A 72,089-nucleotide genomic window follows, 5' to 3' on the forward strand; every position below is an offset into this window, starting at 1 on the left:
ACTAAAAAAAAAATCTTATTCATAATTTTAATATGTTTATAATTAATCACATGCCAAAATTTTAGCAGAATATTAGAAACGTATAAAATTAATAATGAAGCCTATTTTAATTTCTAAAGTTCTGAAACCCTCTAGTTTTAATTAGAGAAAAGTATGTTGATTATTTTAATATTCTTTTAGTACATCACATGTATAAGGAGAAAAATGAAAAAAAAAAAAAGAAGGTTTTTTGAGATAACATCTATTTTTTCTCTTTTTGTTAGATAAGAAAGTCGTAATTTTCATTAAGAAGAAGATAAAAACAATACATCTTGAGTCAAAAAAGACTCAATCATATTAGAATTTTCCTCTATCCAAGTTACATAATTGAAAACATCCTTGACATGTTGTGCCAAGTTGTGTTGGACAATTGCCTTCCCGCTTGACATAGTTCACTTGCACTCTTCTAAAGTCTTGTAACTTTTGCCGAATCCCCTCAATAATATTGCAAATTGTACCACATGCTCCATGCTATCATGAGTACTAACTCCAGAGTATCATCCCCCACACGTTATGAAAATTTCGGATGCCACAATATGTCCACAAACTTAGGGAAGACCAAGCGATGGGTATCAAAAGTGAGTCCAGAGAGCTGCCAGACCTCAGGAGCCTCATCACTTTTCCAAAAGATATGTGCACTACTTTCAATTCCAGCTTCACAGGCTTCACAAAATGGATCAATTAGAAGTTCAGAACTTTTCTTCGACATAAATTTGCCTTTGTCGGCAATAATTCTTGCTTGCTTTTCATGCGAAGGACTTGACTTTGTTTGGGATATTTAGCCTCCATATTGTCTTCCAAAATATTTTAGCATTCTCTACGTTGGATGCTCCCCCAGAGGTGTTGCCTATTCCAAATCCACTGCCAATTTATATGCACTATGAACTGTAAAATTACCCTTTGGTGTATAGGCCCATACCAATCGATCACCAGGCAGTTTTGTACTCAAAGGGATGCTCAATATAGCTTTCGCGTCATTCGGGGAAAAGAATCGCTGGCCGGATCATATCAAACCGCCAAGCCTGAGTACATGGGTCAATGAGAAGAGAGACCTTTGCAGGATAACATCCACTTGATGAAACCACACCTGCAAGATGCAATGTTTTATTTTATTTTATATAGTGTATATTATAGTCTGATTTAGACATTAGCTTATATAATATGTGGTTTTATTGTAAATGTTTGAGTAATTTGTTTGGACATAAGTTTATTTAATACGACTTCCGTGACCCCATTTTATTACGCTTTGCAAATTGCAAGGAAAATGTAGTTGTTACATAACTCATGAGGAAATTTCTATTAACATCAATGTGGCATTATTGAGTCCATGATCTCTTGGTCTTGATCACTTGCTCTTAAAAAAATAATAATATTACAGTATAATATATATATATATATATATATATATATATATATATATATATATATATATATATATATATTCCCTTCGTTTCATTTATCTTAAACAAAGGATAGTAAAAAGGTAAAAAGACGAAGTATTTTCCCTCATCCCCCCCACCCATTTAGGCCATGAAATACAGAATAAATTAAATCCTTTATTTTTTATTTCTAATCTAAAGATTCAATAAAAAAATATTCTAATCTATATAATGCAGTAAGGGCCGAGGTTATGAATTACTTATATAAATATTGAACCATACATTTAAGCTTAGACAAAGTTCAGTTACAAATTTAGTTGTAGTCTTAGATTACAATTCTAACTAAAAAAATTAACATTACTACATATTTTGAAAATTTAACCGTTAAATAATATGTTTTTTGTGTTATTAACACACATATCAAAATTTTTGTGAATCGGATATTATTTACTATTCGATCTATAAACTTATTTTTATGCATAATTTTAAACTACGAAAACTTAAAACTTAAACATTTGATTGATGATATAATTATTATTATTTATTTTTTAGAAATTTTACAAGCATGAGGGATATAAGAAGAAAATACAATCTAACAGTAGATTTATCAAAATTCATATTAAATAAAAAAAATTAAATAAAATTGTAGTTTTAAACTATAACTAAATTTGTAACCAAACTTTGTCCTTTAAGCTACATGTAACAGATTTTGGAGGACATGTAGAGACGTGTTCTAAAAGATCATGAAGAGAGTAGTGTTTTTGTCAAACTATTCTGCTCTAAGGTCCAATTTCACACAGACATCTGTATCCCTCAGGACCATAACCTACCCCAACGGCCAATATCTGAAACTTTGGATGGGATTGACAGTAATTCTTTTGTCTTGATATGCCATTTTATAATAAAAGATTCCTATCGATATGATTTGCACCATGCATATACATTTTGGACTCCTATTGCACCATTTTTATAAAAAAAATTATTGAATTAATATTTTAACGATCTCATTTCAATTTCACATTCTCAACACACTGTATACACACACTAGTGTGTATGTATAGTGCATGTAAGAGTTACTTTCCATACAAATAATACACAAAAAACAAAATCGATTTTCTAGGACATGCTGAGAAGCCAGACCAGTGATTTCAATGAACGCAAACTCAATTAGTGCCATTATATGTGACATAAGACATTACATCACAGCAATGTAGTGCATTGTTGGTCCCACCTATCTTATAATTTCATTCTACACTCAATTGGTCCGAAATCAATTGCCGACCATAATATATAGCCCTCTTGGAACATGCCTTTGCATGTGAAGGTGTGAAAACCACAGATATGGAGTACTTGGAGAAAGAGAACATGGCCAATGTTGACCAGCAGCAAGAAAAGATAGAGGATGAAAAGAAGATCATCATGAGGAAGAAGAAGATGAAGAAGCTTGGAGGAATCAAAACATTGCCATTCATCTTTGGTATGTTCACAAATTCTTGTTCTAGTCGTTCAACTGTCTTTTCCTATTGTTGTTTTTTGTCTGGGATTGACAATATTTTCAAGGAACTCTCACAGCTAGGGAGATATCCAAATAGAGCTTCTTGGTTCTTATTTTCAAATCAAAACACCATTTTATTCATATGTTTGAGTATCTATGAGCTACTATCTCAATAAATATATATGAGCTAAGTTAAAATAATGATTAAGTGGTTAAATTTATTTAAATTTATAATTTTTTTATCAGTTTTTAGAACAAATGGTAATTTCATAATGTTATCAACGTATGTATCAGATGATCCTAGTATAGTTACTATATAACATTGGATTATCACTATGTATGGTAAAAATATTTAGAGTGTGTTTGGATACCACTTATTTTCTAAAAACTGAAAACTTGTTGTTGAAAACACTGTAGAAAAATAATTTTTAAATATGTAAATAGTGCCGTGAGATCCAAAAATGCTTTGCTATGCGCATTTTTGCGTTTTTGGCTAGGTCATGAACAGTGCTGTGGGACCCAACTAAAAACGCAAACGCTGGAAACGCACACTAGCCGCTATCCAAATGCACGCTTGGAAAGCACCCCACTGACTTTTTATATATATGCTAATTTGATATTTACCACTTTCCCTTTTGGAGTTAAATAAATCTCAAGATATGCACTAACTTTGATCCAATTAAATGCGATTAAGCTGCCTTGGTACTATAGATTAGTAGTGGTCCTAATATTTCACTGAACTAAACTCCCAATCAAGAGTTGTGTTTTGTTTTGGCTGTCCCCTTTTGTTGAACAAACCCAATCAAAAGAAAGTAGGACCACTAGAAATGGAAAAGATGAACAAGAATAAGAAGGAATTTCTATTCTTCTATTTGGAAAATAAAAGACTAGCAATAGAATTTATTTTTTTTCTTGGCTGAATGCAATTGAAAACCTTTTTATTTATTTTTTATTTTTTATGTTTTGTGTTTTCTTTTTGTTTTTTTTGTCTCTCTCTAAGGTCCCTTTCGTTTGGCCTACATTGTTTGAAAATGGAATGCTGTCAGAATGTTCACGGGTCTGTCTGTCTTTACCTTCCCAACTTGTTCAAAAGTTAATTTAAGCATATGAAAATCATAAAATACCATATGAGTAAGGAATTTGTCGGCGTCTATTTATTTTACTAAAATTGAAAATTTTATATTGAAAATATTGTAAATAAAAGTAAAAATTAATTAAAATAATATAGTGAGATCGGTGGGTCTAAGTAATATATATATATATATATATATATATATATATATATTATATTTTTCATTATATTCTGACCTATGGTGGGGTTGATACCTTTTTTTTTGTTGAAAAAATGGTGGGTTGATACCTACTTTATTGTAAAAATATTGTGAGATATTTTTGGGACTGTAGATGAACTTGTACCAGACAGCAAGTCAGCAACTTTTGCATGAGCTATTCAGAAAAAAAAAAATAAATAAAATAAAATTCTGCATGAGCTAGATTAATGGGATTTCCTCCCCTTCAATAAGAGAAGGTTTAGAGTTTAAAAATCCTGACAAGGAGAATATTTTTGGTAAAGGTTAAGGGAAGTGAGTACTGAGATGATAATAAATGTGATTGATGTCACTATTATTAAATAAATATTCAAATTACAGCTTTTTTTTTCTTTTTTAATGATTGGTAGTGATGATGTTGGTAAAATTTATATAGAAAAATTGGTTGTAATCCTAACATCACATGGAAAATTATTAGTTACTTTTAGAGTACCATAAATGCGTAGTTTCTCCTCTCACGTGAATGATAGGTTCTATCATGAATTTAATTAGTGGGTCCTATCATAAATTTAATTAGTGGGACCTACTATTTATGTGAAATGATGGAGTACGCATTTATGGTACTCTAGGAGTACACAATAATTTTCCCTCTTAGAATAAATTATTATCACTTATCTTGAAGGCTTGATAACTTTGTGCCACAATACATATTGACACGTAAGTATGCTTAAATTTCTCATGCTATTGAAATGATAATTATAAATTCATGAGCCAACTACACTAACTATTTCCCCCTTTGTTTCCCAGCAAATGAAATATGCGACAAATTTGCGGCAACTGGTTTCCATTCCAACATGATAATGTACCTAACACAAGAGCTTAACATGCCGCTGGTACAAGCCTCCAACACACTCACCAACTTCGGTGGAACTGCCAATTTCACGCCATTGTTTGGTGCTTTGATTGCCGACTCCTTTGCCGGGCGGTTTTGGACCATCGTGGCTGGTTCTATAATCTATGAATTGGTAAAAACAACAATACCATGCTTTACAGATTTAAAGTTCATTATTTATAGAATCCCTTTTACTGATGAATTAAGAAGGAAAGCTATAATTTAACTATTCATTAATGTTGTAAAAACACTAGTATAACTAAAGGCACGTAATTTTTTCTATTTATTATGCTGAGTTCATTCTGCTTTCATTCCTTAGCTAATCAGAATAATGAAAACTGTGAGAAAATATTTTGGCTCATAATGAGATAAATTATATTAGTGTACAAGATCTGCATCATTATCCTCTGATTTCTTCATTTTACTATTTTTATGCAAACTCTTGTTCATATGAGAAAATCTATGGTATAACAAAATTTTACAATATTTTTACTATAACATTCCTTTGAGTTGTGATGAGTCTGAGTGTAATCTTATTTTATTTTATTTTATTATGACTAGTGATGAGATTGACACTTTAGCTTATTGTGAAAATGTATGAAATTTTGTAGTGGCCATATAGGAATCCATTCATATATAGTTAAATTTTTTCCACATAATCTACATCATTTAAACCACCACCTAATCAATCTATAATATATATATATATATATATATATATTCTAGGATTTGAGCCGGCAAAGGTAGGATTTGAATTTAGGAAGAAAAATTAATATACACATATCTACACAAACTTGAATGTAGTATATCAAATGCTTTTTCAATGTAATAAATATACAATAATATATATATTTATATTTATTTATTTATCTTTAAAGAATAATTTGCATGAACTCATTTTTTTTTCTAATTATTTTTCAAATTCAAAATGTCACCTATTGTGATAAAAATACATGTAGCTTATCCAGACTAATCTATTAAACCTAATTTCACTAATTTATTGTTGTAGATAGAATAAGTACAACTTACATAAATTTATATTATTATGCAATTATCCCAATATTTTATTGATTACTACACAATTTCTTATGATGGAGAATACATTATTACATAAAACATTATTGCATTGTATAAACAGGGAATATTTTCCTTCTGTTATTTGCATTAGTTTTAACATATAAAGAGATAATAGTGTGTTGATTATAAGTCTAAAAATATAAATATATCAACAAAAAATAAATAAAAAACAATCAAGTTATAACTGGGAGGGGACAAACATTATAAATTGACAATTATGTTTGAAATTTTTTGGGGGGCAGGGGGCAATATAACTAGTTGTTATAGTCAATTTAGCACTCAAATGCCAAGGTCCTTAATAATAATACCATATGTTGATAAGTACTGCAGAAAAATTCCCAATTATCATCACCAGGGGAGCTCATGCCTATAAGCAATGTCACTTGTGTTTGTACATCTTTGAAAAAACAACAGCAATTATTAGTGTTTCTTATGAGCATATATTTAGCCTGTGAAAATTAATGTTTATCAGTTTTTCATTCTTCACCTTCCAGGGATTGATTAGCATCACCATTTCAGCAGTTCTACCAACGCTCCGCCCTCCACTGTGCCCAACTCAAGTGAATTGCAAGGAAGCTTCAAGCTTGCAACTTTGGGTCCTCTACATCTCTCTACTGCTTTCATCTCTTGGCTCAGGTGGCATTAGGCCTTGTGTTGTTACCTTTGCTGCAGACCAATTTGACATGACCAAATCAAGTGCAACAACTAGAAGTTGGAATTTGTTCAATTGGTACTATTTTAGCATGGGAGTGGCAACACTTACTGGCCTGACTTTTGTGGTTTACATCCAAGATAATGTAGGTTGGGGCTGGGGTCTTGGAGTTCCAACCATAGCCATGGCCTTGTCAATTATAGCTTTTTTGGTGGGTTCACCTCTTTACAATAGAATCAAACCTGCGGGTAGTCCCTTGGTTAGATTGGCCCAAGTAATTGTTGCAGCTGTGAAGAAAAGGAAAGAAGTAGTACCAGAAAACCCTGCTTTCTTATATGAAAATAGAGAGCTTGATGTTGCTATTTCTTTGCATGGAAGGCTTGTACACACAAATCAATTCAAGTAAGCAATATAAAACATCCTTTATGCATAATGTAGAATGTCATTGCAGTTGCAAAGCATGTTTTGAGAGCTACTTCGTCTAATAGTGACTAACCTATTTCATTTCTTTGAGATACCTTAAAAATAATTTGTGCATTAGCCGTATATCCTTCATAAATTATCAGTACCAATATCCTGTTCAATAAGTACGCAAATGTTACTGAAGATATTTCTCTTCTCTTCCTCTAGCTAAATGAGGCCCAATATGTGGGATTTTTAATCGTTTAAATGGGAGGTAGAGCAGACACAAGTTTGAACTTAAGATCACCTGCTTTGATAGCTTAATAAATTTGTCTCAAAAGCTTAAGTTGTTAAGAAATGTTAAATTCAATTACTTAACCATTATTCTAACACGTATATTTTGAATGCTTAAATTGCTTCTTGCTTATATGATTGCAGGTGGTTTGATAAAGCTGCTGTCATAACAAATAGTCATGCAACAGATTCAAAGCCACCAAATTTATGGAAGCTTGCCACTGTACATCGAGTCGAGGAATTAAAATGCATTGTCCGAATGCTTCCTATATGGGCAGCCGGAATTGCTCTTATTGCCTCATCTTCACATGTGCATAGCTTCACCATTCTACAAGCTCGCACTATGAAACGTCACCTGTCTCACTCCTTCCAAATTCCACCAGCCTCGATGTCTATCTTTGGCAACATAACCATGCTCATTGGCCTTGTTATGTATGAACGTCTCTTTGTACCCTTTGCTCGTCGATTCACTGGAAATCCATCAGGAATCACATGCCTACAAAGAATGGGTGTAGGCTTTGTGGTTAACATTCTTGCCACAGTTGTTGCATCATTTGTTGAAATCAAGAGAAAAGCAGTGGCCGCTGATCACAACTTACTGGATGATCCAAAAGCAATTATTCCTATTAGTATATTTTGGTTGGTACCTCAGTTTTGCCTACATGGGGTAGCTGAAGTTTTCATGTCCGTGGGGCACTTGGAATTTCTTTATGATCAATCACCTGAAAGCATGAGAACCACTGCTGCAGCACTCTATTGGATAGCAATATCAATCGGAAACTATATAGGCACACTGATGGTATCACTAGTTCATAAGTACTCTGGCAAGAAAAGCAACTGGCTTCCTGATAGGAACCTCAATAGGGGAAGATTGGAATACTACTACTGGCTTGTTAGTGGCATCCAAGTAATAAATCTCTTATATTATGTGATATGTAGTTGCCTTTATACTTATAAGCCATTGGAAGAGGTTAGTGAAATTTGCGAGGAAGATAAAGAAGTACTAGCTGGAGATAAAATACCATCTATGATTTTAGGTAGTAGGAATGCCCATGGAGAGGTGGAGCTTGGAAGAAATGAGACAGCTTAGGATTGTTGATAATGACTATAAACTAGTGTACTGTAAATAGGGTTTTTTTTTTCCTGTATTTTGATCCTGCAGTTTAAGTGAAATAAGCAAACAAATTTCCACTTTCAACCCAGTAATTATACTATGCAAGCCAACTTCATTAGAACTCCAAAATCCAATTCAGTAATTTACGTTGGAAGTTTTGATACTACTTTGTTGGCTTTGCAAAGCCTTAATAGGAAGAATAACAAACTAAACACTCACAATATAGAGGGGAACAAATGTTTTATTAGACACAACTTCAAACTCACAAACAAAGGGAAATCAAGTTGTTACCTTGTACAAAAGTGTCAACAACAAAGGCTATGGCCTTGTACAACTCTCACAAATAAGGCTAAGACCTTTTACAAAGCTCTCACAAATAATGCTATAATACTAAAGTGTTGGGTTATAAATTGACCACAGTTAATTTATTCAATTATTCAAGTTAAATAATTAAGTCAAATTACATGCGAATCGTGGAGGCACTAACAAATCACCAAATAAACTAATAAGCAACAGAAATTAAATAGACATGGTGATTTGTTGACAAATGAGAAAAACCTCTCGTAAGGTAAAAACTCTACTAAGTGATTTTCAGGTTATCACTTCCAAAAATCCACTAATTAACAATCAAGTTGTTACAAGTAAGAAAAATCTTACCACTCACTTGACCTATCCCAAAATATCAACCTACAGTTGAATCTTTGCTCTAATACCTAATTGGACTTGATCTTGTAGTAAACTTTTTCGCATGCACGAATCCTAGTACGTGACTAACTCTAGAAACTAATTAATTGTTGTTAACTGCAAAATTCTTCACTTCAAATCATGTTGAAAATCAGGAAGCACTTGGTTACAAATTCCTAAGGCGCACAAACGCAATAACTTCTCACAAAGTGTATGAGTTCTCTAATTGAGTCTTTGTAACTTTGATGACTTTAAAATAAGCCTTTTATATGGTCTAGGGTTGTAGAGAAAGAAACCCTAATCATCCAAGTTATCATAGGCCGAATTTCAAATTTGAGATTTCTGAAATAATAATTCTCAATAAATCGAGCTTGTGTCAAGCTTCTCATCAATTCTTAATAGATGCTAGTGTCAAGACTAGTGTTGAGCTTTAATGAACTAGCTTTTCTTCACTTGTTTTTTGAATAAATCTTCATATCTTTAATGATACCACTTGATGTAGTTGAGCAAAATACTTCTTGATACATTAAACCCAACTTAGGTCTACCTAAATAAAAGTATAGTGCGTTTTGCCAAAGGATAAGCTAGTACATAGAAAATATGACCCTAAAAAAAAGTCTCAGAAATGAGGCTACTGCCTTAAGTACTCTCCAATACTTTTTCTCTTACTCTAGAAATATTAGGTTGCTACCTTGAATACTCTCTACAACTTTTTTCCTTTCGCTCTTTATATTTTTCTCTCACCCACATTCACACCACATCTCTACATCCATTTATAGAGTTTCAAACCAAGTGGAATTATAAGAGTTATCTTTATTCTAATGACTCTTCAATTCAAAATAAAAAATTCTAGAATATGAAAGACACAAAGACACAAATATTATAAAATGACAATAGATACAAGCAATTACGGAAAAATAGAAGACACAAACTATTATGGAAAAATCAAGAGGCACATTTTGGTTTATTTCCAACTATTTATTCACTAAAATAATTAGCATCTAGTTATAGAAAAAACTTAATAAACATTTTCTTGGGCGTTTTTGTTGTGAACACGTGTTATACTTTAATACGTATATACTAATTAGAATTGGAATTGTTGGGCAATCAAACTTGAAAGTTATGCAGATGAGTTACCTGTTGGTCACTATTCTTGTTTTTCTCCTTTTTTTTTTTGAGAGAGAGTTTCAATTTATGGTGTCTGCTCCTGATGATAGCTCTTTATTATCAGACTAAGACACCAATCAGTTTTTGGTGTAGGCGAGAATTGAACCCCGGATCTTTTATACAACCACTAGAGACTTTACCAATTGAGCTGACTAGAGCCCACATTTTTCTCCTTTTATAATCAAGGCTAATATGATATAATTTTAGGTCTGAGACAATAATTTCAATCAAAATCATTTTTTATTTTTTTTTCCACTCACAATTTTTGATATATTTTGTTTATAATTTACAAAACTTTAATAGAATCACCCAATACCCTTAACATTCAAAGTTAAAGACAATGTCAATTAAATTTAAATTAATGATAAGATCCTTTCACATCAATTGTATATAAAGAATTATATACAAAAAAAAAACTTGTTTATCTAATAAGAGTAAAAAAAAAAGGGTAGTGTAATGATGACTAGTTGCAAGAGCTACTTCTTTAGAGAGGCGGAGAGAAAAATACATGTTTAATTAAAAGATGAAAATGACTTTTTTGTCTTTTTGGTGAGTAAACAATGGAAAGACTTGTTTTTAGTTGTATTTTTTTGAGAGAGAGAGAGAATCTTTCATGTATGGTTATGTTCGGTACCATTTTTTTTGAAACACTTGTTTTTGGGAATATAAAATAAATAAAAAAACAAATTTTCTTGTATTTTTTAAATCAAAAACATGTTTGGTTAGTTGAAATTAAAAAAATAGTTTTTTGAAGAAAAAAAAAAATGTTGTTATTAGGATTTGAACTCTAATGTTAACTCATTAAATGAGACAGATTTATTAAATCAACTGCGTGTTTTCTTTGAATTTTGTAAACGAGAAACTGAAAACAGCCTTTTGCATATTTTTAGTTTCCTTCATAAATTGAGTTTTGAAAACAGTTTTTGTTTTCTGTCCATTTTATGTTGCCAAACAAGTTTTTAGTTTCAAAAATAGAAAATTGTTTTTGAAAACAAAAAATAAGAGGAAAAAGCAATTACCATAACATTTTCTAGAAAAAACTTAACATATATAAAATGTATTTTCTTTAAAATTGTTATGTAACTATAGTATTATAGGAGTACTATAAAACGAAAAGTATAGGTTTTTTAAAAAATAAAATAAAATTTTGAGAGCTTTAGGCAATTGCCAAAAAAAGAAAGATGACCCACGGTAAAGGTGTAAGGAGAAGAAAATTTTCAAATTCCTCCTATATCTTTTTATTAGATGTGAATTTGGAAAATCTAATTGTTGGATTACACGTTCTTTATGTTCTTAACATGCATGTCAAATTTTGTTGAAGTCGGATATTATTTACTATTCAATTAATAAACTTATTTTTTTATCCATAATTTTAGATCACAAAAACTTGAAATTTAAAAATTTTTGTTGATGGCATAACTATTGATTTTGATCTTTTTGAAATTTTGCAACTATGAAGGATATAATAAGAACATACAATCCAAAAGTTGGATTTTCAAAATTCATATTCAATAAAAAGATATATGAGGAGTTTGAAGGGTTTCACTTCAAACTAATTTGAAGAGAAACCTTTCCCAAGGTGTAATGCCATTTTACTATTGATATTCTCAATTCACTTTAGATTGTCGTGATTTATCCCATGACCGTGAGTAGGGGTGTCCATAGGCAGGTTTATGCTCAACTCAAACTTGAGCTAATCACTTCTGTTAGGGGAGAATGAAACCGCTATCGACCCATAAGGAACAAAAGTTTAATCAAATCAAGTCTTAATGAGTGGTAGATAAATTTAGGTCGAAGTCATTAAAATGGTGGAGAAAGGAGATTCCTGCTAGATATGGGCAGAAGACTCACCGAAAATGGGAGGAAGAGAAGGATATCAAAGGGGTTAGGTTTCATCGATTCCCAAGGAGGAAATCTATTATTCAACTTGTTTCAGTCAAACTTGACCATGGAGAACTGTAGTCGACCACTGCTTGCTGTCGAAATCATTCAAATCCATGCGAGTCGGTCCAGGTTAAGTGGGTTCATCGAGTCTCTGTGCCAAATGGATAGCCTTAATCATGAGACTAGTTTCAATTAATGTCGATGGTAAAAGCAAGTGTCCATTTAGCAGCAAAAGTGAGCCCAAATTCAACTTATCATGTGGCCTTTGTGTGGCTCTTGATATTATTTGTCAAAGGAGTTGTATAAAATTTAGGACAACGTTTATCTACAAACTTAGTTATAGTATAAGACTACGACTTTACTCAATATATTTTTATTGGAGGTGAATTTTTACAAATCTACAATTGAATTATATTATCTTCTTATATATTCCATGCATGCAAAATTTTCAAAAAATAAAAAATCAATAGTGATGTCTTCATTTTTCTTTTCCAAAACAGAAGCATATCATTCAATTAATCAGAAAAATTAGCATCTTGGTATAGAGCTTCTCTAGCTATTGGAGGAACATTTTCCATCCAATACATATCCTCAATAATATTCCTAGCAAATTGAACTAATACATGAGCTACCCGATTCCCCCCTCTCCTAATACAATCAATCCTTACCTAATGTAAATTTCTAATCAAGTGTTGAATAACCCCAACCACATTCCCAAGCGTTGACTGATGAATCTTCAGAGTTGAAATAGCTTTCATGGCTATTATCTCCTTTAATGACTATTTCAGAGAAGCCCACATCCACTGCAAACTCAATAGCTTTTCTACATGCAAGTAGTTCAGCTTCCTTGCTACAAAGCACTTTCTGACCCTTAGCTGCCACGGCTGCCATAACCTCACCTTTCTCATTTCGTATAATTGCACCATATTCGAATTTGTTGAGGCCTGAGAACACCATTGCATCAAAATTAAGCTTGAAAACCGACTGTGGTGGAGGCTACAAGATATCCTGAGCAGGCTGCATGACTTGTTCAGTTCCCATCTGTTCTTGTGCAGTCCAAAACTCCTCTAACAGCTCTCTTGCTCGATTGATCAACCATCCCATATCATGGAACTTCCCTCCATGTACAATTCGGTTTCTTTGATTCTAAATCAGCCAATCTTGGACCAACAGATACTCCATGTCTTGTAACTTAACCTGGTCCAGCAAGTATTCCATTAAGTGAATTAAATCAACCAAACCCAAGACCCCCTTCTGTAGAATTTTCAAGCTACCAGATCACACATCCTTGGCCACCTCACATTCCCATAGATCATGAATAGTTGACTCCGGAAATCTCATACATATAGGACATATTGCATCATCAACTATTTTTTGCTTTGACAGATTTAGTTTTGTTGGCAAGATATCATTGCAAGCTCTCCACCCAAACACTTTAATCTTGTTTGGAATCCAAAGCTTCCATAGGGCAGCCCAAACTCGTCTCCCCATGCAGCCCCTTGAGCTCTCAGCTATATTTCCTCCTTGCAATACTTCCCTCGCCACCTTATATGTGGACTTGACAATAAACAACCCCTTTTTATGATGTAACCAAATTATAGTGTCTTCCACATCTCTTTGACTTAGCTAGATTCTACAAATGGCTTCAGCCACCACTTGCTCAAACATGTCCATGATAAATTCAGACCTCCAAGCATGCAATTCTTGATCAATTAAGTCAACCACAGTCACCTCTCAAACCTCATCCTTGACTGGAAACCAAGGTGCATTTGTTGGATAATTCGGTATCCATTTATCTCCTAAAACCTGAATAGAAAGGCCATTCCCAACTCTCCAACAACATCCCAAATTCAAAATAGGTAAAGCAGCTACAAGACTCATCCACACAAAGGAACAATTTGGGGGACTCCTTGGCATCAAATAAATGAGTTCTAGGAAAATATCTAGCTTTAAGGCATTGATATGCTAAAGAATTATCATCATGGAGCAACCTCCACCTTTGTTTAGCTAACATAGCTAAATTAAATGCCCTTAAATCCCTAAAACCCATTCCTCCATCCTTCTTTGATCTTGCTAGCTTTTCCCACCTTTTCCAATGAATTTTCGTTCATCCCCCACTTGCCCCCACCAAAATTTAGCACACATCGCATCTAATTTATCACATAGCTTTAAAGGGAGTTGAAATACACTCATGGTATATGTGGGAATAGATTGAGCAATTGCTTTAGTAAGTATCTCCTTACCAGCCCTAGACAACATCTTCCCTTTCCAACACTGCAGTTTTTTCCAAATCATATCCTTCAAATATGAGAACGTATGATGAATCAAATTATTTTACCTCTTGAACTCCCAAGACCCTCAGAGTATCTTGCTTCTAACTAGCTAAAGTGTTACTGCTAAAAAAGACTGAAAACTTCTCCAAGTTTATGCATTGTCCCAAAGCATTAGCATAGGTCTGAAGCACCTCAAAAATTACCTCCACTTCATTTTGTGTTGCCCTGCAGAATAAAAGGGAGTCATCTACAAACAATAAGTTAGAAACTTTTGGTGCCCCTATGTAAATAGAAGCTCCATGAATTTTACCATCATTCTCTACTTTTGCCAATAAAGATGTGAAACCCTCTGCACACAACAAAAACAAGTATGGGGAAAAAGGGTCTCCTTGATGGATTCCCCTAGATGGAAGCACATTCCCATAAGGTTTTCCATTGAGTAGAATAGAGAATGATGTGGTGGTGACACAAGTCATCACTCTCTTAATCCACTTTTTTGGAAAACCCAACTTCTGCATTACTCCCTGTAAAAATAGTCATTCTACTCGATCATAAGCTTTGCTAACATCTAGCTTCAAAGCCAAAGAACCTGTCTTGCCTTTCTTCCTAACATGCATAGAATGCAAAGCCTCATATGCCGCAATAACATTATCTGTAATAAGTCTACCTGGCATAAATGCACTCTGGGTGGGGGAAATAATATCAGGAAGCACTAGTTTCAGCCTATTTGCAAGAACTTTAGAAATAATCTTATAAACAACATTGCAAACGCTGATTGGTCTGTATTCAAACATTTTCTCTGAATTCTTCACTTTAGGGGTGAGCATAATATTGGTATGATTTAAAATAGACAACATGACTCCATTATTCAAAAAATCTAACACAGCAATCACAATATCATTACCTAATATATGCTAGAATTTTTTATAGAACAAGGCATTCAAACCATCAAGCCCAAGCGCCTTTATTGGTCCCATCTAAAATACAGCATCCTTGATTTCATCAGTAGTAAAATCCCTAGATAGCATATCCTGCAAGGCTGGACTGACTTTAGCCAAAGCAGTGCTTAGGCCTTCCTCCATTTGGTTGCATGAACCTGCACAAAAAAGCCTGTCAAAATAATCAACTGCTACCTTGGCTACACCTTCCATCTCTTCCACCCAATACTCTTGTGAATTCATGATACCCTTAATATGATTCATTCTACGCCTTTGTGATGTTTTTGAATGGAAAAATTTAGTGTTTCTATCCCCATGTTTCAACCATGCAACCCTAGATCGTTGTGCCCAGTAAATCTACTGCTTTAGTAAAAGATCATCCAATTTTTTACTAACTACCAAATATTCCTCCTTACTTTCCTCAGTAGTGTCAGCTCTATTACTTTTATCAAGCTAGTTTTGAAGGATTTTAATCTCTTTCTCCTCGGGTTTAGCCCTTGTATCTCCCCACGCCTTCAAATCATCCCCACAAGCCTTTATTTCTGCATGTACAGCTGCTAAACCCGCCTCCCCACTACTTGACAAGCTCTAAGCAAGTTAAATCCATGCCTTACAATCATCCCACAAAAGCCAGTTCCCCTCAAACTTAAACCCCAATAAGCTCTTCTATGTTTCTTCCTAAACTTTTGAACTTGGACAGTAATAGGGATATGCTCTAAAGCATGAGGAAGAAGATGCACCACATTGCTAATTGGAAAATTATCTATCCACCCCTTTGTTGCCACAGCCCAATCAAGTCTCAACTTGGTATTTGCATCACCGGGTCTCTTATTAGTCCAAGTAATCGGGTTGCCTTTATAACCTAGATCCTCCAATTGACAACTTTCCAAAGCTTCGTTAAATGCATTAATCTGAGCAGTATGGGGTTGCCTTGTGCTTTGCTTTTCTGAGGATTGGAGAATAGCAATAAAATCTCCAAAACATAACCGAGGACCCTCCACATAAGTCTTCAAATGTTCCAATAGCTTCCAAGACTTGAATTTTTGTTGTGTTTCCGGCTAACCATAAAACCTGTCATGAACCACACAAACCCATCTTCTTTTGTTACCCTAGCTAAAACATGATTTAAAGTATAGTTAACTACCTCTGGCTTTATATCATCCTTCCATAAAAAAGCCAACCCTCCACCAGCATCCGGATGCTTAACAATGATTTTATTCTGAAAGGGTAAATTACCATACAGAGTAGTGAAACCCTCCATATCTAAACGTGTCTCCATAAGAAAACACATAGTGGGAGCTTGTTCCCTCAATCATTTGTGAAGGCTACGGCCTGTCCAAGGGTTTCCAAGCCCTTGGTAGTTCCAACTTAAAATCCTCATTGCTCCCGGCAATAGTGGCTTTCCACCCCCACTGATATAATATTGTCAAGATCATCCCTATTCCCTACCCTTACACGTTTAGTTTCCCTACTGTCAAGAACCTCACGCTGCCCTTCCTCTAATTCTGAATCATTGCTTCTTTTCCCATGGGTTGTTAACATGAAAGCCTTAGACAACCCTCCAAGCCCAAAATCCATTCGGTTAATCCTGGTCCAAGTGGATTTAGGCTTTAGATTGTTAGCCTCAGCCTAACCCTCTTCTTAATTCAATCTATTACAAGCAGACCCACTCACCTCATCAACAAGCTCACCCGTTGCCATCTCATTTAATTCCAATCCAGTTGGCTGCTCCACATCATTATCTTGTAAGGCCGAACCTGGTGCTTTCCTGCTAGAATTTTCATGTTGTACGTAGTCTTGTCTTTCCTTTTCCACGTTATCATCTTCTTGAAAAATAGGCATATCCCCTAAAATCTCGAAACAAATCTCAATCGGCCTGCTAGGGTTTGTGTTCTCTAATCTCGCAGTCGGTGATGCCACCACCATCAAACTGTTGCTTGTAGACTCCCCTAACACTTGCTCCCTTGCAGCACTATCACTATCACTTGTGTTTCTTGGTGAGAAAGATCGCGTTTGCCCTCCCATAGCACATAAAGAGTCCATATATTGATAATCAACCTCGCCTCCATTCTAAATGATAGTGCTTCACTATCAGTGTGATGCACAGTGCTTCACATCGTGCCCTAACGTACCACAGTAATGGCAAAACAAAGGTAGACATTCATACTTAAATGACACCCAAGTACGAATACCATTTGACCCAGCGATATAACTTCCTCTTCACAAAGGCTTCCCAATCGGTAGTGCAAATTTGACTTGCATAAAAAAATTAGGATCATCTTGCCTTCGCTTCCATTCTACTTCCTCAACAATACCAAGGCGACTACCAACTTCCTTTCCGACTTGAGGGGAAACCATATCAAACAATGCACCCCAAATTTGAATCTAGAGAGAAGCATGCTCTAGTTTTATGTTCCCCACAGTCATCCCTTTCAGCCACCTTTGCAGCAACAACAACTGATTATCAAAAGACCACGGGCCATCTTGTAGAATCCAAGCCATATCAAACTCTGAGTGAAACTTGAATTGAAAGAGATTCCGACCTACCTCAATGATTTGCAAACTATTTTCCAATCCTAATGCCTTCCCAACGTATTCTTTGCTGCTCTTTTATTAAATGGTTTGCATGTTAAGAACTTCCCAATAAGACTCAAACTACAACTCTCCAAAGCCTCCAATCTGCCTTCATTAGAGATGGGAATCACCTCCTCTTCATTAGATGTCAACTTCATATTACCCAAGCCAGCAGCAATGTCATCAGCCATAGCGTCAAAAACTAGAAATAAAGAGAAGAAAAACGATACCCTTAGACCTAGGTCAAGGGAGGGAGACACTCATTTCACACGAGAGAGAGAGCTCCACGGCAGGGAGAGCGGTCCTATTGGTGTTTTGATATAATAATAGCGATGTATTCATTCAACTACTTAAATTACATTTTTTTTATAGTTTAAAATTATGCATGAAAATTAAATATATGAATCATATAGTAAATGACATTTGATTGACACAAAATTTAACATATATGTTAAGCGCATAAAAAAACGTGGAATCCAATGGTAATAATGTTAATTTAAAAAAAATTGTAATCTTAGATTATAACAAAGTTTTTAATCTAACTTTGTGCATTGTTCAGTCCTACATAACTTTTGGTGAATGATAAAATCCAAATTGCATTCCGCGATGGCTCCAAGTGGACTATGTTGACTATAAGTTTAAAAGTTATATGTGTCATAGCTCACAGCTCATATCATTCCCGTGTACATACCAACTTTAATTATACTATAGTTTTTTTTTTTTTTTGAGAAACACACACACACACACACACACACACACACACATATAGGGGAAGGGGGATGAGATAAGGGAATACACTCACACGCCAACACCAAAACTGCATGTAGCAGTTAGTGTCGCGAAGAAAGTGACAAACCCCTTCTCAATATCACACCTTAATTATACTATAGTTAATGACTAAAGTTTTGGTAATTTCTTAGACTATTTGACTACTTGTCATAATTTATTGTAATCATTGCCTCGGGTTCTTATTCTGATGTACAAACGTTTTTGTATGGCCCCCTTTTTTTTATTGTGCTAAATACTCGTTTTTAAAAAATTATTTTATTATAGTCTTTATTGCATCTTATTTAGTTAATTAGCGTCTTTTTGGAATTCAATTTTCTAAATGTCGAGATCAAACATTGAACTTGATTTCACCAAAGTCGAGTTCTACTTCTATGCAATTAAGTGGAACATGGAACTATAGTTTGAGAAAATTAAGTTCTACTTTTGCCACATATCACAGAATTACATAGAACTTGAAATTGAATTCTAAAAAGATGCTATGTAACTAAATAAGTTGCGATTAAAATTTGTTAACTAAATAATTTTGAAAAACTAAATACTTAGAAGAAAGAAAAAAAAACACATATTTGTACAAAAACACTTTTTTGTACTATTATGAACATGAGAAGAAGTGGCTCATATCTATATCAATGACCAATAATCATGGTTATAAAAACCAAAACTATCAAAGAACCAGAAAGGAGACCAATTCCCGATTTTTTCATTTCTTGACTGGTTTTTCAAACATTTTCTATAATATAATATGTATAAGAACTATCATTAAATGAAAAAAAAAAATGTCATTAAATATGCCCTATAAATTCCACAATTTATTTGGATCGCTAGTGGATACATAGAATGATGACATGTGTTCTTTTGTCAAAGCCTATATGTGAAAGCATCTAATAATTATCAGACTTAATTATAAATCACAAAAATGTCATGTATCAACAATAATAAAACCATAAATTTCACCATCTATTACAAAATCCTTAAAGAAATATCTACTATTACCTCCTTTAAATACTTTACATATAGTATATATTTCCCCTATTCTTATTCCATTTAGTTGGGTTTTACAAAGTGGGTATTATTTTCAACGACATGCAGAAGCCATACCATTAATTTAAGTGAAAATACAACCTCAATTAGTGCAAATATATGTCATAAGAAATTACATCTCACCATTGGACCAATTGGAGTCCTGTGGGTCCCGTCCATCATATAGTTGACCTCTCCACTATTCTTGTTCCTAAATCCAATTGCCGACCATAATATATAGACCTCCTATTGAAACTTGCCTTTGCATGTGAAGGTGAAAACCACAGATGGAGTATTTGGACAAAGTGAACATGGACGATGTGTACCAGAAGCAAGAGAAGATGGAGATGAAAGGAAAATCATGAGGAAGAAGAAGAAGAAGCTTGGAGGAATCAAAGCAATGCCATTCATCTTTGTACGTTTTTAGACCCCTTAAAACAACCAGATTAACCTAGTTAATTAACCAAGTGATTCTTAGTCAAATTAAATAGATCTAGGTTAACACAAATATATCATATCATTGAAACAGTGCTGAAAATAAAAACACAACGATATGATAATTCAGGAAAACCAAACCGGTAAAAAACCTAGGGATGATTTAACCTAGCTATCCTCAAGGTAAACTGAATCCACTATGAAAGAATTGAAGTTTACACAATAGTGACTTAGACCACTAATATCCTATTGCTACCTTGAGTAGGAAACTTACTACCATGACCACGGACTACTTCTTACTTGGATTCCCAGCAAGCACAAACACTCCCGCTTGTATGTCTTTAAGCTTTTGAATCTGCAACTGAATTGATCACCAAGCTCTTGACATTAATCTAGATCTTGATAATCCTAAGTGTATGTGAAGGCAAACACATCTAGATCTCACAAAAGATTTACACACACAGCATAAAGAGTAACCACAACAACCTTAAAAACGTGGCTACGGTTTTCCCTTTTATACTTAGGACAAAACATAAAACCTTACACGTCAAACCGGACTTGGGCTAAGTTGGAAAATTCTACAGAAAAACAATCTGCATGAGCTTTGATTGATTGAGTCTAATTTTCGATCAATCGAGCCAGGCATATTTACACAGTAAATCCTATAGTACACTCGATTCCAACTTTACAACTTAAACATACTTTGAGCAAGTCTAAAACACGACTAAACGTTTTAATCATGGTTTACCAACATTACAAATTGAAGTTCTGTATCAAAAAACAAAAACAAAAAATAAAATAAAACAATTTGAAGTTCTAATACATTTAAACCTAAGTCTTAGAACCCAACAATCTTTGGTATGTTCGCAAATTCTTGTTCTAGTCATACGATTGTCTTTTCCTATTGTTGTTTTTGTTTGGGATTGACAATGTTTTCAAGGAACTCTCAGCGAGGGAGATATCTAGGTAGAGCATCTTGGTTCTTCTTTTCAAATCAAAACACCATTTTATTTTTGTGTTTGAGTATCTATAAGCCACCATCTCAAAATATACATATGAGCTAAGTTAGAATAATGACTAAATAGTTAAATTTGTTTTTTCTTGTTATCAATTTTTAGAACAAATGGTAATTTCATTATGTTATCACTGTATGTATCAGATTAGATGTTCCTTGTTAAAGTTGTGTGATGGTGTGTGATGATTGAATGGTGAGTGGAAGCATAAAAAAAAGAGTACACATAAAGGTTTACGTAGTTCGGCTTGACAGTCTACTTCCACAATGAGAAAGCCCTTGATAGATGCATATTAATATTAGGGTGTGTTTGGATACTGCTTATTTTGCTGAAAACTGAAAACACTGTAGCAAAATAATTTTTAAATGTGTGAATAGTGCCGTGAGATCCATTTTTAATGAAATTTTTGCTGAAAAAAGAGGTTTATGGGTCCCGTGTCACGACACCCACAGGAAAGTTGAAACGCACTTCTCCAAAAAAAAAAAAAAAAAAGAAGCCAAAAACGTGAGACGCTAGACGCAACAATTTTCATCAGTACCCAAACAGGTACTTAATATTAAGCACTTAGGTTACATTGAACCTAATGTAGAGTTTATATACTAGAGAATATTTGACAAACCTTAGGCTAACCATAGACTAACATAAGGTTAATATGTTTGTTCTACAAGTACAAGAGTGTAGAATTGGTTTAGGCCACTTGGGCCATAATGTCTAACAATCCTAATATAATTACTAACGCATTGCAACATTATCACTATATATATGGTAAAGATTTTTGAAGACAGTCCAACAACCTATTTTAGGGTAGTGATTATTATACACACCCTATTACACATATTCTCACACATTTGAAATGTATGTGTATAATGGAGTCTATGTATACTTGTATTCTCCTATATGCTAATTTGAGGTTTACCAATTTTCCTTTTGGAGTTAAATAAATCTCAAGATATGCACAACTTTGATCCAAATGCAATTAGGCCGCCTTAATAGTAGTGGTCCCAATATTTCACTAAACAAAACTCCCAATCTAGAATTAAGTTTAGTTTTGGCTGTATCCTATTTCAAAAGTCCCAATTAAGTTTAGTTTTGGCTGTCCCAATATCGTTGAACAAACACAATCAAAAGAAAGTTGGGCCACTAGAAGTGAAAAGCTGTGTGGAAAAGATTTGACCCACCTATCCAGCGAAAAGAATAAGGAATTTCTATTCTTCTGTTTGGAAAATAAAAGACCTTCTTTATCCACTAGAAGTGGAAAGCTATGTGGAAAAGATTTGACTCGCCTATCCAGCGAAAAGAAGAAGAAGGAATTTCCATTCTTCTATTTGGAAAATAAAAGACCTTCTTTATATATATATATATATATATATGCTACGTTCCTGGCTAATCAGAATAACGAAAACTGTGAGAAAATATTTTGGCCCATATTGAGATGGATTATATAAGTGTACAAGATCTGCATCATTGATCTTTTAATTTAATTTGACTACTCTTTTTTTTTTTTTTTTGCTAGAAAAATTTGACAATTTTTATGCACACTTATTCATATGACAGCATAAGTAGAACAAAATCTCACATTTTCCCAACTTCTTTTTGAGTTGTGGTGGATTGAATGCAATCTTATTTTATTCTATTTTAACAACGACAGCAACAAAAATTTTTAGCGTTTCCTATGATCTTATATTTTGGCGTGTGAAAATTTAGAATGTTTATCAATTTCTCATTCTTCATCTTGCAAGGATTGATTAGTGAAGATGGTAAAAATTAGGCAGACGAATCCGTTCAAACAAGCCTGCCATAGGCGACAGTACTAGAATAATGGGATTTCAAAACATATAAATAGGATGATGGATTAAGGCACCAGACGGAGAGTTCACGATGGATGGTACCACATAGCAGATGATTACATGTTTGACGGAGGATTCCATAGTGGACTGATGATTCTACGGTGGACGGACTCTAGGAACACGGACACCAGATTGACGGACATTAAAGCCACATGGCACCCCCATGGCTTGAGTAAACTCCAAGAAATCCCAAATGGAAATATCGTGCACCCTACAATTAATGGGATCCATATATGGGAAGAATCCCGCAAAATACATACATTTATGAGGATCTTCCCCACAAGGAAAAATCCTCTTGCACAAGAAATAGGAGTCGATTCTACACTGCTATAAAAACCCCACACCCACAAGAAACAAGGTACGCATAATTCATCCAAGCTCTGACACTCTAGAGTTGTGAAAATTCTCTGACTTGACTTTCGGAGGGTATTTGGCCGATACCACACCGATACGCTTCGTAGGGTCTTCTTCTTCTCTTTGTGTGTGTAGGTCTTGTCTAGGGCATGTGAGGACCGTGTAGCTTACTGATGATTTTCAACATCATCAGTTGGCGCCATCTGTGGGAACTAGGTAAGCCATATTACTGCTTCTCGGAAAAAAAAAAAGTTGCATGGTGCTTACTCGCTCGATGGCAACCGCCACTAACAACCAAGGATACAAGCCACATACCACGGCCCTTGAGAGACAGGTTCAGACTCTTGCCACAGCTGTTGAACACCTTACCAAGTAAAACCATGACTTAGAAGAGCAACTGTGCCAAAGGGACGCTGAGCCCTGAAATCAAGAGGAGAAGCAAGAGGGCGACAGCCTTCAGCATGCTAACGGTAGGCAGAATAAGGAAGGGCCTGAAGGCAGCAATGCCATGAGTAGACCGACAGCAATAGATATCGCACCACCAAACCTGGTCACAGATATGTAGATGATGAGGGAACAAATGGACCTGATGATGAACGCCCTCAGACGACAGGTATCAAGCGATCTTAATGAACTGGTGCACTGGACGAATTCACCCTTCACTGCACCCGTTACTTCATTCCCTCTCCCGTTGAAGTTTCGTATGTCGCAAGTAGAAGCCTACAACGAGTCAAGGGATCCTTTGGACCACCTAGAGATGTTCAAGACCCTAATGCACCTGTAAGGCATAGCAGACGAGATCATGCTCCAGGCCTTTCCCACTACATTAAGAGGTTCTGCAAGAGTATGGTTTAGCAGGTTAATGCCAAACTCTATCAGTACCTTTAAGAAGTTGACCGTCCAGTTTGCCTCGCACTTTATCAGGGGACATAGGTACAAGAAGTCAACTGCATGCCTGATGAATATCAAGCAATAGGAGGATGAGACACAAAGATATTACATCACTCGCTTCAACAAGGAGGTCCTCTCGATCAATGAAGCTGACAACAAATACTAGTGACTGTGTTCACCAATGGGCTACAGAAGGGAAAGTTTTTGTTTTCCTTATACAGGAATGACCTGAAAACCATGTCAGATGTACTTTACAGGGCTACCAAATACATGAACGTAGAAGATGCATTGCTTGCCCGAGAAGAAAAGCCCAGGAAAAGAGAAAGACAAGAAGAAACAAGACAAGATAGGGGACAAAAGGTGACAAGGACAGGAGATAGACGTGAGGATAGACGCTCCAAACCCCCTATTGGAAGATTCGCGAATTTCACCCCACTAAATGTCTCAATCGATCAAGTACTGATGTAGATCAAGGATGAAGGATCCCTAATGTTTCCTAGCAAGCTAAAAGGTGACCCCAACAAAAGGTCCAGAGACAAGTACTGCCGCTTCCATCGAGATCATGGCCACGATACGTCCGTCTGCTACGATTTGAAGCAGTAGATAGAAGCCCTAAACAAACAAGGAAAATTGCAGAGGTTCGTCAGCAAAGAGTGGACAGGCCAACCACAAGAGCAAGGCCCCCGAAGGGAAAATGAACGTCCCAAACAACCCATAGGAGACATAAGGATGATTGTAGAGGGCACCACAACTTCCTATTCGACTAGGAAGGCACACAAGACCTACCTCTAGATGGTTCAGAACGTCCAGCTAACGGGTTTGGTCCTAAAGATGGCGTGCATCAATAACCCTGTAATAGGGTTCACAGAGAAGGACGTTCAACGTCTCCATCATCCACACAATGATGCGCTTGTAGCAAGCATACGGATTGGGGACTACAACACTTAAAGGGTCTTGGTGGACAACGGGAACTCCGCCGATATACTCTACTACCCAGCCTTCTAGTAAATAAGGATTGGGAGAGAACGGTTGATCCCAACTAACGAACTGCTCGTTGGATTCGGAGGAACAAAAGTGTACCCACTCAGCGCGATCATTTTATCTGTAATTGTCGGTGACTATCCTCAACAGGTCACCAAGGATGTCACATTCCTGGTTGTGGACTATTCATCCACTTACAACGCCATCTTAGGCTGCCCTACCCTTAATTCGTGGAAGGTCGTAACCTCTATTTACCACTTGATGGTCAAGTTCCCCATCGAATACAGAGTAGTAGAAGTACGAGGAGATCAAATAGTTGCGCACGAGTGCTACATCATCATGCTCGAGATGGATGACTATTTACGAACAATGTGCATAGAAGAACAGCAAACGGTGGCAGAACCAGTAAAAGGGTTGGAAGAGATACACCTTGATGACTCTAAGCTCGAGCGAATGACAAGAATAGGCACTCTTGCTAGCCTGCCAGTCTGTCAAGCCCTAATATCATTTCTAAAAGAAAACCAGGACGTCTTCTCCTAGAGCCACGAAGACATGCCCGGAATCAATCCTTCAATCATAGTCCACAAGCTGAATGTATCGCCCTCTTTCTCTCCCATCTACTAGAAGAAGCGGGTATTCGCTCAAGAATAAGACCAAGCCATAGCAGAAGAGGTTCGCCAGTTGCAAGAAGCAAAATTTATATAAAAAGTATACTACCCCGACTGGCTAGCCAACATGGTGATGGTTAAAAAGGCCAACGGGAAGTGGAGAATGTGCATAGATTTCACGGACTTGAACAGGGCATGCCCCAAGGATAGCTACCCACTTCCCCGAATTGATATCTTGGTGGATTCAACGACAAGACACTAGTTGCTGAGTTTCATGGATGCATTTTCTTGTTATAACCAAATTAAGTTAGATGAAGCTGACCAAGAGAAGACTTCTTTTGTCACAAGCTAAGGTCTTTTCTGCTATAGAGTAATGCCATTTGGACTTAAGAACATGGGTGCCACATACTAGAGGTTGATGAATGGGATGTTTGCACATCAAATTGGGAGGAAGGTCCAAGTCTACGTCGATGACATGTTAGTAAAGAGCCTACAAGAAAGCGACCATCTGGACAACCTCAAGGAAATCTTTGATACACGTCGTTCGTACAACATGAAATTAAATCCGAACAAATGTGCATTTAGGGTGACGGCTGGAAAATTCCTAAGGTTTATGTTATTCCAAAGGGGTATTGAGGTTAACCCAGACAAGATACAGGCCATAATGAAGATAACGCCGCTAAAGAATGTTAAGGAAGTACAAAGCCTCAACGGCAAAGTGGCTACACTAAATAGATTCGTCTCAAGGGCAATGGACAAGTGCCTGTCTTTCTTTTGCACGTTGAAGAAGTTGTTTGAGTGAATGGCTAAATGTCAGCAAGCGCTTGAGGACTTGAAAGCATACCTCTTCTTCCCATCGCTGTTAAGTCCCTTCAAGCCAAGGGAGGAATTATTCCTCTATCTGGCCGTCTCCCTAGCAACTGTCAACGTAGCCATAGTCAGGGAGGGAGACAGGGTGCAGAAGCCCATATACTACACTAGCCGAGTGCTCCGAGGCGCAGAAGAGAGGTACCCCCTATGGAAAAACTCGCCTTTGCATTGGTAACTGCAACACGTAAGCTCAAACCGTACTTCCAGGCTCACACCACTGTCATCTTAACAAACAAACCCTTGTAGAGAGCAATAAGCAGCCCTAAGGCAGCTGGACGGATGGCATTATGGGTGATTGAGTTGAGTGAGTTTAACATACAATATCACCCTCGAATGGCCATAAAGGGGTAATTCATTGCTAACTTCATCGCGGAATTCACCACCTTGGAGGACCAGGGGGTAGGAGCACATCCGTAATGGAGCATCCACACAAATGGATCGCCCAATAAACAGGTAGGCGAGGCTGGAATAGTGCTTCATTCTCCAGAAGGCGACAAGATCTAGTGCATGATCTAACTTGACTTTCCTATGACCAATAAAGAGGTGGAGTACGAAGCCTTAATAGCAGGGATAGACCTAGCCAAAGCAACAGAAGCTACGAATATGGTCATGTATTGCGACTCTCAGGTGGTAATAAGCCAAGTAACTGGCAAGTACGAATGCAAAGGTAAACGAATGAAGAAGTACATAGAGCAAGTGAAGTATCAGACGAACGACCTCCAAGCAAAGTTTTTTCAAATCCCATGGGAAGAGAATGAGCAAGTTGACTGCCTCGCCAAGGCTGCATCAGCAGAACACACGCTTATCCCTCACCAGGTATTATCCTTTGTTCAAAGCTCACAATTAATAGACGGCGTTAGTGTGCAGGAAATAGGTTCCAAAACTAACTGGACCACACCCATAACCTCCTACTTAAAAGACGATGTGCTATTGGATGGTAAGGAGGCTGTTAGGAAGCTAAAGGTACAGGCAACGCGGTTCGTACTAATAAAAGGCATCTTATATAAACGAGGCGTCTCCCATCCGTACTTGAGGTGTCTCAACTCCGAAGAGGTGGATTATGTCATGAGAGAAGTCCACGAAGGAGTGTGCGGGAACCATTCAGGATCACAATCCTTAGTGCACAAGCTGATTAGGGTAGGATACTATTGGCCCACCTTACCGAAGGATGCCCAAGTGTACATCAAAACTTGTGACAAGTGTTAAAGATTTGTCAACCTCAACAGGTAACCAATGGAGGAGCTCACCCCAATGACAGCCCCCTGACCTTTTGTTCAATGGAAGTTGGATATCATGGGATAGTTCCCAACAGCAGTCAGGCAACTGAAATTCCTAGTAGTCAGTATAGACTACTTCACTAAATGGGTGGAGGCTAAAGCCCTAGCCACCATCACGGAGAAGAATGTACAAAGCTTTGTATGGAAGAATATTAATTGCATGTACGGTATATGTCATGCCCCAACCCCGTGTGCATGATATTGTCCTCTTTGGGCTGCCCGAAGGCTCTCTTAGTCCCTCAAGGTTTTGTTCTTCCCCAGGTTGCGCTGGGGAAAAGGCCTCATACACAACAAGGGTGGGCATTCCTTATAAGCACATCCCTTTGTGCTTCCCTAGGCAATGTGGGATTCCGTGAAATGCAAGACCCCCTTTTGGGTCACTACAATGAATCCCTTTGCCTTGAGTAAACTCCAAGGAATCCCAAATGAAAATATCATGCACCCTACAATTAATGGGATCCCTATATAGGAAGAATCCCGCAAAATACGTACAGATCTTCCCCATAAGGAAAAATCCTCTTGCACAAGAAATAGGAGTCGGTTCTACACTACTATAAAACCCCAAACCCTTTGAAAACAAGGTATGTATAATTCATCCTAGCTCTGGCACTCTAGAGTTGTGAAAATTCTCTGACTTGACCTTCGGAAGGTATTTGGTTGATACCACACAAGTATTCTTCATAGGGTCTTCTTCTTCTCTTTGTGTTGTGCAAGCCTTATCTAGGGGATGTGAGTACCATGTAGCTTACTGATGATTTTCAACATTATCAATTAGCATCACCATGTCAACAATCCAGCTAATGCTCCAGCCTCCACCATGCCCAACTCAAATGAACAATAAGGAAGCCTCAACCCTGCAGCTTTGGGTCTTCTACATCTCTCTGCTAATTACATCTCTTGGCTCAGGTGGCATTAGGCCATGTGTTGTTACCTTTGCTGCAGACCAATTTGACATGACCAAATCTAGTGTAGTAGCTAGAAGTTGGAATTTGTTCAATTGGTACTACTTTAGCATGGGAATGGCAACAATAACTACCCTAACTTCTATGGTTTACATCCAAGATAATGTGGGTTAGGGCTGGGGTCTTGGAGTTCCAACTATAGTCATGGCCTTGTCAATTATAGCATTTTTGGTAGGTTCACATCTTTATAATAGAATCAAGCCTGCGGGTAGTCCCGTTTTTAGATTGGCTCAAGTAATTGTTGCAACAGTGAAGAAAAGGAAAGAAGTAGTACCAGAAGACCTTGCTCACTTGTATGAAAATAGAGAGCTCGATGCTGCTATTTCTTTGCATGGAAGGCTTCTCCACACAAATCAATTCAAGTAAGTAATTTAAAACATTCTTTAAGTATAATGTAGAATGTCATTGCAAATGCAAAAGATTAAGTGAAGCACATATAATTTGGGATACACACTTCACATATGCTCATTGCTAATATCGTGTGTTCAATAAGTACAACTGTTAGTGAATATGATTCACTTTGCTTGTTCTAAATAAATGCCACCCAACATGTGGAATTTTTAACTGTTTAAATGGGAGGTAGAGTAGAGATAAGTTTCAACTTAGGATCACTTGCTTTGATACCAAGATAAAATTACCTGTCGTCCAAAAATTCTAAGATGTTAGAAAATGTGGGATTTAATTAATTAACCATTATTCTAGCAAGTATTTATTGAATGGTTTAGCTGAGTCTTGTGTATATGATTGCAGGTGGTTTGATAAAGCTGCAATATTAACAAATGGCAATGCAACAGATTCAAAGCCACCAATTTTATGGAGGCTTGCCACTGTACATCGAGTTGAGGAATTAAAATGCATTATCCGAATGTTTCCTATATGGGCAACTGGAATTTTACTTTTTGCCTCATCTTCTCATCTATTTAGCTTCACCATTCAACAAGCTTGCACTATGAATCGTCACCTGTCACACTCCTTTCAAATTCCTCCAGCCTCTTTTTCTATCTTTAGCAACATAACCATGCTCATTGGCCTTGTTCTGTATGAATGTCTCTTTGTACCCTTTGCTTGTCGATTCACAGGAAATCCATCAGGCATCACATGCCTACAAAGAATGTGTTAGGTTCTAAGATATTAGGAACTAAATATATTATAACTTCAATTTGTAATGTGTTGGCAAACAATGATCAAAACTTAGAGTCTACATTTAGGCAGCTCAAAGTGTGTTTAATTGTAAAGTTGGAATCAAGTGATTGCAGGATTTATTGGTCTAAATCTGCAAGGCTCGATCGATCGAAAATTAGGCTCGATCGATTGAACCTCGTGAAGATTAGTTTTTGGCAGAATTTTCCAACTTAGCCTAAGCTCGGTTTGACGTGTAGGGTTTTATGTTTTATGTCTCATATAAATAGAAAAACTCTAGCTACGTTTTAGATGTCTTTGATGTGTTGTGTGTTGAATCTCTTGTGAGATCTAGAGGTGTTTACCTTTGTACACACTTAGGGTTATCAAGATCAAGATTTATGTAAAGAGCTTGGTGATCGTTTCAGTTGCTGCTTAAATAACGTAAAGAAAGTCACAAGTAGGAGAACTTGTGGTTGTTGTGGATATGTTCGACATGGTTTTTGGGTCATTTTTGTATAAGGAAAACAAAAGCTTCCCATTTCGTAACCCATTGGTAAATGCAGCCACGAGTATCTTGTTATCCACTTCATCAATCAAGAGGGCCTCCATGTTAAAGCGGGTAATGTAAGATCTCAGCGTCTCATCCTCTCATTGCTTGATGTTCATTAGACATGCAGTGGACTTCTTATACCTGTGCCCCCCGATAAAGTGCGAGGCAAACTGTGTGCTCAACTCCTTAAAGGTACAGATGGAGTTTGGCGTCAACCTACTGAACCCATATCCTTGCAGGTCCCTTCAGCGTAGTTGGAAAGGCCCGGCACATGATCTCATCCACCACGCCTTGCAAGTGCATCAAGGTTTTGAAAGACTCTAGGTGATCTAAGGGATCCTTAGATCTATCATAGGCCTCTACCTGCAGCATGCGAAACTTCGGCGAAAGGGGGAACGAAGTGACGGATGCAATGAAGGGTGAATCCATTCGATGGACCAATTCTTTAAGGTCGCTTGACACCCGTCCTTTGAAAGCGTTCATCATGAGTCCATCCATTTCTTCATCATCTGCATCTATGCAACCATGTATGGTGGAGCCATCTCTGCGGCAAATGGACGGCTTGTATCTTGTTGCTTCGGTCTGCTTGGGGTGTTGCTACCTTCCGACCCTTCTTGGTCCCTTCTCTCAATGCTAGCACCTTCTTGGTCATCCTCCTAAGTGTTAAGCCCTGTGTTTTTATGGCACAGTTGTTTCTCTAGGTCATGGTTTTGCTTGGTGAGGCGTTCCACGACCGCAGCGAGAGTCTGAACTTGTCTCTCAATGGCGGTGGTACATCATTCGTCTTCTTGGTTATTGTTGGTGGTAGTCATCGAGCAAGTGAGTACCATACAACTCTTTGTCTAGGAAGTGGTAGTATGGCTTCTATTATGGCTGTTTCTATCCCCACATACGGCGCTAGCTAATGATGCCAAAAATCGTTAGTAAGTCGCATAGCCCTCACGTGCTCTAGAAGAAACCTACATAACAAAGAAGAAGAAGACCTTACAAAAAGTACCGGTATGGTACTTGCCAAATACCTTTCGAAGGTTAAGTTAGAGAACTTTCACGACCCTAGAGTGCTAGAGCTAGGGTAAATTATGTGTACCTTGGTTTGTGAGGGCTTTGGGGTTTTTATAGTAGCGTAGAGCTGACATTCGTTTCTTGGTGGAGAGGGTCTTTCCTTGTAGGGAAGATCCTCATAACTACGTGTATCTAGCAGGATCCTTTCCTTATAAAGATTTCCTTGACTATGGTTAATTGTGGGATGCAAGACATTTCCTTGTACAGATATTCATGGAGGTCAAGCAAGGACACGCTGGACCTATCATGCTCTTTATTCCCATTGGCCTCTCTTTTCCCGTCGATCTCTTGTTCCATTTGAGGATTCTCGTCGTCTCATGTAGATGCTGTCAGGTATTGAGGTGAGGTTGTCGGCCTATGGCACTGTCACTTTCGTACTTCTTCTCATGTATATGAAGCTGATGGGCTCAATGGAGTCATCAGCTTCTTTGTATATAACGAGTTTACTTCTTCCTTTAAACACCCTTGTCACCCTTGCTTGAAAAGGACTTGCCCCAAGTCCACATGGTCTTCTTGATCTTCATAGTAAGGAGAAAGATCAGAAACGTTGAAGGTTGCTGAAACACTATAATCTCCAAGCAGATCAATCTTGTAAGCATTCTCACCAATCCGTTGCAATACTTTAAAAGGTTCATCAGCTCTAGGTTTCAACTTAGAAGATCTTTTGGAGAGAAATATTTCCTTCCTAAGATGAATCCAAACCAAGTCACCTTTCTTGAAAACGGCTGGTTTTCGATGCTTATTTTCTTGCTTGCAGTACTTCTCATTCTGCTTCCTAATCTTATTTTGGACATGTTCACGCAATTTCTTTATTGCCTCCACCCTTTCTTTAACATCAACACTGAAATTCTTGGTAACAGAAAGTGGTGTCAATTCAAGTAGTCTAGTAGGATTAAGACCATAAACTACTTCAAAAGGACTATGACTAGTAGTTTGGCAGTGGATCGATTATAAGTAAACTCGGCTTGGGCCAAAAGAAGATCCCATTGTCTAATGTATTTCCCCACAAAACTTCTTAAAAGATTTCCCAAACTTCAATTCACCACTTCAGTTTGTCCATCTGTTTGTGGATGGTAAGAAGAGCTGAATTGCAATGCAGTCCTAAGCTTCCTTCAACGAGTATGCCAAAAATGACCGACAAACTTTGAATCATGATCAGAAGTGATAGTTTTTGGAACACCATGAAACTTGACTATTTTCCTGAAATACAAATCAACAATAGAAGATGCATCTATAGTTTTGTTAGAAGGAACAAAATGAGTCATTTTTGAAAATTGATCAACCACCACCATGATAGAATCCTTGTTTCTTTGAGTTCGAGGCAAATCCAAAACAAAGTTTAAGCTAACATCTTCCCATGGAGCCTTGGAAATTGGTAATGGTGTGTATACCATGGTGTTCTAGCTGTGACTCTTAGCAATTTGGCAGGTTCTACAGATTCGTACAAAAGACATAACATCATGAGTCAACTTGGGCCAGTAGGAATTTTCTTAAACAAGAGCCAGAGTTTTGTCTCTTCCAAAGTGTCCAGCAAGACCTTCCCCATGAGCTTCTTGGATAATTGCTCTTCATAAAGAATATTGAGGAATGCACAGTCTGTTGTCTTTGAATAAAAAACCTTCTTGCTTCAAGAAATGATTAATAGAACCCTTGGAACAATCTTTCCACACATTAATAAAGTTTGGATCATCATTATACAACTTCTTAAGAACTTCAAAACCTAACACCCGCACCTCCATAGTGTTTAGCAATGAATGTCTTCTACTCAAGGCATCTGCTACTTGATTTAGCTTTCCAGATTTATGTTTGATAGAAAAAGAATAGGATTGAAGAAATTCAACCCATCTGACATGTCGACTGTTAAGTTTTCGCTGACTATTTGAATACTTTGAAGCTTCATGATTAGAATGAATGAGAAACTCATTTGGAAGGAGATAATGACTCCAATGATCCAAGGCACGAATAATGGCATAGAATTTGTTATCATAAGTAGAATACTTTTTCTTGCATTCATGCAATTCTCACTAAAGAAAGCAATAGGCTTACCCTCTTGGCTAAGCACAACACCAATTCCCACACCTAAAGCGTCACAATCTACTTCAAATAATTTGTTGAAATTTGGAAGCACTAGAATTGGAGCTTCTGTCACCTTCTTCTTGAGCAGTTCAAAACTCTTTTGGGCTTCTTCATTCAACAAAAACTTTCCTCCCTTCAAACATTCAGTAACATGGGCAATAAGACTACTGAAATTCTTGATAAAACGCCGATAAAAGGAAGCAAGCCCATGAAAACTTCTAACATCATGGAGAGACTTTGGCACGGGCCAACTAAGTCTAGCCTCAATTTTTTTTGGATCCATCTTGATTCCATCACCTGAAACAACATAGCCTAAGGACACAAGGCTGTCAGTTAGGAAATGACATTTCTTCGGATTTGCATAAAACTTCTACTATCGAAGAGTTTGAAACACCTCATGAAGATGCTCCATATGTTCCTACTGAGACTTGTTGTACACTAAGATGTCATCAAAATATACAACAAAGTGACCAATGAATGGTTTAAAGATATGATTCATTAAGCGCATAAAAGTACTAGGAGAATTAGAGAGTCCAAAGGGCATCACCATCCACTCATACAGCCCTTCTCTAGTTTTGAAAGTTGTTTTCCATTCATCACCTGGCCTTATTCGAATTTGATGATAATCGCTACGTAGATCAATCTTGGAGAAAACCATAGCTCCATAAAGCTGGTCAAGAAGATCATCAAACCTCGGAATAGAAAAGCGGTATCAAATGGTGATCTTGTTTACTGCTCTACTGTCAATACACATACGCCATGTGTGGTTTAGATTCTTGATTGAATTTGATTTTCTGGGGTTGTCTATTTATGGGTTTTAGATAGTTGGTTTTTTTCATCGATGATATATGAAATTCGATATTGGTTTTCCTATTTTTCTTTCTTTCTTTTGAATTATTATCTTCATTAACAAAAGTTACTATGAAATTCCTGAACTGGGTATCTGTGTCTTTGTTCAAATTCATAAACACCAGAAATTGATTTAATTCAAAATTCTGACAATATTTCTCATGATTTTAAGTTCGATTTCCCCGCAGATATGCTGAAATGGTCTTTATTACATTGAAATTTCCTGAGTTTTTTGTATTGTTTGACTGAAACCTTGTATCAACTAATGATTATATAAAGGAAAATGTTAGAGCTACAAAATTTTTACTGTTAATGTGGTAAGTGATTATTAGTATGTGAAAAAAGTGATGTATGCATAATTTTAAACTTATTTTTATGCATAATTTTAAATTATGAAAACTTGAAACTTAAACATTTGATTGATGATATAGTTATTAATTTTTATTTTTTAGAAATTTTACAAGCATGGAGGATATAAGAAGAAAATACAATCCAATGGTGGATTCGTCAAAATTTACATTAAATAAAAAATATTGAATAAAGTTGTAATTTTAAACTAAATCTGCAACTAAACTTTGTCTTTTAAGCGGCATGTAGGGGATTCCAAAGGACATTCAGAGACATGTGTTCTAAAAGATTACGAAGGGAGTAGTGTTTTAGTCAAACTACTCTACTCTAAGGTCCAATTTCACACGGACATCTGTATCCCTCACGAAAATAACCTACCACAAAAGCCAAAATCTGAAACTTTGGATGGGATTGCCAGTAATTCTTGTCTTGATACTCTTACCATTTTATAATAAAAGATTCCTATTGATATGATTTGCACCATGCATATACATTTTGGACTCCTATTACACCATTTTTATAAATTAAAAAAAAAATTAATGAATTAATATTTTAAAGATCTCACTTCAATTTCACATTCTCAATATTTTTGGTATGCATGTTAAATTTTGTGTGAATCAGATGTTGTTTGCTTTTTAATTTATAAACTTATTTTTTATGCATAAATTTAAAATAAAAAAATTAAAATTAAACAATTTTTGTAAATGAGATATTTATTAATTTGAGATTATCTAGAAATTTGGCAGAACATAAAAAGATGTAAGAAAGAAATATAATTTATTAGTGAATTTGTTAAAATTAACATGTAATAAAAACAATTGAATAATCTAACATTACTTAAAAGATGCTTGAACCCAGCTAAAACCTCTCTCTCTCTCTCTCTCTCTATATATATATATATATATATATATACACATATGAGCAATGATTGTTGCACACATGCTAACACACACTGTATACACACAATACTGTGTAAGAGTTGCTTCCAATACAAATAATACACAAAAGACAAAATCGATTTTCTATGACATGCAGAGGCCAGACCAGTAATTTCAATGAACACAAACTCAATTAGTGCCATTACATGTGACATAAGACATTACATCACAGCAATGGAGTGCATTTGCTATTCAGCAAAAAAAAATGGAGTGCATTTGTTGGTCCCACCTATATATCTTATAGTTTCCTTCTGCACTCAATTGGTCCTAAATCAATTGCCGACCATAATAAATAGCCCTCTTGGAACTTGCATTGGCATGTGAAGGTGTGAAAACCACAGATATGGAGTACTTGGACAAAGAGAACATGGCCAATGTTGATCAGAAGCAAGAAAAGATAGAGGATGAAAAGAAGATCATCATGAGGAAGAAGAAGAAGAAGCTTGGAGGATTCAAAACATTGCCATTCATCTTTGGTATGTTTGCAAACTCTTCTTCTAGTCGTACAACTGTCTTTTCCTATTGTTGTTTTTTGTCTGGGATTGACAATACATATTTTCAAGGAATTCTCACAGCTAGGGAGATCCAAATGAGTTCAAATCTTCTGTCTCACTTTTCCTGTTCCACTCTATATTTCACTGATAAAAACTTGCCACGTGTTCACCTGATTAATTAAATACTATTATTATTGACTTATTAATGCTATCTTTATTAATTAATAGTAGTATTTAATTAATTAGGTGAACACGTGGCTAGTTTTTATTGATGACGTATAGAGTAGAGTAAGAAAAGTGGGATAGAAGATTTGGACTCGATCCAAATAGAGCTTCTTGGTTCTTGTCAAATCAAAACACCATTTTATTCATATGTTTGAGTGTGTGTGTGTATATATATATATATATATATATTATTTTTTTGATAAGTCATATGTTTGAATATCTATGAGCTACTATCTCAATAAATATATATGAGTTAAGTATGAATAATGATTAAATGGCTAAATTTGTTTATTTATTTATTTATCAGTTTTTGGAACAATGGTAACTTCATAATGATATCACCGTAAGTATCAGATCAAATGATCCTAGTATAATTACTATACAACATTGGATTATCACCACATAGGGTAAAGATACTTTTGACTTTTTACATGTGCTAATTTGAGATTTACCACTTTCCCTTTTGGAGTTAAATAAATCTCAAGATATGGACTAACTTTGATCCAAATGCAATTAAGCTGCCTCAGTACTATCCATTAGTAGTGGTCCTAATATTTCACTAAACTAAACTCCCAATCAAGAATTGTGTTTTGTTTTGGCTGTCCCCTGTAGTTGAGCAATCACAATCAAAAGAAAGTAGGACCACTAGAAGTGGAAAAGAAGAACAAGAAGAAGGAATTTCTATTCTTCTATTTGGAAAATAAAAGACTGGCAATATTTTTTTATTTTCTTGGCTGAATGCAATTGAAAACTTTTTTTTTTTTTTTCCCTCTAAGGTCCCTTTCGTTTGGCCCACATTGTTTGAAAATGGAATGCTGTCAGAGTGTTCACGGGTCTGTCTGTCTTTACCTTCTCTACCTGTTCCAAAGTTTAATTAAGCATATGAAAATCATAAAATACCACGTGAGTAAGAGATTTGTTGGGAACTACTTATTTTGTCAAAATTAAAAAAAATTTATTGAAAGTATTATAAATAAAAATAAAAATTACCTAAAATAATATAGTGATATCTATGTGTAATAACATAAAGTGTAGTAAGGCCCATAAACAATAGCAAAAATAAATTAAATAGCATAAACGATGTAACATTTTTCAATCTCCTTGTCTTGAGTTGTGGAGAGTCATGGTGGGTCTAAATAAATATATATTTTTATTTTATTTCTTTATATTCTGACCTATGGTGGGGTTGATACCTTTTTTATGTTGGAAAAATGGTGGGTTGATTCTTACCTTATTGTAAAAATATTGTGAGATATTTTTGGGACAATAGATGAACTTGTACCAGACAGCAAGTCAGCAACTTCTGCATGAGCTAGATTAACCACAATAATGGAATTTCCTCTCCCTTCAATAAGAGAAGGTTTAGAGTTTAAAAATCCTGACAAGGAAGATATTTTTGGTAAGGGCTAACGGAAGTGAGTACTGAGATGATAATAAATGTGATTGATATCACTATTATTAAATGAATACTCAAATTACATTTTTTTTTTTTTTTAATGATTGGTAGTGATGATGTAGGTAAGATTTATATAGAAAAATTTGTTGTAATCCTAACATCACTCTTAGAATAGATTATAATCATTTATCCTGAAGGCTTGAAAGCTTTGTGCCACAATACATATTGACACATAAGTATGCCTAAATTTCTCATGCTATTTTAATGATAATTATAAATTCATGAGCCAACTACACTAATCATTGCCCCCTCTATTTCTCACCAAACGAAATATGCGACAAATTTGCAACAACTGGTTTCCATTCCAACGTGATAACGTACCTAACACATGAATATTCAAATTACAGTTTTTTTTTTTTTTTTGAATGATTGGTAGTGATGATGTAGGTAAGATTTATATAGAAAAATTTGTTGTAATCCTAACATCACTCTTCGAATAAATTATTATCACTTATCTTGAAGGCTTGAAAGCTTTGTGCCACAATACATATTGACACATAAGTATGCCTAAATTTCTCATGCTATTTTAATGATAATTATAAATTCATAAGCCAACTACACTAATTATTGCCCCCTCTGTTTCTCACCAAACAAAATATGCGACAAATTTGCAGCAATTGGTTTCCATTCCAACATGATAACGTACCTAACACATGAATATTCAAATTACAGTTTTTTTTTTAATGATTGGTAGTGATGATGTAGGTAAGACTTATATAGAAAAATTTGTTGTAATCCTAACATCACTCTTAGAATAAATTATTATCACTTATCTTGAAGGCTTGAAAACTTTGCGCCACAATACATATTGACACATAAGTATGCCTAATTTCTCATGCTATTTTAATGATAATTATAAATTCATGAGCCAAGTACACTAACTATTGCCCCCTCTGTTTCCCAGCAAATGAAATATGCGACAGATTTGCAGCAACTGGTTTCCATTCCAACATGATAACGTACCTAACACAAGAGCTTAACATGCCGCTGGTACAAGCCTCCAACACACTCACCAACTTCAGTGGAACTGCCAATTTCACACCATTAATTGGTGCTTTAATTGCCGACTCCTTTGCAGGGCGGTTTTGGACCATCATGGCTGGTTCTATAATCTATGAAATGGTAAAAATAACAATACCATGCTTTACAGATCTAAAGTTTACTATTTATAGAATCCCCTTTCACTGATAAATTAAGAAGGAAAGCTATAATTTAACTATTCATTAATGTTGTAAAAACACTAGTTTAACTAAAGGCACGTGATTTTTTCTATTTATTATGATGAGTTCATTCTGCTTTCATTCCTTAGCTAATCAGAATAATGAAAACTGTGAGAAAATATTTTGGCCCAGAATGAGATAAATTATATTAGTGTACAAGATCTGCATCATTATTCTCTTATTTCTACATTTGACTATTTTTATGCAAACTCTTGTTCATATGAGAAAGTCTATGGTATAACAAAATTTCACAATATTTTTACGATAACATTCTTTTGAGTTGTGGTGAGTCTGAGTGTAATCTTATTTTATTTTATTTCATTATGACTAGTGATGAGATTGAGACTTCAGCTTATTGTGAAAATGTATGAAATTTTGTAGCGGCCATATAGGAATCCATTCACATAGTTAAAATTTTCCACATAATCTATATCATTTAAACCACTACTAAATCAATCTATTATATATATTCTAGGATTTGAGCCGGCAAAGGCAGGATTTGAATTTAGGAAGAAAATTTTATATACACATATCTACACACACTCGAATGTAGTATATCAAATGCTTTTTCAATGTAATAAAATATACTAATATATATATATATATATATATATATATATATATATATATATATATATATCTTTAAAGAACAATTTGCATGAACACATTTTTTTTCTAATTATTTTTCAAATTCAAAATGTCACCTATTGTGATAAAAATACATATAGCTTATCCAGACTAATCTATTAAATGAAATTTCACTAATTTATTGTTGTAGATAGAATAAGTACAACTTACGTAAATTTATATTATTATGTAATTATCCCAATATTTTATTGATTACTACACAATTTCTTATGATGGAGAATACATTATTACATAAAAAATTACTGCATTGTATAAACAAGGAATATTTTCCTTCTGTTATTTGCATTAATTGTAACATATAAAAGAGATAATAGTGTGTTGATTATAAGTCTAAAAATATAAATATATCAACAAAAAATAAATAAAAACCAATCAAGTTGTAACTGGGAGGGGACAAACATTGTAAATTGAGAATTATGTTTGAAATTTTTGGGGAGGTAGGGTGCAATATAACTAGTTGTTATAGTCAATTTAGCACTCAAATGCCAAGGTCCTTAATAATAATACCATATGTTGATGAGTACTGCAGAAAAATTCTCAACTATCATCACCTGGGGAGCTCATGCCTATAAGCAATGTCACTTGCGTTTGTACATTTTTGAAAAAACAACAACATTTGTTAGTGTTTCTTATGAGCATATATTTAGCTTGTGAAAATTTAGGATGTTTATCAATTTTTCATTCTTCACCTTGCAGGGATTGATTAGCATCACCATTTCAGCAGTTCTACCAACACTCCGCCCTCCACTATGCCCAACTCAAGTGAACTGCAAGGAAGCCTCAGGCTTGCAGCTTTGGGCGCTTTACATCTCTCTACTGCTTTCATCTCTTGGCTCAGGGCATTAGGCCTTGTGTTGTTACCTTTGCTGCAGACCAATTTGACATGACCAAATCAAGTGTAGCAGCTAGAAGTTGGAATTTGTTCAATTGGTACTATTTTAGCATGGGAATGGCAACACTAATTGCCCTGACTTTTGTGGTTTACATCCAAGATAATGTAGGTTGGGGCTGGGGTCCTGGAGTTCCAACCATAGCCATGACCTTGTCAATTATAGCTTTTTTGGTGGGTTCACTTCTTTACAATAGAATCAAACCTGCGGGTAGTCCCTTGGTTAGATTGACCCAAGTAATTGTTGCAGCTGTGATGAAAAGGAAAGAAGTAGTACCAGAAAACCCTGCTTTCTTATATGAAAATAGAGAGCTCGATGCTGCTATTTCTTTGAATGGAAGGCTTGTACACACAAATCAATTCAAGTAAGAAATATAAAACATCCTTTACAGATAATGTAAAATGTCATTGCAGTTGCAAATCACGTTTTGAGAGCTACTTCGTCTGATAGTGACTAACCTATTTCATTTCTTTAAGATGCCTTAAAAATAATTTGGGCATTAGCCATATATCCTTCATAAATGATCATTACCAATATCTTGTCCAGTAAGTACACAAATGTTACTGAAGACAACTGTCTTCTCTTCCTCTAAATAAATGAGGCCCAATATGCGGGATTCTTAATCATTTAAATGGGAGGTAGAACAGATACAAGTTTGAACTTAAGATCACCTACTTTGATAGCTTGATAAATTTATCCCAAAAGTTTAAGTTGTTAAGAAATGTTGAATTCAATTACTCCACCATTATTCTAACATGTATAATTTGAATGCTTAAATTGCTTCTTGTGTATATGATTGCAGGTGGTTTGATAAAGCTGCTATCGTAACAAATAGTCATGCAGCAGATTCAAAGCAACCAAATTTATGGAAGCTTGCCACTGTACATCGAGTCGAGGAATTAAAATGCATTATTCGAATGCTTCCTATATGGGCAGCCGGAATTGCTCTTATTGCCTCATCTTCACACCTGCATATCTTCACCATTCTACAAGCTCGTACTATGGAACGTCACCTGTCTCACTCCTTCCAAATTCCACCAACCTCGATGTCTATCTTTGGCAACATAACCATGCTCGTTGGCCTTGTTCTATATGAACGTCTATTTGTACCCTTTGCTCGTCGATTCACTGGAAATCCATCAGGAATCACATGCCTACAAAGAATGGGTGTAGGCTTTGTGGTTAACATTCTTGCCACAGTTGTTGCATCATTAGTTGAAATCAAGAGAAAAGCAGTGGCTACTGATCACAACTTATTGGATGATCCAAAAGCAATTATTCCTATTAGTATTTTTTGGTTGGTACCTCAGTTTTGCCTAAATGGGGTAGTTGAAGTTTTCATGTCTGTGGGGCACTTGGAATTTCTTTATGATCAATCACCCGAAAGCATGAGAAGCACTGCTGCAGCACTCTATTGGATAGCAATATCAATGGGAAACTATATGGGCACACTAATGGTATCACTAGTTCATAAGTATTCTGGCAAGAAAAGCAACTGGCTTCCTGATAGGAACCTTAATAGGGGAAGATTAGAATACTACTACTGGCTTGTTAGTGGCATCCAAGTAATAAATCTCTTATATTATGTGATATGTAGTTGGCTTTATACTTATAAGCCATTGGAAGAGGTTAGTGAAATTTGCAAGGAGGAAGATAAAGAAGTACTAGTTGGAGATAAAATACCATCTTTGATTTTAGATAGTAGGAATGCCCATAGAGAGGTGGAGCTTGGAAGAAATGAGACTGCTTAGGATTGTTGATAATGACTATGAACTAGTGTACCGTAAATAGGGGTTTTTTTCCTGTATTATGATCCTGCAGTTTGAGTGAAATAAGCACACAAGTTTCCACTTTCAACCCAGTAATTATACCGTGCAATCCAACTTCATTAGAACTCCAAAATCCAGTTAAGTAATTTATGTTGGAATAGCAGAAGTTTTAATACTACTTTGTTGGCTTTGCAAAGCCTTAATAGGGAGAAAAACAAACTAAACACTCATAATATAGAGGGTGTTAAGGACATATTTTGTGTAGTTGGCTAATCCTTTGACAAAACGTACTTTACTTATATTTGGGTAGATCTAGGATGTGTTTAATACTTCAAAGAACATGTTGTTCAAGTCTAGTATTAAAGCCATGAAGATTGGACCAAGAAAAAAGTGAAGAAAAAGTGTTCACTAAAGTTGGACAGATAGCTGGACACCTGTTGGACACTTGCGGATAGCTGTTCGACAGCTACTCGACACCTTTATTTATTGAGGTTTAATGAAGCTCGACAGTTTCTCGATCGATTGAGGTATCAATCGAGGTTACGAGAATTCAGATTTCCAGATCTGATTTTCGGCTCAAGTTTATGTATTTGTGTAGGGTTTCTTTTCTCAAAACCTTAGACATATATAAGGCTTATTTTAGAGGCCTTCACATAAGAGAATACAAGGAGAACATATGCAAAAGGTAATAAAAGTCTTATTCTCTCAGAAAGAAGCTATTGCGTCTTTGCGCCTTAGGGTTTTGTAACCAAGTGTTTCTTGATCTTCATTGTTGATGAAGTGAAAAACTTTGCAGCCAACATTCTTCTCTCTTAAGTTGGTGAGTAAGTCACGTACTGGGATTCGTGCAAAAGAGTTAGTCACGTATTGGGATCCGTGCATCAAAGGGTGGCGTTTATATATTGAAGAGTTCAGAGATTCTGAAGCGGTAGAAGGTTTTTGCTGTAAGTTTATCTACGGGAATGGTAGAGTCTAGGGACAAAGGTTTTGTTCTAGATCTGAAACTTCTCTTTACTATAGTGAATAGCTTTTCGGGGAGGTTTTCCCCCAGGTTTTTTACTGTGAAACTGGTTGGTTTCATTGGTTTTTCTAGGTCATCATATCTTGTCTTATTTATTTTTCCGCTACACTTAGTTTGGACATGATATTAATGTTTGTTTGTTTGTTTTAACAAGTTTTATGCATAATAAATCTAATTAACAACTTGGATTTAAAACTTGTTAATTTTATCAATTGGGGCCTAAATTTCCCAACAGAGGGGAATGAATATTTTATTAGACACAACTTCAAAATCACAAACAAAGAGAAATCAATTTTTTAGCAATTACAAAAGTCTCAACAACAAAGGCTATGGCCTTGTACAACTCCTACAAATATGGCTAAAACCTTTTACAAAGCTCTCACAAATAAAGCTACAATCTTTTACAAAAGTGTTGGGTTATAGATTGACCCCAGTTAATTAATTCAATTACCCAAATTGATTAATTAGGTCAAATTACTTGCAAATTGTGGAGACACCAACAAATTACCAAATAAACTAATAAGCAGCAGAAATTAAATAGACACGGTCATTTTTTGACAAATGGAGAAAACCTCTCACAAGGTAAAAACCCTACTGGATGATTTTCAAGTTACCACTCTTAAAAATCCACTAATCAACAATCAAACGGTTACAAGTATGAGAAATCTTACCACTACTCTAGCCTATTCCAAAATACCAACCTACAATTGAACCTTTGCTCTAATACCTAATTGGATTTGATCTTGTAGTAGACTTCTTCGCATGCACAGATCACAGCACATGACTAACTCCATCAACTAATTGATTGTTGTTAGCTGCAAAGTTTTTTACTTCAAATCACGTTGAAGATCAGGATGGACTTGGTTACAAAATCCTAAGGCGCACAAACGTAGTAATTTTTCATAGAGTGTATGAGTTCTCTAATTCAATCTTTGTAACTTTGATGACTTTAAAATAAGCCTTTTATATGGTCTAGGGTTGTAGAGAAAGAAACCCTAATAATCCAAGTTATCACAGGCTAAATTTCAAATCTAAGATTTTTGAAATCGTAATAATTGATAAATCGAGCTTGTGTCAAGCTTCTCATCAATTCTCGATAAATGCTAGTGTCGAGACTAGTGTCGAGTTTTAATGAACCAGCTTTTTTTCATTTGTTTCTTGGATCAATCTTCATGTCTTTAATGATACCACTTGATGTAACTGAGAAAAGTACTTCTTGATACATTAAACCAAACTTAGATCTACCTAAATAAAAATAAAGTTCGTTTTGTCAAAGGATAAACCAATACACAGAAAAAATGACCCTAACAAAAAGTCTCACAAATAAGGCTGCTACCTTAAGCACTCTCCAATACTATTATGGAAAAATCAAGAGGCACATTTTGGTTTACCGTTTCCAACTATTTATTCACTGAAATAGTTAGCATTTTTTTTAGAGAAAAAATAATTAGCATCTAGTTATAGAAAAAACTTAACAAACATTTTCTTGGGCCTTTTTGTTGTGAACACATGTTATACTTTAATACGTATATACTAATTAGAATTGGATTTGTGGGGCAATCAAACCTGAAAGTTATGCGGATGAGTTACCTGTTGGTCACTATTCTTGTTTTTCTCCTTTTATAATCAAGGCTAATATGATATAATATTAGGTCTAAGACAATAATTTCAATCAAGATCATTTTTTATTTGTTTTCCACTTACAATTTTTGATATATTTTGTTTATGATTTACAAAACTTTAATAGAATCACCCAATACCCTTAACATTCAAAATTAAAGACAAATTCAATTAAATTTAAATTAATGATAGGATCCTTTCACATCAATTGTATATAAATAATTATATAAAAAAATAATTAAAAAAACTTGTTTACCTTATAAGAGTAAAAAAAAAAAAACAAAGTGGTTTAATGATGACTAGTTGCAAGAGCTATTTCTTTAGAGAGGCAGAGAGAAAAATATAAGTTTAATTAAAAGATGAAAATGACTTTTTTGTTTTTTTTTTTTTTTTGGTGAGTAAACAATGGAAAGAGTTGTTTTTAGTTGGATGAGAGAGAGAGAGAGAGAGAGAGAGAGAGAGAGAGAGAGAGAGAGAGAGAATCTTTCATTATTAACCAAACATGTAACATTTTCTAGAAAAAACTTAACGTATATAAAATGTATTTTCTTTAAAATTGTTATGTAACTATAGTATTGTAGGAGTACTATTAAATAAAAAGTACAGGTTTTTTAAAAAATAAAATAAAAATTTGAAAGCTTTAGGCAATTGCCTAAAAAAGAAAGATGACCCACTGCAAAGGTGTAAGGAGAAGAAAATTTTCAAACTCTTCCTATATCTTTTTATTGGATGTGAACTTGGAAAATCTAATCATTGGATTGTACGTTCTTTATGTTCTTAACATGCATGTCAAATTTCATTGAAACTGGATATTATTTACTATCAATTAATAAACTTATTTTTTATCCATAATTGTAGATCACAAAAACTTGAAATTTAAACATTTTTATTGATGGCATAGCTATTGATCTTTGATCTTCTTGAAATTTTGCAACCATGAAGGATATAATAAGAAAATGCAATCCAAATGCTAGATTTTCAAAAATCATATCCAATAAAAAGATATTTGAGGAGTTTGAAGGGTTTCACTTCATACTAATTTGAAGAGAAACCTTTCCAAAGGTGTAATGCCATTTTACTATCGATATTCTCAATTCACTTTAGCTTGCCGTGATTTCACCCATGACTGTGAGTAGGGGTGTTCATAGGCAGGTTTGTGCTCAACTCAAACTTGAGCTAATCACTTCTGTAAAGGGAGAATGAAACCGCCATCGACCCATGAGGAACAAAAGTTTAGTCAAATCAAGTCTTAATGAGTGGTAGATGGATTTAAGTCGAAATCATTAAAATGGTGGAGAAAGGAGATTCCTGCTAGATATGGACAAAAAACTCGTCGAAAATGGGAGGAAGAGAAGGATATCAAACGGGATGGGTTTCATCGGCTCCCAAGGAGGAAATATATTATTCAACTTGTCTCAGTCAAACTTGACCATGGAAAATTGCAGTCGACCATTGCTTGCTGTCGAAATCATTCGAATCCTTGCGAATCGGTCTAGGTTGAGTGGGTTCATCGGGTATTTGTGCCAAATGGATAGCCCTAATCATGAGACTAGTTCCAATTAATGTCAATGGTAAAAGCTAAGTGTCTGTTTAGCAGCAAAAGTGAGTCCAAATTCAACTTATCATGTAGCCTTTGTGTGACTATTGATATTATTTGTCAAAGGAGTTGTATAAAATTTAGGAAAAAGTTTGTCTACAAACTTAGTTATAGTATAAGACTACAATTTTACTCAATATATTTTTATTAGAGATATATTTTGACAAATTTACGATTGGATTACATTATCTTCTTATATCCTTCATACTTGTAAAATTTTCAAAAAATCAAAGATCAATAGTGATGTCTTCAATCAATTGCTTAAATTGCATGTTTTTATAGTTTAAAATTATGCATAAAAATTAAATTTATGAATCATATAATAAATAACATCTGATTCATACAAAATTTAACATATGTGTTAAGTGCATAAAAAAAATGTACAATCCAATGGTCAGATTGATTTTCAAAATATTTAATAATGTTAATTTTTTTTTAAAGGAAATTATAGCTGTAAGGACACAATTCGAGCCCGGACCCACAATCAAAAGGGAATGGGCCTGAAAAGCTTTTTTACAATAAAATTTGTAGAGAGTGAGCTTGAAATATAGGTTCTAATGATATTTAAATAACCAAGAATAATGGGCTTTGGTCACAATGGCACTTACAAGGAGTTGTTTATATGAATATGAATGAAAACTTCTCCTCGGACACAATCTGAGGATAATTTATATTACTGCTTCTCAAGATAGATTACAATTGTGGATAGTCAGGTTTACAATATACTTTTTATTTTTCTCTCCCCAAAAATCCCCCTCTTACCGAAGGTCCCTTCTCTCTTTTATACTCCCTCCTTCTTCCCCTTTTCATCCTTCACCTCATGGTTAGACCACTGGTTTAGATACTTGTCCCATCCACCTTCCTTGAAGTCTCTGGCGATAAGGGCCAAGTTTCAAACCTGATGTTCAGGTCTCACTTCCCCATTAATGCGGCCAGAATATCAGTTGCAGAGCATTTAATGTGGGGGTAGTGGTAATAGCTTTATCTTAGATATTCCACCGCCCTACTTCTTATCCCCCACGTGTATCGTGTCTTCCCTATCCTATAGGAATTTCTAGAACATAGCTTGTGGATATCAAACAACCCTTCTTCTACCTCGGTTTCACCTCGCTGAGGACACAATCTTCCTCGGTCATATTTATCCAGACATTATCTCTTCTTTACCGAGTATTTTCTTATGAGTTAATATTCATACACCCTTGGACTATTCAACTTCCTTGGACTAGGCTTCTAGCCCGAAGAATACTCTTGGGCCACCCCATATATATTCCTAGGCCCAATGGCCCTACAATAGCCTCTCGAGATTCTCATTTTGTTACTTCTGGAGGAAAAAGGATCTCGACACCTGTCACTGTTTTAGCTTGTGTACATCATACATCTTCGCTGACAGGGACGATGACTCTTGAACTGCCCCTAGCAGATTCCTGATGTATCGGTATGCGAAGCGTCCTCAAATTAAATTCTGACGTCTTTCTGTCCCCTACGCCTAGCGACATGATGCGCATCCAACGGTTGAGGATGACATAGAGATATAGGTGGGAAGTTTCATGCCATTACGATTTTCCCTAATATAAAAGCCAACAATTCAAACCATTTCACACATTACAACACCCATTCCTCGTATCTGCCAATTTTTTTGCAATCTACACGCGCACTCACATTTTACAAAAGCACTAGGCCAAGGTGACTCTGTCATTTCTTAAAGTAAGTTTCCCAAACTCCATCTTTCATTATTTCTCTTTTTCTCTCTCTAGTGTTTACTTTTCCTCAGCTCATATAATTTCTTAGTTCTTCCCTTATACCCCCACTTCACTCTTAAACATGGGCAAATTTGCATCACTAGTTGATTCAAACGAAAAAATAGAACAATTTAAGGCTAGGTACAGAATTCCACCAACAATATCTGTCAAATACTGTTCGGAAGGGGAGTGGTATAAGAAGAGGGAAACGGGAGAGGTAGTAATTCCAATGATAGCATTCATAGAAGGAGGGATGAAAATCCTAATGGGGACCGTTACCAGGGATTATCTTAGGGTTTTTAGATTAGCCCCTACCCAATGCGCCCCAACATGTTTAGGATTCTGGGTTCTGTAGATGCCTTGAATGAAAAGATGAACCTAGGACTCACCCATCACGATGTGAACTGGGTTAATAACCTTCATTATTTGAAGAAACAAGGTGGATATTATCTAAAATCTAGATATTCAAAGGTTAGGTTAATCCAATGTCTTCCCAAATCCAACAAGGGTCTGAAAATGACTTCTTACTCATATTAGGGGATTGGTATGACGGCCTTCCCTGTCCGACAAGGGAGGGGACACTAGGTGAAGTTCTGGATCCGGTTCAACTATTCAGAACCATTCTTTTTAAACCTATATCTATATAAAATGTTTACTTATTCTAATAATTTTTCTTTTCTTGTCAACAATTTTTGCAGACCCACAAGCAGCGGATCGCCATCGTCATCTTGTCGATTTCGAAAGATTAGACAAAATACTGCGGGCTGAAGTTTTTGTACACTTAGACGGCCAACTCCGAGCGGCTCATTTAATCCTCGGCTACGATCCCATCTCCAAAGCTTTCCAAGCGCCGAAGTGCGTGATTAGAGCCAAAGACCCGTGCCTACACCGGATAAGCGTTGCCATCAAGGGTTTCTTGCTACTTGAGGGAACTCCCATTCCTTAAGGCACACTTATCACACATCCCGTACAACCCCCTCAACTCATACCAAACGGTATTCCCTTAGTCTCTCTTCCAACTCAACACACATCTGGCGAAGCAACCTCTTCTCAACCTAGTATAAAGGAAGAAAAAGAGATTGTTGAAGTATCTAATTCCGAGGACGAGTTCGAGGTTTTCAATCAACCTCATTCCCCTGAAGATCAAGTTGCTGTCCTCGGCATATCCTCCTTAGTCCTACCAAGCATCACCCAGCAACCTAATATCGTGGGCATCCAACGCAAGCCAAAGCCAAGTCTCAAGGATGTACTGGAAGCTCAAGTGGGGACCCAAGAGCTTCCTAAGGTACCCTAACCCAAAGTCAAAGATAAAGGCATTAAGAAAGTCCCTGAATCCAAGATCCCACCTCCTCCTCCTACCCAATCTCAACGCACTAACCAAGCTGACCATAAAAGGAAAAGAGATCGGCCGAAAGGGAAATATGCAATTGAGGGAGGGAAAGACTCTCTTCCCAAGGAACTTAAGCCCGAAAAAGGGGGAAAGCTAGCCCGCACAGTGCAGACGAGGTCAGATAGACAGACCGAGTCCCACGTAGCCGTACATGCCCCAATCTGGGCTCCCGAGATGACCGTCGATGACCACGCAGTCATTGCTGATGCAACCATCAGGAACTCAAATGCAGGGACAGCTGCTTGTGTAGCAGATGCACTAGAGTAAGCCTTACTGTTACCCGAGGACATGGGTGAGTTCAGAAGAATGAGAGATCAGAATGTCTTCATGACCTTGAATGAACTTACTATGGTAAGGATCTCATCCAAGTCTTGTTTACCTCCATTTACACTTGAAAAAGTTTAACTTTTGTTTTATAACTTTGTTGTCTTCTACACATAGGCTGTTCAGTCTGCTTACAGGGCAGAGGAGATTGTTATTAGCACGTACAAGTCCCTCAAGGCTGAAGAATTAAGGCGTGACACTACCCAGAGGATCCTTGACCTACAGAAGAAGAAACTAAAAGAGGTCTCGGATAATCTGACCAAAGCAGAGAGTGAAAAGTCCGGTTTGGATGCTGCTATAAAAACAACTGAAAAGCAGGTCGAGGATCAAAGACTGCAGCTTAGGCAAGTCGACGAGAACTTTGCTGCTGTAAAGAAGCTGATTGAGGGTCTTAAGAATGATTTGAAGGAATCAGAAAGGGCAAAGGAGGAGGCCATCAAGGCTAAAGAAGAGGCCATCCAAGCAAAAGAGGAGGCTGAGAAGGCAAAGGACCGAGCTGAACAAAAAGGTTATGGGATTGGCGTGACATAGACCACAGAAACTTTCAAGGCTCAAATCCCTGAGGTATGTAGGCATTATTGCCTCCAAGTATGGAATGAGGCACTTTCCCGAGTTGGGGTTGATGCTTCTTCCATCCTTTGGAAGGCAAAGAATGTCTTCTTCCCCCCAGCCATCCAAGCCTCTGACCCTCCTCAAGTCAAGGATGATGCTGACACACAAGGAGCATAGGACAAACAAAATGAGGTAGTTGAAGATACTGTCTCTATTGAAAGTCACCCTCCTAAGCATGCTGAACTAACAGAATGGGTGGCATCTGAGGATACACAGCCTCTAAATGCTTCTAAGGAATCTTCCAAGGACAAACAGAGTGACCAGACAATGGAGCTTGTCTTAGCGACAATTCCAATAACTTTGAGGGAAGATCCGAAAGGCAAAGGGATAGCTGTTGACTCCTCGATGCAATCTCAGCTTCCAAAAAATCCCAAAGGCCTCCTCAAGATAACACTAAAGCCATGATTGCTCCCTGCTTCCCTGTTCTCCCTTTTACCATTATCCTTTGTAATTTTGACTACTTGCAAGTAATTGTACTTCCAAAGAAATTTCGGATTAATGAAAAAAGCAAGTTTATTTCTTTTATTTGATGCTTGTTTGGTTATTTTCTTTATGGTTCCTGATGTTTGTTTACCATACTTAGAACAACAGTCTGTTTACTTTCATAAATTAACTAACAATTTCTAAGGAAGCAATATGGAATGATTTAGACAATATGTTCAATATATTTGCAAATGCATTAAGTGATGCTCATGGGCTTCTACCCATTTATCACTATACTTGGGAGTCTTCAAGTTTTTGCAAGCAAAAGAGCAAACTTAGGCCTAGTTTCAAGTTAAAATATGAACAGGCTGAGGTAAAATCATAATGAAATTTATACCAATGGCCAATAGAAAATCAACATGTATGAGATACATGGATAACAAGAAGTTTTAATTTCCCTAAAGTAGATGATCTGAGGACCAGACATAACTAAGGTTTTTATCCAACACTTGATAAAATATCAATTTAGATGAAGTATGTGGTCCGAGGATCCAAGCATGACCAAGCTTTAGTTTGATATTTAGAAAAATGAACTGAAGTGCTAATTTCCCCAAAGTAGATGATCCAAGGACCAGACATAACTAAGGTTTTGTTCAACACTTAATAAAATATCAATTTAGACGAGGTATGTGGCCCGAGGAGCCAGGCATGACCAAGCTTCAGTTTGATACTTAATAAAATGAATTGAAGTGTTAATTTCCCCAAAGTAGATGATCCGAGGACCAGACATAACTAAGGTTCTGTTCAACACTTAGTAATCGATTTAGATGAGGTATGTGGTCCGAGGAACCAAGCATGACCAAGCTTCAGTTTGATGCTTAATAAAATGAACTAAAGTCTTAATTTCCCTAAAGTAGATGATCTGAAAACCAGACATAACTAAGGTTCTGTTCAACACTTAGTAAAATATCAATTTAGATAAGGTATGTGGTCTGAGGAACCAGGCATGACCAAGTTTCAGTTTGATACTTCGAAAAATGAAGATATTTAACGCAATATAGTGTCAATGGAAATAAAAAAGGCAAAAGTACTTTTCATTTAATAATAATACCTTCGTAGGTTATTTACATTCCAGGGACGTTGTACAACATATTCATCTAGATCTTCGAGATTATAAGCCCCTATGCCCACAACTGAGGTAATACGATAAGGTCCTTCCCAGTTGGGCCTCAACTTTCCCCATGCCGGGTTCTTTGTAATGCCCAAAACTTTCCTCAGTACCAAGTCTCCTGGTGCAAGTGGCCATAGCTTTATATGAGAATCATACCCTTGCTTGAGTTTGTGTTGATAATAAGCTAGCTGAACCATAGCATTCTCTCACCGTTCTTCAATTAAGTCTAGGCTTTTTTCCAATAGATTATCATTACTGCTTGAAGTGAATGAGCTCGTCCTTAATGTCGGGAATCTAGTTTCTAGATGTATTACCGTCTTGGCTCCATAAGTCATAGAGAAGAGTGTTTTTCCTGTGGACCTTCGAGATGTAGTTCGATATGTCCACAAGACATGTGGCAATTCTTCCACCCATCTTCCCTTAGCATCATCTAACATTTTCTTGAGCCCATTGACTATCACTTTATTAACCACCTCGGCTTGCCCATTCCCTTAAGGATAAGCTGGAGTGGAATATCTATTCATGATGCCTAGATCACAACAGTAACTTCTAAAGTCCTTACTATCAAATTGTAGACCGTTATCTGAAATGAGAGTATGAGGGATTCCAAATCTGATGACAATGTTCTTCCATACAAACTTCTTCGCTTCCATGTCTCTAATATTTGATAATGGCTCAACCTCAACCCATTTGGTGAAATAATCTGTTCCAACGAGTAGCCACCTCATATTCCCTGCTGCCTTTGGGAAAGGCCCAACAATGTCTAAGCCCCATTGAGCAAAAGGCCAAAGACTAGATAGCGGATTAAGAACACTCCCTAGTTGATGTATGTTAGGAGCGAATCTTTGACATTGGTCACATTTCTTCGCATAATATTGTGCTTCTCTTTGCATATTAGGCCACCAATATCCTTGAGTAAGAGCTCTATGAGCTAAAGACCTTCCTCCAGTGTGGCTTCCGTAAATTCCTTCATGCAACTCTTCTAAAAGTAACTCCGTTGCTTCTGGGTGTATACATAGCAAATATGGTCTTGAAAAAGAGCTCTTATATAATTTCTGATCCTCAGACAACCAGAACCGAGGTGCTTTCCTGTGTACCTTATCTGCTTAGGACCTTTCTTTGGGCAAGATATCATCTTTGAGGAATGTCGCAATTGGATCCATCCAACTAGGCCCCACCCTAATTTGATGAATTCAGATGGTGTCACTACTCGCCCCAGTGGGTTTTCACAGATCTTCAACAAGGATGACTCGAGGTAGGCTTTGCACCGAGGATGTTGCGAGTGTGGCCAAGGAATCAGCATGGGTATTCCCACACTAGGATACATGTAATAAAGAAAAAGACTCAAATTTGGATTGTATATACTTGACCTGGGTTAGGTATCCTTGCATTCTTGAATCTCTTGCCTCTAACTTCCCTTCCACTTGGCCTGCTACCAACTGTGAATCCGAGAACATTTATACCACCTTTCCTCCCATTTTATGAACCATGTTCATTCCGACGAGGAGAGCTTCATATTCTGCCTCATTGTTGGTGGCCGAGAACTCCAATCTCAGGGATTTTTCAAAAGTAATTCCCTTAGGAGACACCAAAACTAGCCCCACACCAGATCCTCTTTGATTCACCGCTCCATCAACATGCACCTTCCACAACGAGGGTTCTTTGCATGAGATCATGCCAACTGATTTTTCATACATGTCTGATCCTTTAACATTTTCTTCTACTGAGGGCTCAGCAAACTCCGCCACCAGATCCGCAATAACCTGTCCCTTTATATAGGTGGGAGGCATATACTTGATATCAAAAGCCCCTAAGATAGTACCCCACTTGAAAATTCTTTTTGTGTAGTCTGCACTCCAAAGTATAGACTTAAGAGGGAGTTGAGTTAGGACAACAATTGTATGAGACTGGAAATAGTGGGGAAGCCTACGCGTAGCGTGCACCACTACTAGGATTGCCTTTTCCAAAGGTAAATAATTCACCTTGGCCTCATGCAGAGACTTGCTCACATAATAAACTGGCCTCTGTACGTTATTATCGTCTCATATAAGAACCAGACTAACTGCATGATTAGCCACCGCAATATATGTGAACACCTCATCAATCTTTGGTTAAGACATAACGGGTGGTCGTGAGAGATACTCCTTAAGCTGTTGAAAAGCCAAAGCACACTCCTCGATCTATTCAAATCCCTTCCATTTATGCAGAAACTAAAAGAAAGGCCTACACATGTTTGCGGACCGAGAAATAAACCGGTTGAGGGCAACAGTCATTCCTGTCAGCCTCTGAACCTCTTTAGGATTCTGAGGTGGGTGTAAGTTGCTAATGGCCTTGACTTGGGCCGGATTAACTTCAACTCCCTGGTGAGTTACCATATAGCCTAGATTTTTGCCTGACCCTACACCAAAAGAACATTTAGAGGTATTGAGTCACAACTTGTACCTTCTCAGCGTTTGAAAAATGTCGCTCAAATCTTCCAGATGCGTGAAAACCGCTTTACTTTTCACCACCATGTCGTCCACATATACTTCGATAGTTTTTCCCAACTGTGGCTCAAATATTCTAGTCATCATCCTTTGATAGGTAGCACTTGTGTTCTTCAAATAGAAAGGCATTACCATATAATGGCAATTTCCCATAGAAGTGACAAATGCAGTCTTCTCTTGGTCCTCCATAGCCAAAGGTATCTGGTGATAACCTTAGAAAGCATCCAAAAAACTCATCCGATAATGCCTAACAGTAGCATCCACCAACTGATCTATCCGAGGCATTGGGAAAGAATCTTTAGGACAAGCTTTGTTCAAATCTGTGAAGACCACGCATACTCCTCACTTCTCATTTTTCTTTTTTACTACCACTGTATGAGCTAACCATTCAGGATAAAAAAACTTCTCTGATAGCACCAGCTTTCTTAAGTTTGAGCACCTCTTCCTTGACAGCTTCGGAATACTCTTTAGTGGATCACTAAGGTGGTTGCCTCATCAGTAACATTCAAATGATGACAAATGAAACCTGGATCAACCCCCGGAGCTTCGTAAGCATTCCATGCAAATACATCCACATTTTTCTTCAAAAACATAACCAGCTCCACTTTCTCATCATGTGGCAATTGAACTCCCACCTGAAAAAACTTCTTAGGGTCATCATCTATAAGAACCTTCTCCAGTTCCTCACATGCAGGTTCTTCTACTGATGGTACCCTGGTCGTGGCCAGAGACTTTGATTGCTATGGCCTTCCGCCAACCGAAGCCAAGGACTCCGGTTCAGGCTGATGCAGAATTGTAGCCGTGATGCACTGTCATGCCACAGATTGACTTCCAACCAGTTCCTCCACCTGATCCCCAGACAAAAATTTGACCTTGACATGCAAGGTTAAGGAAATGGCACCTAAAACATGCAACCAAGGTCTTGCCACAATAGCCGTATAGGGAGAATAGGCGTCTACCACGATGAAATCTACGTTTACCACTTTTGGACCTGATTGCACAGGCAGCCTAATTTGCCCCTTTGGTATGACAGTCTTTCCCTCAAAGTTTATTAAGGGTGAATCATAAGCTACAAGATCTTCAAGCTTTAAGTTTAACCCTTTAAACTGGTTAGGGTACATGATATCTACGCCACTCCCCTAATCAACCATCACCCTCCTCACATCGTATTCCCCTATCCCTAGGGTAACAACCAAGGCATCATCATATGATTGGATAGTCCCGATTTTGTCCTTTTCTGAGAAACCCAAAACTGGTAGGATATTTGCCTTAATTCTCTTCGGCTGATCCCCAGACTCCTCGGCCAGGGTCTAAGCTACAAACATCACCCTGGAAGGATTTGAGCCAGTCCTTCCAGGTGCAGCGAAAATAACATCGATTGTACCTAGAGGAGGCCTTGATAAAGTGCTACTACGGTTCGTCACCCCTGAGTGGTTTCCTTGCCCATTAGGCCGATACAAGAATTGCTTTAACTTTCCCAATTTAACCAATTGCTCCAAATGGTTCCACAGAGTCCGATAATCCTCAGTGGTGTGACCCCTCTCCTGATGATAATGGCAATGGAGGTTTTGGTCGCATCTCAAAGGGTCCCCCGCCATTTTATTAAGCCATTTGAAGTATGACTCATGCCTGATTTTCTCCAACAGCTGTTGCACTGGTTCCTTAAAAACGGTGTTGACCACCTGTGGGGCGATAGGACCAGCTTGCCTCGAAAAATCTCTCCCAAGCCTGTTGTTGTTGTATCTGTCCAACCTGAAATCCCTCCTCTCCTAAGGGATAACCTTCGTCCTTCCCTTTTCTTGTTGTTGATCTTCCTCAATCCTTTTGTACTCATTGATGCGAACCATGAGCCGACGCACGCTCCTAACAGGTTTTTTGGTCAAAGATTTCCTTAAGTTGTGCTCCGTAGGTAGGTCGACCTTGAAGGTCCTTATCGCCACATCATCAAAGTCCCCATCAATCTCATTGAACATCTCCCAGTACCTGTTTAAATACGTTCTCAAGGTTTCCCCTTCCCTTATGGCCATGGAAAATAATGAATCCAAAGGTCGGGAAACCCTACTGCATGTGATGAAATGAGAGTCAAATGCCCTAATATGTTCCCTGAAAGAATTGATAAAGCCTGCCCTCAAGCCATCAAACCACCTCATCGCCACAGGTTCTAGGCTGGAGGGGAATATCTTGCATATCAAAGTTTCATTCTTAGAATGTACCACCATTCTTCGACTGAAATGACTCACATGCTCCACAGGATCTGTTCAGCCATTATAAATGATAAAGGCTGGTTGTGTGAAGCGTCGAGCAAGCCTCCCCTCTTCCAACTTGTGCGTGAAGGGTGACCTGGAGATTTGATGTAATGCCCTACCCATAGCATTGTTTTCCAGGCCCCTGGAAGAAGAATTTTTAACCTTTCTGCCCATGCAGGTTGTCATCGTCGTAAGAGAAAGATTCATCCGGGGGAGTCCTTAACCTCGGCCTGTAATTGTCATCCTCGGAGCCCTCAAATGAGGGATCAGAGAAAGAAGGAGTTCACCTTCGCCTTTCGCAACGCAACTTCCTTTTCAGGTTATCAATTTCCTTCTGCATGGCTTTTGTATCTTCCTCGTGAGGAACTCTGCTTCCCCCTCATGAATTACTCCTACTCCTGCTGGTGCGTGTTGTGTGTTGTGTGTACACTCCCTTCATGGTCTTCTTCATGCTCAAAATGCAAGGAGTGATCCTCATGCTGAGACCCCCACAGACTCCGTATGGTGTGGACCTAAGTCTACCATCATGCCAAACCTCTTAGAACACAAGAATTCCCACAAACGGTGCCAATTGTAAGGACATAATTCGAGCACAGACCCACCATCAGAAGGGAATGGGCCTAAAAAGCCTTTTTACAATAAAATTTGTAGAGAGTGGGCTTGAAATCTAGGTTCTAATGATATTTAAATAACCAAGAATGATGGGTTTTGGTCACAATGGCACGTACAAGGAGTTGTTTATATGAATATGAATATGAATGAAAACTTCTCCTCGAACACAATCCAAGGATAATATATATTACTGCTTCTCAAGATAGATTACAATTGTGGATAGTCAGGTTTACAATATACTTTTTCTTTTTCTCCCCAAAAATCCCCCTCTTACCGAAGGTCCCTTCTCTCTTTTATACTCCCTCCTTCTTCCCATTTTCATCCACCACCTCGTGATTAGACCGCTGATTTAGATATTTGTCCCATCCACCTTCCCTGAAGTCTCTGGAGATAGGGGCCAAGTTTCAAACCTGATGTTCAGGTCTCACTTTCCCATTAATGTGGCCAGAATATCAGTCGCAGAGTATTTAATGCGGGGTCGATGGTAACAGTTTTATCTTAGATATTCCACCGCCCTTCTTCTTACCCCCCACTTGTACCGTGTCTTCCCTATCCTATAGGAATTTCTAGAACATAGCCTGTGGATACCAAACAACCCTTCTCCTACCTCGGCTTCACCTCACCGAGGACACAATCTTCCTCGGACATATTTATTCAGACATTATCTCTTCTTTACCTAGTATTTTCTTATGAGCTATCATTTATACACCCTCGGACCATTCAACGTCTTCGGACTGGGCTTCTAGCCCGAAGAATACTCTTGGGCCACCCCACATATATTCTTGGGCACAATGAACCTACAATAGCCTTAGTTTACAACAAAATTTTCAACAAACTTTGTACTTTTATTCAGTCTTACATAACGTTTGGTGAATGATAAAAATCCAAATTGCATTTTGCCATGGCTCCAAGAGGACTATGTTGACTATAAGATCAAAAGTTATATGTGCCATAGCTCACAACTCATATCATTCCCGTGTAGGTACCCACTTTAATTATACTATAGTTAATGACTAAAGTTTTGGTAATTTCTTAGACTATTTGGCTACTAGTCATAATTTTTGTAAACGTTGCCTCGGGTTCCTATTTTGAAGTACAAACGTTTTTGTATGCCCCCCCCCCCCCTTTTTTTATTGCGCTAAATATTCGTTTTAAAAATATTATTTTATTACAAAGTCTTTATTGCATCTTATTTAGTTAATTTGCGTCTTTTTGGAATTCAATTTTCTGAATGTCAAGGTCCAACATTGAACTTGATTTCGCCAAAGTCGAGCTCTACTTCTATGCAATTTAGTGGAACATGGAACTGAATTTTGAGAAAATTAAGTTCTACTTTTGCCACATATCATTGAATTACATAGAACTTGAAATTGAATTCTAAAAAGATGCTATGTAACTAAATAAGTTGCAATTAAAATTTTTTAACAAAATCATTTTGAAAAACTAAATACTTAGAAGAAAAAAAACACACACGTACACCTTTTTGTACAAAACACCTTTTTGAACTATTATGAACATGAGAAGAAGTGGCTCATATCTATATCAATGACCTATAATCATGGTTATAAAAACCAAAACGATCAAAAAACCAGAAAAAAGACCAATTCCTGATTTTTTCAGAGTTCTTGGTTGGATTTTCAAACATTGTCTATAATATAAATATGTATAAAAACTATCATTAAATGAAAAAAATGTCATTAATTAAATATGCCTTATAAATTCCACAATTTATTTGGAACACTAGTGGATACATAGAATGATGACATGCATTCTTTTGTCAAAGCTTATACGTGAAAACATCTAATAATTATCAAACGTAGTTATAATTCACAAAAATGTCATGTATCAACAATAATAAAACCATAAATTTCACCATCTATTAAAAAATCCTTAAAGAAAATTACTTAAAATATCTACTATTACCTCCTTTAAATACTTTACACACACACACACACACACACATACACACACACACACATATTTTCCCCCTATTCTTATTCCCTTTAGGAGTAATTCTATGGTACCCCCAAAAAAAAGGGGGTACGGTACCTACTAATAGGTAACCTACTATACCAGGTTACTTTTTTCTCACATTTGACTGTTTCATCCTCACATTGTGCAGTTCCAACATCACATATAACAGTTCTTTCTCACATTTGGTGGTTCATTTTCTTTTGTCTCACATTTAACGATTCCATCCTCACATTGTGCAATTCCAACATCACATGTGACAGTTCTTTTGTCACATTCGGTGGTTCTCTTATTTTTTTCTCGCATTTGACGGTTCCATCTTCACATTGTGCAATTCCAACATCAGTTATTTTCTCACATTTGATGATTCCCTTACTTTTTCCTCACATTTGATGGTTCCATCCTCACATTGTATAGTTCTAACATCACATGTGATACTTCTTTTGTCACATTCGATGGTTCCCTTTTTTTTTTTCACATTTGACTGTTCCATCGTCACATTTTGCAGTTCCAACATCACATGTGACAGTTCTTTTGTCACATTTAGTGGTTCCTTATTTTTCTCACATTTGACGGTTCTATCTTCACATTGTACAGTTCCAACATCACATGTGACAGTTCTTTTCTCACATTTGGTGGTTCTCTTACTTTTTTCTCACATTTGACAGTTTCATCCTCACATTGTATAATTCTAACATCACATGTGACAATTCTTTTGTCATATTCAATGGTTCCCTTCTTCTTTTTTCCCTCACATTTGACGGTTCTATCCTTACATTGTGCAGTTCTGACATTACATATGACAGTTTCTTTTTTCACATTTGGTAGTTCTCTTACTTTTTTCTCACACTTGACAGTTCCATTGTCACATTGAGCAGTACCAACATCACATATGGTTATACTTTTGTCACATTTGGTTATTCTCTTATTTTTTCGCACATTTAATGGTTCTATTATCATATTAGTCAGTACCAACATCATGTCTAACCGAACTTTTATCACATTCGATTGTACCCTTATTTTTTTTTCTCACATTTGACAGTTTTATGTTCACATTAAGCAGTACCAACATCACATCTAACTATACTTTTGCCACATATGATGGTACCCTTATTTTTTTCTCACATTTGACAATTCCATCTTCACATTAAATAATACTAACATCACATATGGTCGTAGCCAACCCAACCCAACTCCACTAAATTATCTAATAGTCGAAATTATATATATAACACCCCTAAAACCTCTAAAATCGCCAAAATACCCTTATATATAACAAAATTACCAAAATACCCCTTAAAACTTAAAAATGACTAAAATACCCCGAAAACTCTAAAAAATTATTGATATGTGCTTAAAGCCTAAAAAATGATTGAAATACCCTTAGAACCTAAAAAATGACCGTACTTTTGTCACATTCGATGGCTCATTTATTTTTTTGTCACATTTGATGGTACCAACAAAATATTGGCTAGTACTATCTCATGTGACTAAAAACTTATGTGGCTAATAGTCAAAATAAAAAAAAATAAAAAATTTATGATACTTAGGATGCCACATGTACTACTAGTCTGCCATGTAACCTAAACTTTTTTTTCAATGGAAAAAAATGTTGATTTGAATTTTTTTTCATTGGTAAGCTTCTCTCTCTCTCTCTCTCTCTCTCTCAACGAGTCTTCATATCCTTTTTGCCCTCTTTGCATATGAGATATTTTAATATGTTTTGAAATTCTATATTTCATATTTTGATAATAAAAAAAAATTGGATTGTATGAAGAGTCTTAGTGTCTATTGGTCTCTCGCTCTCTTTACCTTTCCAAGTAACTATTTGGCATGGATGGCTCAAATTATCATTGTTTATCAATTTTAATAAAACCAATGACTGTGATTTCGTATAAGTTCCAAAATATTAGCATTGTGGTCTTAGGGTTAGAGAAATGCTTTATATTATCTACTTTTTTATAATAAAATTAAAGCGCAAATGGGTCAAAATATGTTTCATCATTCTATGCCCAAAAAAATCCTTAAGCAAACATAAGAAATTAAATCAAAAGGATATAAAAGATGATCCATAACAGAGCACAGCTTTTGAGCTCAATGAGCTTGGATGAAACCACCTATAAACCTTCAATATGTGCTTAACTGTTTACAAAAAATGCTATAGATTTGACACAATTCTTTGGGAACTAATATAAGAAACCAATAAAATAATCTACTGATAACTCTTGCATCATTACATAGTGTAATTAAAAAATCCGATGCTCTATTTTTTAGCACTATAAACAATTTAGAACATTGTTGTTTATTATCCTTTGAAAGCACTAGCTCTGCTGCCAACTTGTATCGATAAAGTTCCAACAAGTCCTCCTACAAAATAATTAGTCATGTAATTAAAAAGTATTCCACAACAATGGAACCAAATCTTAATATAATTCTCTCTTCTAAAATAAAAAAATAAAATAAAAAAGAAACAAGCATAAATTTATTAGGCATACCTATATAAGTGGGGCAATAGTACAAAATGAATTCTGCAAGGAAGGAGCCGAATCTTGAAATAATTCCTTATTCTAAAAGATGAAACCAAAGGCATACAGGAGGCAAATCTTGAAATAATTGCCACATACAAAACTAATTGCATAACCATTCAAAGAAAATAACATGGGCATATTCCATACAGATATTTCAACAAAACCAGTCATTGCACAAGTACAAGTAGTTTGGCGTCTATATTGTTCTCTATCTCAAGTGCTTGGGATCAAAATAGAAAATAGAAACCTAGCGTTAGTTGGTGGAAGATTTTATGGTTCACCAAAGCCATCCCAAGGCATGCTTTCATCACTTTGCTGGCAATTAGGGACAGTCTCTCTACCAATGATAGGATTGCTAGTTGGGGAATAAAATGTGATCTTTTAGGTTTGTTATGCAGAGGAAGCTTTGAGAGTAGAGATCACCTTTTCCTTTAAGTGCCCCTTTCTAAAAGACATTGGAGGAAAATTAGGAAATGGTCTTATCAAGATATGCTTGATGAAGACTACAATAATCTTATCAATTGTGCTGAAACAAATTGGAAAAGGTAAAAGGTTGAGTGCTGACTGCAGCATATTGGGATTTAATGCGACATATGGGTACAAAGATATGCTATAAAGCATTTGGGAATTATTAAAAGAGAGGATCAAATTTCTGGTCTTATAAGGAAACAGGTGAAGGCAAGGATTGAAGGTAAAGGACCATATCCTAGGTCTAGTATCAACACCAAAAGATGTATTAGGTGGGGTATTTCTGATGTTGTATTCAAGTCTAAGGATTTGATTGGTGTAGACGCTCATTCTTTGCAAGCCCAGAAGAGAGGAAGACCCAAAGTCATGGGCTAAAGAAAGTATTGTGGAAGTGCCATTAAGCGAGTGGCAAGAACAACGAATAGTGGGTCTAACAAGTAAATAAATGGATCCTGAGGAAGTAAGTGGGAATAAAAAAGCCCGAAAGAAAGTAACCACGAACCCATAGGTTGTATGGATGTGGAAAAGTGAGAATGGGCCACAGCTGCTACGGCAGGCCCAAAGTAGTGCAAGTAAAGAAAGTACGGGACTATGAAAAACCCATGAGGCCCAAGGGAAATGTTAGAGATATTTGGGCCAACGCAGCCCAAGAAATTATTAAAACCCCATAAGAGACATAAAATTGAAAAAGGGCCGAGGACCTTCGAGAGAGTAAGTGGGCCAAGGACGCCCAAATGGAAGTAGGTGGGACAATAGGAGCCCGCAAGTAGTAAAAGGGCCCAGTGAGATCATTGGGCCTTCGGAGAAAGAATGAACAGAAAAGGTCCAAAGTGGCCTAGCAGGCTTGGGGTCAAGTAGGCCTCATAGCAAGCATGACAGAATTGTGTGGCAGGAAGCAAGTAATAGGAGCTGGGAATAAAGGCTTGGAACAGCCCACGAACAAGCATGGCCCAGTCATCAGAAGATGCAAGCCATAAATGAAAGGTCGGGCGAAATAGCCCACGCCAAAAGAAGCCAAAAATGAGCAATAGGCTGGGCAGTTTGAAGTTCAGACCGCGGCAGATAGAGCAGCAAACAGGATTTGAACAAGCACAGAGGTAAGGCACGCACAAAGCCTAGGCACCACCAGCCTGTACCCAGCCAATACTAGAAATGGTAAGGTCATGGGTCAGAGGTAAGGGGGTATGATCTAACGGTGGGGAGGAGGAAAAACTCATTTTTGTGTTTCCTACTCTAGCCCTTTTGGAAGCAATGTCCTGCTGGGAAGGCATGCGAACCAAAAGAGGCAAGGTTGAGTGGGAACCACTAGGTGCATGCCGTGAGGGGTAAAAGGAAGGGGAGTATTCACTCCGTGGTAGGTAGGAATGCCACAAGGAGTGAGCAAAACAAAAAAACCTTCTCTGACTGAGGCAGAGTGGCACTAATTGGGTGACTGACTAGTCAGTGACGGTTGGCGAAGGAGCCGATGCCAGACAAAAACAGTTAAGGGCTAGAATGGTAAAAAACCAAGCACGGTTGGCCCTATATAAGAAGCCCTACAGTGCACGGCTGAAGGGGAGGGAGGCAGAGGGGGAACCTCTATAAAATAGTGGCAAGAATCATAGAAAACAGGGGAATAAGAAAAATGCAGTGGAGAAAGGAGAGAAAGGATAAAAAAGAAAGAGAGTAAAAAAGAAAAACGAAAGAAAAGGAAAGGATTAAAAGAAACAGAAGCAAGAAAGAAACAGAGTGAATGGAGTGATTGACATGCATAGAATGGATTAATCTCCATCTCCCCTTCCAACTCATGCTCTCTGTTAACCATTAAAAAAAGAAGAAAAAGAAATCTCATTCAACCCAAGTCACTTCGGCCCATTCCTTCAAAGCAGCTAATTTCCCCTCAGAGAAATTAGTTGCGTTGAGGGAGTGGTTCCCTTTCCTGACGCAAGCTCCGTAAAACGGCTCATCGCGGCAGGCTAACATTTATTTCTTTAATACGCTCCTAACTCTCCATCTAACATTCATTATTCTGATACTATAGTGTAAAACGGCCACCCTTCATTGAGGCCCACTGACTATATTGCTTAAATCCCTATTATTTTCTTTTCTTTTTTTATCATATCTGCCTACTGTAGCTAATGTGTTGCCTACTGTAAAGATCTGATCACCAAAAGGCATTGTTTGTGCACAAGCTAGACCAGGAAGGTTTGTTCTCGGGCCGGTCTCAACTCCTCAACCCAGAAGAAAATCTTGGGCCTAGTGTAGCAACCGGCGACCCAACCCAATACTTGCAAAAAAGGCCCACACAATTGGAAAGGCAGAATTTTGGCTAGCTCTTTATCACTTGCTGGTAGATAAGTCCTAGCTAGCTATGAAGTATGTTCGTAATTTTTTTTTTTTTTTTTGTAAATAGATTGTATCGTGCAAACCTGCACCTGGTTGTATTCTTTGAGTTTTGGTTTTGGTTTGCACTTGACTTGTTTGTTCAGGTGTTTTTCCGTTGTTACTTTGATGTAGTTTCTGGTTGTAGCCTTTGGCTTGTTGGCTACTTGGCATATTCTTAGATTCGAATGAAGCAACTCCAAATGAAAACAACACTGAAACAAGGTTACTAAAAAACTCAAAACATTTCATCCCTTAAATACCCAATTTTTTAACTAAGTAAAAATATAAATTTTCCCAAAGCAACTTTGATTTGAATCCCCCTTCTTTATCCCTCAAAAGATTAAATTTCACTCTCAATGCAACTATTTAACTCAACCGACACAATCTTCTCAATCGGAATCAAGTTAAAAAAAATCAACTCTCTTCTATTGAGCAGGTTTCCTAGCAACCAAACACAGGTCAATAAAAGAAAGCTAATTAACATCAATCCCCCCATATTTGTTTCCCCTCTACTAAACCTTCATATCCAAAATCCCTATTTAAACAATCAAAAACCCTAACTCCCTCATTTCCAAACATATAGAACAAACACGAAGACCTAAGTTTTAATAAGTAATATATCATATATGATAAAGCAATCACCTTTCACAAGGAAAAAAAATAAAAAGAGAGAGAGAGAGAAGAAGATAAAAACGAAGGCTTTGCGATTTTTCTCTCAACACCAGATATCCGATAGAACGATCCCCTCAAACTCTCTAAGGTACAAAACTCGCAAAGCCTTCGTTTTTATCTTCTTCTTCTTCTTCTTCTTCTTTTAATTTCCTTGTGAAAGGTGATTGCTTTACCATATCTGATATATTGCTTATTAAAAATTAGGTCTTTGTGTTTGTTTTATGTGTTTGGAAATGTGGGAGTTAGGGTTTTTGATTATTTAAATAGGGATTTTGGATATGAAGGTTTAGTAGAGGGGAAACAAATATGGGGGATTGATGTTAATTGGCTTTCTTTTACTGACCTGTGTTTGGTTGCTAGGAAACCTGCTCAACAGAAAAGAAAGTTGATTTTTTTTTTTTTTACTTGATTCCGATTGAGAAGATCGCGTTGGTTGAGTTAAATAGTTGCATTGAGAGTGAAGTTTAATCTTTTGAGGGATAAAGAAGGATTCAAGTCAAAGTTGCTTTTGGAAAATTTATATTTTTTCTTAGATAAAAAATTGGGTATTTAAGGGATGAAATGTTTTGAGTTTTTTACTAACCTTGTTTCAGTGTTGTTTTCATCTGGAGTTGCTTCATTCAAATCTAAGAAGCTGCCAAGTAGCCAACAAGCCAAAGGCTACAACCAGAAACTACATCAAAGTAACAATGGAAAAACACCTGAACAAACAAGTCAAGTGCAAACCAAAACCAAAACCAAAACTCAAAGAATACAACTAGGTGCAGGTTTGCACGATACAATCTATTTACAAAAAAAAATACAAACATACTACACAGCTAAATAGGACTAATCTACCAACAAGTATTAAAGAGCTAGCCAAAATTCTGCCTTTCCAATCAAATCCTTAGACTTGAATACAACATCAGAAATACCCCACCTAATACATCTTTTGGTGTTGATACTAGACCTAGGATATGGTCCTTTACATTCAATCCTTGCCTTCACCTGTTTCCTTATAAGACCAGAAATTTGATCCTCTGTTTTAATAGTTTCCAAATGCTTTATAGCATTTTTTTGTACCCATATGTGGTATATACACGCATTAAAACCCAATATGCTGTAGTCAGCACTCAACCTTTTACCTTTTCCAATTTGTTGCAGCACAATTGATAAGATTATGCTAGTCTTCATCAAGCATATCTTGATAAGACCATTTCCTAATTTTCCTCCAAAGTCTTTTAGAAAGGGGCACTTAAAGAAAAAGGTGATCTCTACTCTCAAAGCTTCCTCTGCATAACAAACATAAAAGATCACATGTTATTCCCCAACTAGCAATCCTATCATTGGTAGAGAGACTGTCCCTAATAGCCAGCCAAGTGATGAAAGCATGCCTTGGGATGGATTCGGTGAACCATACACTCTTCCACCAACTAACACTAGGTTTCTTTTTTTTAATTTGATCCCAAGCACTTGAGATAGAGAACACTATAGACGTTGAACTACTTGGACTTGTGCAATGACTGGTTTTGTTGAAATATCTATATGGAATATGCCCATGTTATTTTCCTTCAATGGTTATGCAATTAGTTTTGTATGCGGCAATTATTTCAAGATTTGCCTCCTGTATGCCTTTGGTTTCATCTTTTAGAATAAGGAATTATTTCAAGATTCGGCTCCTTCCTTGCAGAATTCATTTTGTACTATCGCTCCACTTATACAGGTATGCCTCATAAATTTATGTTTGTTTCTTTTTTATTTTTTTACTTTTTTTATTTTAGAAGAGAGAATTATATTAAGATTTGGTTCCATTGTTGTGGAATACTTTTTAATTACATGTCTAATTATTTTGTAGGAGGACTTGTTGGAACTTTATCGATACAAGTTGGCAGCAGAGCTAGTGCTTTCAAAGGATAATAAACAACAACGTTCTAAATTGTTTAAAGTTCTAAAAAATAGAGGTATTGGATTTTTTAATTACACTATGTAATGATGCAAGAGTTATCAGTAGATTATTGTATTGGTTTCTTATATTAGTTCCCAAAGAATTGTGTCAAATCTATAGCATTTTTTGTAAACAGTTAAGAACATATTGAAGGTTTATAGGTGGTTTCATCAAAGCTCATTCAGCTCAAAAGCTGTGCCAGGTCATGGATCATCTTTAATATCCTTTTGATTTAATTTCTTATGATTGCTTAAGGATTTTTTTGGGCATAGAATGATGAAACATATTTTGACCCATTTGCGCTTTAATTTTATTATAAAAAATAAATAATATAAAGCATTTCTCTAACCCTAAGACCACAATGCTAATATTTTGGAACTTATACGAAATCACAGTCACTGGTTTTATTAAAATTGATAAACAATGACAATTTGAGCCATCCATGCCGAAGAGTTACTTGGAAAGGTAGAGAGAGCGAGAGACCAATAGACACCAAGACTCTTCATACAATCCAAATTTTTTTTATTATCAAAATATGAAATATAGAATTTCAAAACATATTAAAATATCTAAAATGCAAAGAGGGCAAAAAGGATATGAAGAGTCCGTTTGGATAGAACTTATTGCTGAAAACTGAAAACTGAAAACTGAAAATACTGTACAAAAATAATTTTTTAATGTGTAAAAATTACTGTTCATCCCAAAAAGTACTGTTCATTGGCCTAAAATCACTGTTCATGGCCAATGAACAGTGACACATGGCGTGGAAAAAAAAAAAAAACTGGCCAGACGTGGACGCAGCCTCCTATCCAAACGCATTCGAAGACTCGTTGAGAGAGAGAGAGAGAGAGAGAGAGAGAGAGAGAGAGAGAGAGAGAGAGAATGAGAAGATTACAAATGAAAAAAAAATTTTCAAATCAACATTTTTTTTTCATTAAAGAAAAAGTTTAGGTTACATGGTAGATTGGTAGTACATGTGGCATCCTAAGTGTCATAAATTTTTATTTTATTTTATTTTATTTTTATTTTGACTATTAGCCACACAAGTTTTTAGTCACATTGGATAGTACTAGCCAATATTCTATTGGTACCATCAAATGTGACTAAAAAAATAAATGAACCACCGAATGTGGCATTAGCAGTAAAAAATAAGAGAACCACCGAATGTGACAAAAGTACTGTCATTTTTTAGATTCTAAGGGTATTTCAATCATTTTTTTAGGTTTTAAAGGGTATTTTGGTAATTTTATTATATATAAGGGTATTTCAGCGATTTTAGAGGTTTTAGGGGTATTATATATATACTTTCGATTATTAGGTAATTCAGTGGAGTTGGGTTGGGTTGGCTATGACCATATGTGATATTAATATTATTTAATGTGACGATGGAATTGTCAAATGTGAGGAAAAAAAATAAGGGTACCATCGTACGTGGAAAAAATATAGTTAGATGTGATTTTGGTATCGCTTAATGTGAACATGGAACTGTCAAATGTGAGAAAAAAATAAGGATACAATTGAATGTGATAAAAGTTCGATTAGACATGATGTTGGTACTGACTAATATGACAATAGAACCATTAAATGTGTGGAAAAAAAAAAGGGAATCACCAAATGTGACAAAAGTACAACCGCATGTAATGCTAGTACTATTCAATGTGACGATGGAACTATCAAATGTGAGAAAAAAGTAAGGGAACCACCAAATGTGAAAAAATAACTGTCACATGCAATGTTAGAACTGCACAATGTGAGGATAGAACCGTCAAATGTGAGAAAAAAAAATAAGGGAACTACTGAATGTGACAAAAAATCATATGTGATGTTGGAACTATACAATGTGAGAGTGTAACAGTTAAATGTGAGAAAAAAGTAAGAGAACCACCAAATGTGAGAAAAGAACTGTCACATGTGATGTTGGAACTGCACAATGTGAAGACGGAACTGTCAAATGTGAAAAAAAAAAAAAAAGGGAACCACTAAATGTGACAAAAGAACAGTCACATGTGATGTTGGAACTGCAAAATGTGACATCGGAACCGTCAAATGTGAAAAAAATAAGGGAACCACCGAATGTGACAAAAGATGACAAAAGAACTGTCACATGTGATGTTAGAACTGCACAATGTGAGGATGGAGCCGTCAAATGTGAGAAAAAAGTAATGGAACCACCAAATGTGATAAAAGAACTATCACATGTGATGTTGGAATTGCACAATGCGAAGATGGAACCGTCAAATGTGACAAAAAAAATAAGGGAACCGTCGAATGTGACAAAAAAATTGTCACATGTGATGTTGAAACTGCACAATATGAAGATGAAACCATCAAATGTGAGAAAAAAGTAACCTGGTATAACAGATTACCTATTAGTGGGTACCATACCCTCTTTTTTGGGGGGGGGTACCGTAGAATTACCCCTAAAGGGAATAAGAATATGGGGAATATATATATATACAAGCCCCTTAACAAAGTCTTAAAATGGATAAGATACCCAATCCCTAACAAAAAAGACTTGGTTAATAGGCTTAGTAGAGCAGTAATCTTCAGTAAGTTTGACATGAGGAGTGGTTTTTGGCAGATACAAATCAGAGAGTCTGATAGGTATAAGATAGCCTTCACCACACCCTTTGGACATTACAAATGGAATGGAATGCCTTTTGGTCTCAAGAGTGCACCTTCTGAATTCCAAAATATCATGAATGAAATTTTCAATCCATTCTCTAAACATGCCATTGTGTACATCGATGATGTACTCCTCTTTTCAGAATCCCTAGAACAACATCAGAAACACCTAAAAGCATTTTTCCATACCATCAAGCTCAATGGTCTTGTTGTTTCTGCCCCTAAAATTATCCTTTTCCAAACTAAAGTTCGACTCTTAGGCTTTGATATTCATCATAGTGTCATCAAACCCATAGATAGAGCTATCCAGTTTGCGGATAAATTTCCAAATGAAATCCTAGATAAAACCCAGCTCCAGAGATTTCTAGGATCTCTCAATTACATCTCCGATTTCTATCAAAATCTCAGGCAGCAATGCAAACCCCTCCTTGATAGACTTCGCACAAACCCACCTCCTTGGACTCCAAATCACACAGAAATCATACAGGAAATCAAAAAATATGTCAAGACCCCCCCTTGTTTAGGAATTCCCTTAGTCAATTTCTTCAAGATTGTCCAGAGAGATGCCTCTAACATAAGTTATGGTGGCATTCTCCTCCAGCATGTTTGTCCCAATTCCCCTGAATAAATAGTTTGTTTCCATTCAGGAATATGGACTCCCACTCAGATCAATTATAGTACTATTAAGAAAGAAATATTATCTATAGTACTATGCATTTCAAAATTTCAAAGTGATCTTTTGAATCAAAAGTTTTTAATAAGGATTGATTGTAAATCTGCAAAACATGTTATATATATGTGTGTGTGTGTGTGTGTGTGTGTGTAAAGTATTTAAAAGAGGTAATAGTAGATATTTTAAGTAATTTTCTTTAGGGATTTTTTAATAGATGGTGAAATTTATGATTTTATTATTGTTGATACATGACATTATTGTGAGTTATAACTAATTCTGATAATTATTAGATGTTTTCACGAATAAGCTTTGACAAAAGAACACATGTCATCATTCTATGTATCCACTAGTGGAGAAATTATTATTTACACCAGGAGGACTGTTGATGTAGTCCTCACTGACTAATGAGATGATATCATTTATGCAAATGTATGTGTAAACTTCCTTATCAGCACAAGAAATAAAAAAAAATAAAAATTGCAAAATAATGTCACATTTGCATAAATAACAACATTTTATTAGTTGCGAGGTCAGAGAGTACCACATCAACAGTCCTCCTGGTAGACCTAATAATTTCTCCCACTAGTCATACAAATAAATTGTGGAATTTATAGGTCATATTTAATGACATTTTTTTTTTCATTTAATGATAGTTTTTATACATAGACAATGTTTAAAAAACCAATCAAGAACTGAAAAAATCGGGAATCAGTCTTCTTTCTGGCTTTTTGATCGTTCTGGTTTTTATAACCATGATTATAGGTCATTGATATGGATATGAGCCACTTCTTCTCATG

General features: G+C 36.3%; 1 protein-coding gene and 2 pseudogenes across 1 annotated transcript; all 3 read left to right on the top strand.

The window, feature by feature from the left end:
* Positions 1-2,679: 2,679 nt before the first annotated feature.
* LOC142631228 (protein NRT1/ PTR FAMILY 3.1-like) lies at positions 2,680-8,700 on the top strand. Its single transcript, XM_075805348.1, has 4 exons — positions 2,680-2,895; positions 4,989-5,206; positions 6,645-7,204; positions 7,643-8,700. The coding sequence occupies exons 1-4, from the start codon at positions 2,760-2,762 to the stop codon at positions 8,586-8,588; spliced, it is 1,860 nt and encodes a 619-aa protein (XP_075661463.1). The 5' UTR covers positions 2,680-2,759; the 3' UTR covers positions 8,589-8,700.
* An 18,768-nt stretch (positions 8,701-27,468) lies between these two features.
* On the top strand, positions 27,469-30,299 carry LOC142632345 (protein NRT1/ PTR FAMILY 3.1-like; annotated as a pseudogene).
* A 6,068-nt stretch (positions 30,300-36,367) lies between these two features.
* Positions 36,368-43,001, top strand: LOC142631231 (protein NRT1/ PTR FAMILY 3.1-like; annotated as a pseudogene).
* The last annotated feature ends 29,088 nt before the right edge of the window (positions 43,002-72,089 follow it).

Source organism: Castanea sativa, chromosome 4 (assembly GCF_040712315.1).
Source record: "Castanea sativa cultivar Marrone di Chiusa Pesio chromosome 4, ASM4071231v1".
In the NCBI taxonomy this organism is placed as follows: Eukaryota; Viridiplantae; Streptophyta; class Magnoliopsida; order Fagales; family Fagaceae; genus Castanea; species Castanea sativa.

Coding starts and splice junctions, on each gene's coding strand:
- LOC142631228 (XM_075805348.1), top strand. CDS start 2,760: ATGGAGTACTTGGAGAAAGAGAACATGGCCAATGTTGACCAGCAGCAA. Junction 2,896..4,988: donor AACATTGCCATTCATCTTTG/GTATGTTCACAA, acceptor TTTGTTTCCCAG/CAAATGAAATATGCGACAAA. Junction 5,207..6,644: donor GTTCTATAATCTATGAATTG/GTAAAAACAACA, acceptor TTCACCTTCCAG/GGATTGATTAGCATCACCAT.